The 60,948-nt window shown below is 40.6% G+C and overlaps 3 protein-coding genes across 3 annotated transcripts; 2 read left to right on the forward strand and 1 right to left on the reverse strand.

Moving 5' to 3' along the window:
* The first annotated feature begins 20,598 nt into the window (after positions 1 to 20,598).
* LOC131245671 (probable WRKY transcription factor 31) lies at positions 20,599 to 23,586 on the forward strand. The gene is made up of 6 exons (XM_058245273.1): positions 20,599 to 20,959; positions 21,084 to 21,182; positions 21,290 to 21,451; positions 21,788 to 22,192; positions 22,290 to 22,403; positions 22,738 to 23,586. The coding sequence occupies exons 1-6, from the start codon at positions 20,672 to 20,674 to the stop codon at positions 23,395 to 23,397; spliced, it is 1,728 nt and encodes a 575-aa protein (XP_058101256.1). The 5' UTR covers positions 20,599 to 20,671; the 3' UTR covers positions 23,398 to 23,586.
* A 2,858-nt stretch (positions 23,587 to 26,444) lies between these two features.
* On the forward strand, positions 26,445 to 29,007 carry LOC131245673 (pentatricopeptide repeat-containing protein At4g04370; the record flags this gene model as incomplete). Its single annotated transcript, XM_058245275.1, has 1 exon — positions 26,445 to 29,007. A coding segment is annotated over one exon (2,244 nt), but the record flags the coding sequence as incomplete, so codon positions are not given.
* Positions 29,008 to 32,384: 3,377 nt separating this feature from the next.
* Positions 32,385 to 43,202, reverse strand: LOC131245674 (uncharacterized). The gene is made up of 5 exons (XM_058245276.1): positions 43,041 to 43,202; positions 35,957 to 36,099; positions 35,591 to 35,720; positions 34,782 to 34,973; positions 32,385 to 32,765 (listed from the first exon to the last, which is right to left on the reverse strand). The coding sequence occupies exons 1-5, from the start codon at positions 43,095 to 43,097 to the stop codon at positions 32,556 to 32,558; spliced, it is 732 nt and encodes a 243-aa protein (XP_058101259.1). The 5' UTR covers positions 43,098 to 43,202; the 3' UTR covers positions 32,385 to 32,555.
* Positions 43,203 to 60,948: the final 17,746 nt, after the last annotated feature.

Below are 60,948 nucleotides of genomic sequence, written 5' to 3' on the forward strand. Positions count from 1 at the left end.
ATGAATGTCCTACCGTTAAAAACTTCGTAGTGCCCACCGTAATGTTTATTTGCCATCCAAGCTGTTGATAAGGTCACATAAACCTGGATGTAAGGGGAAAAAAAAAATATTAGCTTGATCCAAAACTTTTGTGGCCAATTAATTAATGGTCAATCCCCACTGTTTCTTATGGTATGGTCCATCTGAAAATTAGATCTGTTTATTCTTTTAGTTCATACCCTAAAATTATCTTTCAAAAACAATGGACGGTGTGGATATAGAGTACATACATCAAGGTGGGGACCAGGGTAAGAGCCGCACCTAACACTCTCATTTATTTGGTGGGTCCCACCGTAGATGGTCACGGCCGAAAAAGTGGACGATTCAACAGAATTAATACTATTAGTGTTGACCCGGCCGTCAAGGGTTCAAGTATCCATAGGGGGTGTGTGCGTGTGTAAAAAAACAAAAAATAAATTAAAAGAAATAAAATAAAATTATATACTATTAGTGTTGACCACTGCCAGAAATAAATTTAACCGCCAGCTCCACTTGCAAGGGCTACAATGTCCAGGTACTAATAAACAGCAGGGCCCACAAGACAAATGATCTGGACCATACACGTGGCCATAGATACCACTGAAATATTTCTACCTTTTATTATACAAAGGTTAATTAAGAAGAACATCTCATGGCCAACTAGTTACAGACCACAAAATAGTGCAGCTAGGTGCGTGCAGGGCTCACCGTCGTGTGTGTGCATGGCATCCAACCGGTCCACCAGAGTATATATCCTCACCGTGAAAATAGGATGCCCTAAGAACCATGCCAATCCATCAATGAGGGTCGCTACAATTTAAGTTAGGTTTTGGGTGTTTGTTAATTATTTTCTATAATGTGGTCCACTTGATGATTGGATCAACCTAATTTTTTAGACATCTCATTCTCATTCTGGTTGACCCTGCTGATTGGGCTGCATACCATGTGCACATGACGTAAAGTAAGTCCAAGGAAATTGCACGGTTGGCCCAAAAATGGAAAGATATTAGGTCTAAATTGCACGGTTGGCCAAAAAAATGGAAAGAAATTAGGTCTAATATGCCCACATGAAAAAAAAAAAAAAAAAAGGTCATATACCATCAATCCAGCGGTCATACTTTTTATAATCAGTTATCCATTTTATGCTTATATTGTGTCATTGGAAAGTAATCTTTTTTTTTTCTTTTCTACCTGAACTTTTATTTCTAGTTTTTATATATTTTTCTCCATGTACATTCCATTAAGAATATAACAATGAAGGAGATTGAAATAAAATAAAATAGAAGATTAAATCAAGAACAAGCTCCAAACAAATAAAATATGCTTTTTGTAAAGTGTTATTTGCCTCCTTTCATTGATATGAGATCATTGTTGGATTTTTAGCTAATCGCTTCCACGGCAAGCCTTGGTAGATCAGCAAGCAGCAATCACAAAGATTTCCCTGTAAAAACTCATTACACAATTTTCTATTCAAACTCTGTGTTGTGAAAAACAGAAAACCCACCTTAGGTGCCTGCAGAGAGGAAATGAGAGAATAAATGTGTTGTTTTTAAATTATTGATTTACGAGAGAGTTTTAAATAATGAATGGTCATGTGTTTTCGGAAATAGATATTTCTTAAAGACGAATCTAAAACCGTTCACAACAATTAAGTCTTTTAAGAAGAGACACAAACTTAATTAAAAAATGTGGAAGTTATAATTTTAAAAAAATAAAAAAATAATGGAGGAATTCTGACTGCGCCTGCTACTGCTCGCCGAAAGAGAATTGCTACTGCTCGATAGAGGAAGCTGACACGTACGGTTTTCCTTCCTGAATGTCGACTTTCACTTTCACTAGCGCTTTCCCCTTGAACTGGACTTGATTCCGAACTGTCACAACGGTTAAAATCCATCAACCGATCAGGCGACGATTGGAATCCACCGACCGTTCGGCACAGCTGAACATTTGGCCAATTGAAATATAGTAACAGCAGAGATCTGTCGGCCGATTTGCAATATAGTAGATAATAATTGGCAGATTGATACAATAGTCGAAATCTACTGGCCATTTGGTGGTCAGTATTTTGGCCGACCAATTGGTGGGACGACTTTATCTTTGTGGGGTGATAGGTAAAATGACCACTCTCTTTTGGCCAATTGGGACAATGGTTGACCCATATCCACAACGGCTATTCTCTTCCGGTTTTACATACCCTTGCCCATGACCGCGTGCGTGGATATGCTTGCATGCGTTCACAAGCCAACTTTCTTCTCTCTACATTTTCCAAGTAAGAATACTAGAGAACTCGAAACTTATTAACTTTTCTATTTCTTTCTCTCTGAGTAACGTGAGACTAAAGATTTTTTAAAAATCACTTTTAAATAAATTTTTGGAGGAGAAACAAATTTAAATTTCTTTTGAATTTTAGCAAAAATATAAGTATAAAACTCTAAAATTTCTATTAATTTATTTAACCAACCCAAGTGAGAAAAAATCTCAAAAGATTCAAATCATGTGATCTCTTCACATCATTTGATATTGAAGAAATGTTTTCCCTTAAGCTAGTAGCTTACACCCAGATCCATAGCTCAACTGGCAAACTGAGAGGAGATACCTCGTTTCAACACTTGAGGTCTTCGTATCAATCCCTAGCGGGGTGTTACAGCCCCCCCAAAAAAAAAAAAAAAGAAGTCAGTAGCTTTCAATAGTAGATCAAGTTACAACAATCTTAAGGACAATATTGTTCCATAAACTTGACTAATAAGTAGGCTAGGGTTCATAACCTTGCAGTGATCAATGCAGGATGTATAAGCAACAATTGTTCGGTTGATTAAGGCTATTGATCACAAATATAGCCACGGTAATAAATGACTTGTGATCATCACAGGGGCTGCTATCATTCTAAACGCAAGAGATGAGTTCAGGTTTTTAAGTAGATTGGTTTTATATATGACAAGTCAAGGAAAATTGCACATATGATATAAAATGAAGAAATTAGGTCCCACGGGCCGAGATGGGAAAAAAGTATATAACACACTCTAGCTTCTTACTATCATAACTTTGTAATTATTCACTTTCTATTTATAATATGCCATTAGAAAGCTACGGAGGAACTCTATATGAGCAGGCCCATAGTTTTTAAGAGTCCATTTGTGATTTGTAAACTTATTTTGATAATCTATTTACAAGTTTTAGTAGGACTAGGATGCTTTTTTACTATTTTTATTAATTTTAATATTATTAGAAAAGTGTTCGATTTCAAATTAAATTAGGAATCTAAGACTTCTTTTGCTTATATAAACAGATCAATTCACAGTAATAAGCACTTTTCACCAATATATAATAGCACTTTTATGATCTCTCGTTCTTAGGAATCTCTCCTTTATTGATTTAAGGGCTTTTATATATATATATATATATATATATATATAAAAACAGGCTTCTTTTGTAATTAGCACTTTTGATCTCTTATCTTTTATCCACACACTCGCTGTGTTAGCCTATCACGGTAGGCTACATAAACTTTCAGATCTTCTACCTAAAAAAATCAGACAATTTCACTTTTAAGTAAGCCGAAATGGATTAAGGAAAATGTATTGCTCAACCATTTATTTGTTTTGATATGATTTGGCCCACCAGAGGTGTGAAATGACCTGTTTGTCATACCAGAAGATCTAAGCAGTGTGTAGCTCCTCTGATGGAAAGTTTAGATCTCACACACACATTGTGTCCCACACGCCTGTGGAATTAGCAACCCTCCAGATTCTATCCTTTGAAAAAGAATGACAATTGCACCCCCTCGAGTGCAGTTTTGCAACTGCACTTACGTTGCACGTGTAAACCAGTCACCTCTGTGTAAGATCATGGTGGACCACCACGCATATTTGATGTATAGCGGGTCGCGGACAATTTCATGGCTAAGATGGACCAGAAAAGATCAGATCAGAGGTGGAAGTGATCCGGATCGACTGTCAGGACCTTAAAATGAGTGTATCTTTCAAACCGGAATGAGTTATCCTACCTGCCATATATGATTTTAGGGTAGGACGAGCTACTTTAGCCATATGCCATGCTGAATTTGCAAGATTCCATGTGCTAGGTTGCACATGCCGAATTTGCAAGATTCTATCAGATTGATGGTCGAATTTTCATTTTATCTTCATATTTACTATTTATGATAGGTTTTAGTTTGATTATAACTCTTTATCCATTGGGCTTTCGCATCCAACATGAAAAGTGCTTAGATTAATTAGGAGAATAGCATGGTTAAGCCAAATAGGACACTTACTATTTTTGACCAAAAATCATGAGTAGTAGAAATAATGACCATTTATAAATAATAAGTTTACTGTTTTTAGTAAGTCACGATTTCTAGGAGTTTTAGTTGTAGTTTAATTCCAAAACTTCTTCTAGGTTTATTATCTCTATTAAGCTCGTTATTTCATTTATCAATCAAATTATGAATTTTTTAGAATTTATTTTTATTTTTGTATTTTCCTTGTGAATTCGAGGATTCTCTATGAAGAGTACACAAAAGCTCCATGAATTCGACATCACGCTCATCCCTGCATACCTGTGTCAATATTGCATACATCTAAAATGAGAAAGACATAATCATTCGTTTTTAATTTCTCTCAACAGTCAATTTGCTTTGTACAGTTACGGCCTACTGGATGGTCATATGGATTTGAGTTTAATTTAAGAGTGCATCTAAGTTTCTTGAATTGTTTGATCAATGGCTCTGATTATCTCATGCAAGTAAGAAAGAAAGTCTTTGTCCATCTTTCTAAGTATCAGCCGCAAGCAAGATTAATTGAACCTAGCTACAATATTTTTAAGCTTGAATTGATTTTTTGTTTCTTTATCAAAAAATAAAATAAAATCAGACAGTGACATTAGTGATTTGGATATCAGTGACTTCTATAGAAAGAGAATTTTCATAGAATAAAAATCCAACAACCCATTTGGAAATTTTCTTAGATTTGAATGGTTTTGGTGTTCATCTTTTCCTTTGGTTCGCAGTGAGAAAATAAAATAAATTAGTCAATTGTAATTATCATCTAGCACAGGCAAGATTGCCCACTGTTTCCTAGCTTTAGACATTTGTGAAATTTTAACGGGCATGATCTTGATCGATGGCCACTTGAAATTGCTAAGGCCGGGGGGCCCACAACCTTGAACATGGCGGTCCACCATTGATCAAGATTGGATGGTCAATATGTTCTCTTACAATGAAAATTTGGTTAGACTAAATTTGGAGTGTGCTCAAACGTTCGATTTCAGTGAACCCTGACCAATCTAAATTCAACTCTACATCCAAAGAAATGGGGAACCAAACAATGAAAAGCTCGGTGGAGCCCACTAAGATGTCTTTGTGACTTTCACTCCATCCATCTCTTGCTCCAGCTCAATGGAGCCCATGAATCATGAAGATTTAAAACTTAAGGGGGCCACACCACAGGAAAAAGTGGAATGAGGATGCTCACACAATTGACACCTGGTTGGGACCCATGGAAGTTTTGAAATGGCTGACATTTGTGTTTTCCTTTCATCCTCTTTAGAACTCACCTTATAAGGTGGATGGCATATTAACATCACGGTACCCACCAAAGTTTCAATAATGGGCATCCCCCTTCCATTGTTCCTGTGGTGTGGCCCACTTTTAGATCTGCCTGATTTCATGGGTGTAGCCCACTTGAGTTTTAGATCTACCTAATTTCATCGGTACCTTCTTAACATGAGATGTAACAACTGATGGAAGGAATGGATGTCACACATGCATCATGGGTTCCATATAGCTTGATTTTGCACGGGCTCCCTACAACGAGTGGGACGTAGATTACATAAGACACCCTGTACCATGACTTTCCTGCACTCAGAAGGTAGGTGGGGCCCACTGTGATGTTCATGAGAAATTCACTCAATCTATTTATTATTTTTTGGGACCATGTTAAAATATGAGCCCAAAAATAAGATAGAAAACTCAAGTAGGCCACACAATAAGAAAATGCGAGACCATTAAAACATTCATAGGGACACAAAAGTTTTGGATGATCAGGCTAATACTTTTGTGATTTCAGTTCATCTCCATAGCAATGACCTTATGTCAGGTGGATGGCATATAAGCATCAGGAAGACTAAGAAAAGTTTCAACAATAAGCATTTATCCTACTAACTTTTTTCAGTCATTGTTCCTCTTGAGATTGGGATCTGCCTCATTTTTGGACTCATGTCTTAATATGTGCGGGCAAAATGGATGGATGGGATATGAGTAGTCAGGCCAATCATGTTTGGTTCAACTCGAGTCGAGTATGACTTTAGCACACCTTGCACATATATACTTACACATGTATAGTTAAGATTAGGACATTCACTGCACATGTCGTCGTGTGTCCAAATTGAAGCATGAGAGAATTAGTGTGTGATCCATTATTAAAAACATGTAGATGGGTTAGAAAACTTCATTCAAGTTTTTTCCATTTTGTATCTAACCATGGGATCAACTTGATTCTTAGTCTAGGGGATCAATATAGCGGTGTCGTTGGATGGAATGATTTTAATCCCATCATATAATGCACGCACATGTTTGGTGTGTACATGAGCTTTATTGCACGCACTTGTAAGGTTAGTAAGGGTACGGAAAACAAAGTTTTCAAATGAGTAATGGTCTGGTGGGCTAAGTGCATGGGCGCACACCTTTAAATGGACATAGTTTCCTATGGACTCGGTGACATCCACATAACCTATCCTAATAATCAATTAGGTCCACTTTGATTTTCACAGGCTGTCTTGGAAAATACATATTATATTGATCAGCTGATCCAAACCATCCAGTTAGTGGCATACAAAATGGATGTAGAAGATAGGCAGCACATGCTCAGATGTTTAGAACCATCTAATCGCTGTGATTTTACCCAGCAATAGAACAGGAGGGAAGGTTTACATGCACTTAGGCCAATAAATCATCACTCATTGATTATTTACCAAAAAAACCATGTTGTTTTGAAACCCCGTTCCACACCCAATATGATAATATTCTATGGATGGATGGTACAATGTCGAATGGAAACAAACTCTATTATGAATATAATGGTTTGTAATTTCCAACATTGAAATGAAAAGGTCAGCCAACTAACCTAACTTAAAACTCACGAGTCTCCTTTTCCTGCTCAAATTCAACGAATGCAGAGCTGTAAAACGTGACAGCATCTCATACCATGATGTGACTTGTCTTCCAAGTTCAAATCATGTGGTTTGACCTTTTACTTTTAGACGCCGTTGTTATCCATGCATGGAAGAACGCTGTCTCCAGACGCAAAGGGCGAAAAGCTAAGCTGCGGCATATGCCAAGTGGGCTTCACACGAACGCACGTGAAGAAATGGTGACTACTAATGGAGAAGAGCTACACACGTTTGTGGTTCCCCGATAGGTAGGGATGGTCTACATTCAACGACTATACGTTGCTCCATTGAAGAGTGAGAAGACAATGGACTGAGGTCACTGTCTAATGAATATGGGTGGCAAGGGCAGTGTAGGCTGATGGGTACTTGAGCCTAACCAGGCAAAGGCCGCGCATGGGTGTGGATGCAGACCTGAGTATTTATTTGAACCTCATTGATAACCGGGCCAGGTGCATTAGAGTATCCCATCTACATTTGTGCTGGCCGAGACCAGATTTTACGTATACACGTATACGTATAAAGAATGCTCACCTGCCACTGGTTCTCACCTGAACTTGTAAGAACTTTTTAAGAACTCAACACACATGATGTGGACCAAAATCTGAACCGTTCATGTGATGCAACACCCTATGAAACTCTCAAGGCCTGACTTTCACTATGATCCAAAACTTTGGTGGACCATGAAAAAAGGAAACATTTTCTTCTCTTGATTTGCTTCTCTTTTGCTATGGCACACCAAAGTTTTGGATAAGAGTAAGGGGTTTCATAGGGTGCTACATCACATGGACGGTCCAAATTTTGGGCCCACATCACATGTGATGCACCAGTTCTCTCATGTGAGAACTGGTGCACAAGCGAGCATTCATATATATATATATATATGGGAAAAGGTACTATGCGCTTGACCTCAGGAGTCTGTCCCATGAGGTCGAGCTGTGTGGGCCCCACCGTGATGCGTTTCGAACATCTACCCTATTATTCAAATGCACCATTCCATCGTGGGCCTAGGTCTCAAAAATCAAGTTAATCCGTGACTTGTGTGGGCCACAACACATACAGAAGTGGGGAGGGGCTGTGCACCATTAAAACATTCATAATCATTTTTTGGGCCCACCGAGATGTGGTTTACAAATCCAGCCCATCCATTATGTGTCTCCCACTTGGATGAGGGTTCAGACCAAGTTTCAGCAGCATTCAAAACTCAAGTGGGCCCTACCAAGTGCTTTTATATGTTTTAACGGTGTCTTCACATGATTTTAGATGGTATGGCCCACCTGAGTTCCATATACGGCTAATTTTTGGGATATCCCATAATTTAGAGGGTATCCATCAAATGCACAGTGTTGATGGTCGACACGCATCACGGTGGGGCCCACACAGCTTGACCTCACAGGAGCTTATCGTGAGGTAAGCGCATAGTACCTTTTCCCTATATATATATATATATATATATATATAGGAAAAATTACTATGCACTCGACCGTATGTTACCTTCCATACGGTCAAGAGTTGGCAACACACAAGTGGCCGAATGTTGAAAATTCTAACCCAACTGTAAGATTTTAGATGATAAGTGGAGAAACAAAACTGATGAAACCAGTTATTAAAATATGACTCAGAGTATTTCCTACAAAAGCCTTTAGCATGAAGTAGTGCACTAGAATCATGGGTGGGGCATACCATGGGATTTTTTAAGAAATCCCCGTCCATCCGTTTTTCCATATCATTTAAGGGGTTGAGCCTAAAATTGAACCAAATCCAAGTCTCAAGTTGATCGTATCACAGGAAACAGTGGGAATAATGATTTCAACCATTGAAATCATGTTAGGGCCCACATTGATGTTTATTTGTCATCCAATCTATTCATAAGATCATACAGACATGGATGAAGAGAAAAAACAAATATAAGCTTGATCCAAAACTTCCGTGGGCCCTAAGAATTATTTTAACAGTAGATGTTCAAATCTACTGTTTCATGTGGTGTGGTCCATTTGAACATTTTATATGATTAATTTTTCGGCTCAGGCCCTAAAATCATATGGTAAAATGGATGGACGGAGTGGATCAGATACATAAATCATGGCGGACCTCACAGTGTCTACTTAGTACGCTAAGGGTAGTGAGTTACTCCGCAATCTGCTTCCGTCGAACAGGGGCACGGATTAGATAATGACAAGCTGAGTAGCGAGACTCACTACTTACGTCACCAAGTTCCGTGGGCCCCATTATAATGTGTGTTTTATATCCACTCCTTCCATCCACTTGGAGAGATCATTTTAGGACAATATCTAAAGAACGAGTTAAATCCAAAGCTTTAGTGGACCCCAGCACAGAAAACAGTGGGATAATGATGCCCACCATTAAAAACTTCTAAATGCCTCAAAAGTTTTAGATCAAGCTGATATTTGTGTTTTCCCTTCTTTCATGTCTTTTTTAACTTTTGAACAGGTTGGGTTTCAAATAAACATTATGGTCGACCTTAGGATAGTTTCAATTGTGGGAATCACTCTCCCCATTGTTTTCTGTGGTGGAGTCCACTACAGATTTTTATCTACCTCATTCTTTGGCTCATGCCCTAAAATGATATCTCAAAATGGATGGACGGTGTGCATATAACACATACATCATAGTGGGGCCTACAAACTTAGTGACGTCACTTTAGCAGAGGAATCACTGCTCAACCTTTCAGTATCTAACCCGCGTCCGTCAAACAGGCCCATTTCAGAAACGAATTGGCTACTCCCTGCCATCGAAAGCGGATTGCGTAGTGAGTGAGGATTGCGTGCTTAGCGTACTAAGTAAACTCTGTGGGGTCCACTGTGATTTATTTATTATATCCACTCTGTCCATTCATTTTACCAAATAATTTCAGGGTATAGCCTAAAAATGAAATATCTAAAATGTTTAAATGGACCACACAACAGGAAATAGTTGAATTAAACATCTACAGTTGAAATTTCTTGGGGGCCCCAGAAGTTTTGGATCAAGCTTATATTTGTTTTTCCCATTCATCTATGTCTGTATAATCTTATGAATAGGTTGGATGAAAATTAAACATCACTGTGGGGCCTAACAAGGTTTCAACGGTGGAAATCATTATCTCCGCTACTTCCTGTGATATGGTCCACTTGATCTTTGGATATGCTTCAATTTTGGTCTTAACCCCTTAAATTAGATGGAAAAATGAATGGACGGTATGGATAGATCACATACATTCAAGGTGGGCCCAAGTAACTCAGTACGCAATCCAATTTCCCTGCCACCCGCCAATGGCGGGTGGTCAGTGCTCTATAGGCCCCACAATGATGTATGTGTTTCATTCATGCCGTCCATCTATTTTTCTAGATCATTTTCGGGTATGAGACCAAAAATAAGGTATATCCCAATCTCAAGTAGACCACATTACAGGAAACAGTGTTGATTGAACGTCGACCATTAAAAACTTTTTGGGATCCAAAATAGTTTTGGATCAAGATGATATTTGTTTTTTCACTTCATCTATGTCTGTATGACCTAATCAACAAATTGGATGTCAAATAAACAATACAGTGGACCTTAGGAGGATTTTAATGGTAGGCATACAATCACTATTGTTTTCTTATGGTGTGGTCCACCCGTGATTTATATCCCTTTCATTTTTGGGATAAAGCCATAATATGATATGTAAAAATGAATAAACGACATGGATGAAATACATACATCATGGTGGGGCCCATAGAGTACCGACCATCACCACCTAGCTAATGGCAGGGGAATAGCCAATTCGTTTCCACTCGTTCCGCACTTACTCAAAAGAAAGAGGACAGGGATTGCGTCCTACCCAGTAATCTGTTCGGAAGGGCTCTGTAAGGCCCAACGTGATGTAATTGTTTTATCCACGTCGTTCAATGCTTTTCTCATATTATTTTAAGTTATGATCCTAAAAATGAAGCAGGTCGACAGCTCCAATGGACCACACCAAATGAAGCTGCAGTGATAATGACACCTACCGTTGAAACCTTTTTAAGGGCCACCGTGATGTTTTTTTTACCATCCAACCTATTCAAAAGGTAATGTAGACGTGGATGAAGTGAAAACACAAATATCAGATTGATCTGAAAATTCTTCATCTCCTAAGAAGTTTTTAATGGTGGATGTTCAATCCAGAACTTGTGGTCCACTTGATCCCTGGACCTGACTCACTTTTTGGATCATAACTTAAAATGATATGAGAAAAACGGATGGATGGGGTGGATTTCTCAAAAAACCCCACGGTAAGCCCTATTTAGGTTTCTATGGTAGGACTTTCATGCGGAGGCTTTTTGTAAGAAATATACATGAGAGAGAGAGCCGGTTTCACCGGTTTTTTTCTCAACTCATCTATAAAATCTCACCTTTCTCCCTATAAAATCTCACCATTCTTTTGAAACTTTCGCCATCCAACTGCTAGCATAGTGCCAGCTCTCGACCGTATGGAAGGTAACATATGGCCGAGCGTATAGTACCTTTATATATATATATATATATATATATATATATATATATATATATATATATATATATATATATATATATATATATATATATATATATATATATATATATTGCTTACCAGCGCACCTTCTTTCTTGAGCACCCATGCACGCCTTTGCAGACATGCTATGGGCACAAAATCTGAATGGTCCATGTGATGCGGCACCCCTTGAAACTTAATGGAGTCAATTTTCATCGTGATCCAAAACTCTGGTGGGCCATAGCAAAGAGAAATGCAAATCAATGGAGGAAACTGTTTCCTTTTTTCACGACCAACAAGAGTTTTATATCAGGCTTAAAGTTGGGCTCGTGAGGTTTCAAGGGGTGCCACATCAAGTGGAGGATTGTTCAGATTCTGTCCTATGACATGTGTGCAAAGGTGTGCATGAGTACTCATGTAAGAAGGCAAGTGCGCATTCCTCTCTCTCTATATACATACACACATGTGTGTCTCTATGCACGCACGTGTGCCTAACACTAATTTCAGCCCAGACCTGATTATATATGTGTGTGTGCACGCATGCACTAATATCTAATTAGTAATAAATAATTAACACTTTATTTACAAAACTATACATAAGAAACACTCAGATCCATAGCTCAACTGGTAGACTGAGTTGAGATACCTCGTTTCAACACTCGAGGTCTTCGTATCGATCCCTAGTGGGGGTGGGTCTTGGTATCGATCCCTAGTGGGGGTGGCTAACTTTGGAGTGTGTATACTGACATGGGTGTGTACTAACAAGCTAACCCTAAAAGGGAAAAAAAAAAAAAAACTATACATAAGAAGATTTGGGTCCTTCTCCAACCTCATAGGACTAAGCATATTGTACAAAACTTCGTGTATGAGACCATGCCATTGTGGGCTGTATGTTAAAAATAAATGAAATGTATGACATCTAGCCCGTCCAAGTGGGACACACCTAAATTTACACTTATCTAACCTTTGTGTGTCCCACTATGTGAAGTTGGAGGTTTTTGGATGGTTATCTAGTATTTTTTATATTGTTGTCCACCATGATGATTAGATAATTTCTTTTGAGCATAAAGTAAGAGGTTTTTGGGGGGAAGGTTTTAGGTAGTTGCACTCACTTGATGTGTTGGCTGAATAGTTTCTTTGCTAATTGCTGTTCTTTCTTTCTTTTTCTTCTTCTTTTTTTTTAAAAAAAATTTCAAATTATAAATGAGTCTGAATATACCAATGAAACCAACAACCCCAACAAGTATGGTATGAGTTCAAGCCCAATGTGGATGTATCGGTACGTGTATTGTATACATTGGTAGATATGCTATATGAATACACTATACTCAACCTGAATCCAGCGCGTTGCCACGTTTATTCATAAACCTCCCTGATCTAGCTCACACGTGCCACATTTATGCATGTGGGGATGTTAATGAACGGGTTGGATGCAACGCAAACATCATGATGGGTCCCAAAAATGCTTCAATGGTGGACACCAGCATCCACACAATTTCCTACAGTGTTGCCCACTTGAGTTTTGGATCTACAAAATTTCATCGTGACCGTCCAACCATGACCCATCACAACTGACAGAACAAGTGGATGTCACACATGCATCACAATAGGCCACAAAGAAGATTTATGTCCCAAATGAATGGGTTTGTTTGGTTTTACATGTATAAACGGTAGAAAAATTTCTCATGACTTTGACAAAAAGCCCACGCCGTTTTGAAAACCCCCCCTTTCCCCACCCAATGTGCTGCTATTCTATGGACGGTTCAATTTCAAATATGGAAAAAAGATAAGAATGGAATAGACTGGTTTTGAAGTTTCCTACGTTAGAATGGAAATTTCAGACAACTCGCATAATATATCTACCTTTCCGACTTAAATTCAACGAATGCAAGGCTGTAAAACGTGAAAGCATGCATGACCCGTCTTTAAAGTCCAAATCATGCGGTCCAACCTTTTACTTTTATAAACCATTGCTATCTATACACGGAGGATTGGAGGAATTCTATCTCCAGACGCAAGGGTCGTACACGGGTATCAGGTATCTTAAAAGTTCTGTCGGGGAAATTGATCAGGTGGGCCATAGAGAAAGAAATAATTGGGTACGGATGGTCTACATTCCACGAGAAACATCATCTCCCTTAATGAGGGGGTGAATTTTATGTGAAGATAAATGGACTGATGTGACTGTCTAATGAATATGTTGATGGGAAGGCCGGGTAGGGCTGATGGGTGGTTAAGACTAGCTAAATGAAGGCAGAGTATGAGTGTAGTCCACTTGAGATTTCGTGGCCCATAAGATGTTTTTCAAGGGTTGATCACTACTGTTTCTTATAGTGTAGTCCACTTGAGATTTGGATCTGTTTCATTGTTGGGCTAATGTACTGAAATGAGCTGTCAAAACGGATGGACGGAATGGATGTACAATACATGCATCAAGGTGGGCCCCACGGTCGGTCAGTCAGCGACACACCGTGTTAGGTGAGGTCGGGGCCGCACCTAATCCGCTCGCACTTGTGTTGGGCGCCCGCAAGGAGGCGGATTTCCTGCGAAAGCCTTTCGGAGGAAGCTCCTGCGGTGTGAACCCATGTGGGGCCAAGGTGATGATTCTGAGAAATCCATTCCTTCCCTACGTTTTGTGAGTTCATTTTAGGAGAGTAGTACAAAAATAAGCTGTATCCAATACTCAAGTGGGCCGAAAACGTAAGCACTGAATCCACACACTTGAAATATTCCTGGGTGACATAAGCTTTGAATCACGCTACTATTTGTTTTTTCAGTTCATACCAGTATAATAACGGTATGGATGGCATGTGAATATCACTGTTGATCCCACGGAGGTTTCAACGGTGGGAATTTCCCTAACCAACCTTTTCCTTTAGTACGGCTCACTTGAGTCTTTGATCTTGCTAAATTTTGATCCCTTCTCATAAAATGAGCTCAAAAAACGGACGGACGGAGTGGATTTTTGACAACTTCTCGGTAGGCCCAACTTAGGTTTGCAAGAACTCCCCCCGAGAGGCTTTGGCAGGAAATCCGCGTCCCGCCCGCAAATACTGCTGGCGGGAACGGATTGCCCCTGCCACCGGTCAATGACGGGTAGTCGGTGCTCTATAGACCTCACCATGATGTATGTGTTTCATCCATGCTGTCCATCTAGTTTTTCAGATCATTTTATGGTATCATATTAAGATTTAGTTATATCCCAATCTCAAGTGGAACACATTATAGGAAACAATGTTGAATGAGCATTGACCATTAAAAACCTTTTGGGGGCGATAAAAGTTTTTGATCAAGCTGATTTTTATTTTTTTCCCTTCATCTAGGTCTGTATGATCTAATTAACAGATTGGATGTCAAATAAAAAGTACAGTGGGCCTTAGGAGGATTTTAATGGTGGATATCCAATTACTATTGTTTACCTGTCGTGTGATCCACCTAAGATTTACATCCCTCTCATTTTTGGGATCAAGCACTAAAATGATCTGTAAACATGGATGAACGGAATGGATGAAACACATACATCATGGTGGGGCCCACAGAGCACCGACCACCAGCCACCGAGCCGGTGGCAGTGGGAGTAGCCAATCCGTTTCCACTGCGGGTGGGATTAGCATGCCTTGTTGTCATTGACGTGGAATACATGTACCCCCATTCAAATGGTTGAAATTAAAGTCCCCACCGAACATTGCTATGATGCAAAGGTTACAATGGACGGATGATATGAGATATTGGTGGCCATTCAAATTGAAAGTAAAAAAATGTAAAATAGACAACGGCCCAGATGCAAAGAAACATGTCTACTGTTCATGGATTTTGGATCATCCGATTGATCTAATTTTCAGGCTATGTCCAATTACGCTGGAGCCCATGATCTGACCGTTCATTTGAGTTACACGTACATCTTTTGCCCAGTAGCTGTCCATGCACATTGGAATTGAGCATTGCTTACATATAGATGACCACATTCTTCGGACAGCCGAGCAAGGGCAGGTTACCTAATACAAGTGAAACGGGCATTTTAACGGCTGGGATCTTGCATGCGTACGTTGGGACTACGACATTATGATAACACGTTAGCTAGAATGCATCGCAATCCGGTGATCGTGGCCACACAATAAATAGTGGATAACCGATGATTAAATTCTCATGTTGGAGTACTTTAGCACTTTGATTTTTTAGCTCAACATGGATCGTATCTCTGACCGTTACTTTATGTGACATTGATTTGAAAGATTAGAATTTTACATGGTAGAATATTTTTCAAGCAGCCACCTTCATCTCTGTATTCGGTTATATCAACGGTTGGATTACTGAAATTGACCCAGATTGAACGGCTACAGTCTCAACGTAATACGACGGGATGTATTCTTGCAAATCTCTCCTCTAGACGAACGGCAACCCCTACTTGTCAACGTCCCGTGCGGTTCTCATGAGAGGACGCTGGTAGGCAGCGCCTACGATGAAACATATTACGCATGCACACGGATATTGAAAACGTAACGGATATGTACTCAATCCAAACCGTCCAACTTATGGATTACATCATTTGTGTTTCAAAACTCGAAAAATAAGAGTATTTTCCTAAAATTTTGTTAAATAAAGATGGAAATTTTCGAACGTCCAAATTCAACAAATTAAAACCATTATCGTGAGGTTTGATTGTCCATCCAATATGATTTGATGTGCACTGTATACAGTGGGTCCCATGATTTGGACGGTTTGGATTATGGTACGTGATTTCTCGTCTTACAGTGGTCCTGCACGATTACGTATATTATTGACCATAGGATGCTTGTTGATGACTTCTACCGCAATCTAAAAATTCTTCTTCGTGATAATATACGACCCAATGTCTGCCAATCTGCGAAAGCCAGGAAAATCCCGATGTCGTGAGCGTTGCACGAAAATCATATGATCAGAAGATCCTAACCGTCCGACCGTGATTGTGGATTTCCGTTATAAGGAAAATGGTACGCAGTCTAGATCTAACGGCGAACACAAATGGCTATGATCCTCAAATCTGTATATTTCTCTCAGGATTTCCAGGATGGGCTCCGGTCACAGCATGGCTCGCAATTTGGACGGTCGTGATTGGAAGGCATGCATGCATGCATGCTCCACAATATGTCGGGGCCGTTCGGTTTTGTATCATTATCAATGATCCAAGCCGTTTATATGATTGGGCTTACGATGGATAGTGGTTATAAAAACAAAACAAAAATACTTAGATTATAATATTTTAACCCTTTGATCATTTGACACTTTAGTTAGGAATATAGACTCTCTAAAATATTCAATATCCCTAATTAATCAACGGTGAGAACTGTTTATAAATCATATAAACGGTTTGGATCATTGAAAAGGATCCCGATCAGAGTATTTTAGGGTATGAGCCAAAAATGAAGTAGATCCAAATCTCATGTGTACGACAACATAGAAAACAGTTGTGATTGACTTTTAAAACCATTGTGGGCCACAAAAGTTTTAGATTAAGTTGATATTTGTTTTATCCAGGTTCGTGCTACCTTATCAACAGGTTAGATGGAAAATAAAAATTACAGGAACATTACGGTGGGCCTAAGGAAGTTTTTAGCGGTGGGGCATTTCACTTGATCTGTTCCTATGTTATGGTCCACCTGAGATTTGGATCTGCTTTGTTTTTATTTTCTTGCCATAAATGGATCTAGAAAAACGGATGGACGGCGTGGATGTAGAATACATGCAACAAGGTGGATCCCACGGTAAGGGCTGCACCGTCTTGGGTGAGGCCGGCGCTGCACCTAATCCCCTCCATGCAAGGTAACAGAAACGGCGATCGAACGCCTGGACGTTCGCACGGACCTCGGCCGACTATAGACTAACGAGGATAATCGCGTAACCTTTGACATTTCTACTGACGGACGCGGATTAGCCGGTGAACGCAACACCACCTGCCTACATCTATCTGGGGCCCATCGTAATGTATGTGTTTTATCCACGCCGTCCATCCATTTTAGGGCCTGACTTCGTGAGTCCCATAGAAGTTTTAGATCAAGTGAGGCCCCAAGCATACGGATGAGACGTGCCTCAAATCCAAACCGCTTAAACAGTGGGGTCCGCTAAAGATTGATTATAATCTAAAAATATATATTGAAAGTATGATTTTAGCTGTTTAATTGATGGATATAGATTGACTAGTAAAGAATCCATATTCCCTATAAATGCGCATTGATTAGAGGCCAGGATTTTCTAATAAATCTGATCTTGTTCACATAACCAATCGATGTTAATTCCAACTATTTTTGCGGTTCAGATTAGAGGTAAATGCCACGTGTACAGTCATAAGCCTCACCTGTTTCCTACCTACCCTTAGTCGTCTTGAGAGGTTGTGAGCTGTAACAGGCGCATTCGTGTGTAGAATAGCTAGCATACACACACGTCCCGAACGAAAGAGTTTGTTGTCTCTGTGGCTACATCAGGATCGCAACCATGATTTGCGTCTTTGAGCCCACATACTGAGTCAGTCCGATGATCCGAACCGTCCATCGTCCTCATCTGGGTACTAAAATAAGTAACAAATTTCACGGAAATTACACTTCATGAATCATATTAACATTTGATTTTGAAGTTAAATGTGTGTCGTTGAAAGTTCCCTTTTAATGTTCTAAACTCATTCACACGTATTGACAGGCAGGATCATACGTTTGTCATAAGCTTCTTACGATGGCCCGCCTATAGCATAAAAAGGACGGTCCGATCGTTAAGCCATCTCATCATGTGGCCCCACTGGGCCACACATGCTGTGATCCGGACGAGGATTGGCTAGTGACCCTGCCACTAGCCATAGGTGCTCCACCACCATGATGATGTATGTATTTTATCTACGCCGTCCATTCATTTTTTTAAAGATCATTTTATGCTATGAGCCCGAAATTGAGGCAGATCAAAATCTTAAGTGGACCACATTACAGGAAACCGTGTTGATTGAACACCCACCGTTAAAAACTTTTTGGGGACCACGGAAGTCTTGGATCAAGCTGATATTTGTTTTTTCCCTTCATCCAAATCTATATGACCTAACCAATGAGTTGGATGTCAAATAAACGTTACAGTGGTTCCTAGGAGGTTTTTAATGATGGAAATTCAATCTTTACTGTTTTCCTGTGGTATGGACCACCTGATATTTAGGTCTGCCTCAGTTTTGGAATCAAGCCATAAAATGATATGGAAAAATGGATGGACGGCGTGGATGACGCACATACATCATCGTGAGGCCCACGGAGCACCGACCACTAGCCAAACCGCGTCCCTGTAATCCTGAGGCAAAATAAATTCGTTAAGAAATATCATTGAATACCGTAATGACAGTTGTTGTACCAAGCCCGGGGGCGTCCACCGTGATATGTGTATGAAATCCACTCCGTCCATCATTTGATCCAGCTCATATTAAAACGTGATTGTAAAAATAATTCTGATATGAAACTTAATTGGGCCACAACGATAGGGAAATTTAGGTACGAGCATGCATACCATGGAAACCATCTTGTGGCTCACTTATATTTCGGATCAGGCTTATATTTTACTCTTCTCTTTAATATGACCAGAAACATCTTATGAACGGGTTGGATGCAATATAAGCATGACGGTGGGCTTCAGGAAGTTTCAACGGTGGGCGTCCCCATCCCAAATTTTTCCTGTGGTGTGGCCCATTTGAGATTGGATCAGACCTGTTTTTTTGTATCACTCCTAAAATGTGCTGTCTTCAATGATGTACTGAGTGGATTTCACGTACTTTTTACAGTGGGCTCCCCAGAGCTTTTAATTGCACGTGCCGGATTTTACAAATCTTTAAACGATTAAAAAATGTAAACGGGCCGAGCCTAGGGCTGTCTTCGCCCGCATTTTTAACTATTCGGGTCGGGTCTATTAAAATTTAGATCTCGCCCGGCCAGATTCCACTCATTGACAGCCCTAGAAAAAATGGACGCGGTTTAGATGATGTTGCCAGCACACGGTAGCGGTGATGTGTTGATGCGTTGGGCCCTTGGGCTCTACGGGGCCAACATGATGTATGTATTTTAAATCTATGCCGTCCATCCGTTTTTTCAGCTCATTTTAGTCACAAGTCCAAGAAATTAAGCAAATGCTACACACAAGTATACCACACCACATGAAAACAGTGGGGATAATAAAACTACCGTTCAAACCTTTCTAAGGCCCACCGTAATATTTATTTTTCATCCAACCCGTTGATAAGGTCACTCAGACCTGAATGAAGTAAAAAAAAACAAATATGATCCTGATTGAAAACTTCCGTGGCCCCCTAGATGTTTTTAATGGTGGATGTTCAATCACCACTGTTTCCTGTAGTGTGGTCCATCTGAACTTCGAATCTGTTTCATTTTTAGTATCATGCTCTAAAACGAGGGTGCAAAACGTATGAACGGCGTGGATATAAAAAAAATACATCAAGATGGGCCCCACAGCGGCCAACACATTGACAGTGGTGTTGGCAACACCAGAGTCGTAGTCGCAGCATGTGACTCGGTCCCACCTGGACACGAAAGAGTCAGCAACCACGAAGAAGAAGAAAAAGTACCTACCCTTCCCAAGATCTCCCGCTCTATCTCCCACGTGCCGCCAAAGCAACTGCGTGGAGGCTTCTCAGCTGGTGGGCCCCACAGCCGTCTCCCCAAAGTCGTCAAACTCGTTGACTGGGCATCACGTGGCCCGCGCCGCACCAAACGGAACAGCTGCTCTCGTGGAACCGGTCCTTTCTAGTCTTCACCGAAAGTCGACAGAAACTCGCTCCCTCTACCTGTGTGGCCCACCCACCCTCCGTCAGCCACGTGTCCCTATCTGACGCACCATCTTATGTCAGACGATCATCAAATTTCAAACCTCAGACACCCTTTATATTGCCTTAAGAAATGCTCCGAGAAAAAACTTCAGAGACTTTCATACCCTTTCTCTTTCTTTCTCTCTCTCTCTCTCTTTCGTCTCTTCCATTCTCCTTTCATGGACAAAGGTGGAGGACTCAGCTTAGATTTCCTATCCAAACCCAACTCGTTTCTTGACTCAGCGATTCAACCCAAGAGGAAGCGAGATCTCATTGACTCCATGAATCATCGATTCTATCTCGACTCAGCGGCTCCGATCCGTGATCATGAGAAACGAATGGATGAGATGGATTTCTTCTCGGACAAGGCCCGAGTGCAAGAGACCGATCTGAAGGTTCCCAGTCTCAATCATATCAAGAAGGAGGACTCAGATGAGGCTGCAAATAGATCGAATTTCAACGTAAATGTAAGAAAATTGTATTGGGTTTCTTCAATTTCTTCATATATTCTATAAACAATCCTTGGATTGTATTTGATGATGTTGGTTTATTGAATTTTTCAATGTTTTTTTTTTTTTTTTTGTTAAATAGACGGGTTTAGGCCTTCTTACTGCCAATATGGGAAGCGATCAATCAACGGTGGATGATGGAGTGTCACCAAATGGGGATGAGAAACAAGGCAAAAATGAGGTATGGGTGATTGGAATTTTTGGGTTCTCTTCATATATATATATATGGGTGTTTGAAATTCTTCCTTTGTTTGTGCACTCATCGCATGGAATTCAAATTTATTGCAGTTAGCAGCATTGCAAGCTGAGCTAGATCGCATGTATGAAGAGAATGGGCGCTTGAAAGGAATGCTTAATCAAGTAGGAAACAATTACAGCACCCTACAGATGCATTTTATATCGTTGATGCAACGGCAGAATCAGAAAAATGAAAGCAACCAAGAACATGAGGTATTCTTACTTACAATGCTAAATTGCTTCTTTTTTGTTTTATCGTGGAGTTTTATCTATTTAGTACTCCATTAAAAATGGACACGTGGTGCAATTGTTCATAATCCGGACCGTTCATCGGATGGGTCTTGTGTCGATTTCCCAATGGTGGAAAAATCTCTGTTAATGGATGATCTTAACTATTTGATCAGTAACTGAGACATGTACATTAGAAAATAATGGTGCAACAATAAGCATTGAACTAGAAAATGGATGGATGTTGGATCCACCTTTGTTAGATTTTCCAACATGAAATGAACACAACAAATGAACTGTGAGTTTCTGTTGATTTCTCAGGCTGTAGATGAAAAAATGGAAGAGAAGAAGCATGATCTTGGTGGTGGAGCATTGATGGTGCCAAGACAGTTCATGGATCTTGGTCCAGTGGCCACTGCAGAAACAGATGAACCTTCTCAGTCTTCGTCGGAGGAGGAGAGAAGCCCTGACCGCTCTGCATCTCCTCACAACAATGCTGAAGTAGCATCCAATGAATTCCACATCACCAACAATGGTAAAGAAATAGTTCCTTTGGATCATGACAATGCCACTGATGGTAGAGGAAACAACAGAGAAGAAACCCCCGACGGTTGGGTCCAGAACAAAGTCCCCAAGATGGCTTCACCCAAGAATGTAGAACAATCCACAGAAGCCACAATGAGGAAAGCTCGTGTCTCCGTTCGAGCCCGATCGGAAGCGCCCATGGTAATAACTACAATCTATTAATTAATGTCTATTTCTCAAACCCAATAATCTATACTTATTGTTTTAATCAATTTTAATATAATCTTTCATTTTTCAGATCACAGACGGATGCCAATGGCGAAAATATGGGCAAAAGATGGCGAAGGGAAACCCGTGCCCACGAGCTTATTATCGTTGCACAATGGCGGTCGGATGTCCGGTTCGCAAACAGGTATGGTGAAGTTCTGCATAGATAATTCAAGTCATTTTTCACATACTCAATTGAGTTGAATTGAATTGCAGTAACTCTAATGAGGATCCAAATTCAAACTGAAATCGCAATTGTCTAATGAACATCCAAACTCGAATTGAAATTGCCAATGTTTCAGGTCCAATTTGAAACCAATGAAATAGCTCTTACTCTTAGGATTTTAGTTACTGTTGAGAATTAAAATGGCCCCACTCCCACTTGAAACAATTGCAATTTAATTGAATTGTATATCCAAACCTGCCCTAAATCTAGTAAGTGATTATTCTGATTTGTTCACATTGCACTATCCATACAGGTCCAAAGATGTGCCGAGGATCGGTCAATACTAATAACTACATATGAAGGGAACCACAACCACCCACTTCCTCCGGCCGCCATGGCCATGGCGTCTACTACATCGGCAGCAGTGGGCATGCTGCTCTCTGGATCAATGTCAAGCAGTGACGGGCTAATGAATCCAAATTTCTTGGCGAGGACAATCTTGCCTTGTTCATCAAACATGGCGACGATATCCGCTTCGGCACCATTTCCAACGGTCACATTAGACCTCACCCACACTCCCAGCCCCTTGCAATTCCAAAGGCCACCCACAACCCAATTCCCAGTGCCACTCTCAAATGCACCTCAAGGATTTACATCGCCGCCGACGCCACCCATCCCACAGATATTTGGCCAATCTCTCTATAACCAATCAAAATTCTGTAGCCTTCAGGTCTCGCCAAACACAGACATGGCCCAGTTCTCACACCCACAGCAAATGCAACAGCCGGCCTTGTCGGCGGACACTGTTAATGCGGCGACCGCAGCGATCACGGCGGATCCAAACTTCACGGCCGCTCTCGCAGCCGCCATCTCTTCGATCATTGGTGGGGCCCACCAGACTAGCAACAACATCTCCACCACCACTACCAATAACAATGACAAAATCAGCAATACCAGCTTTCCATCCAATTGAATGTTGGTTGTGGTTTTTTTTTTTTTGGTTAATCTCTTTTTCTTTATTTTTCTTACTTTACTGGGGAGGAAATTGAGAAAATGTATACATGGGTGTTCTATCTTTTGTGTTGTTGAAAGGATATGACACAAATTCCATTCTTTCTTATTGTTTTACATTGAATAATGAAAAATAGATGGATTTTCTGTAGATAGACATTTCCATATTTCAATTTGTTTTTTCATTTTGTGATTAGAAATGCAATTTTCTCTCCTATTCTACCGCTCTCTCCCTCTCCATTTCGATTGATCGTGACTGTAATCAAATGACTTGTCCTTTTTTTCTTCTGGGTTTTAGTCGGTCAAGAAAAACGTCTTTTGCAATAGAGGAGGGGATGTTTGACACGGAAATGCTCTTTTTTATTTCATAAATAAAGATGCAGAACATGAAGAGGGGTCGGTTTTCATTGGGCCGAATCAGACTGACGGATCATCGTAACTTTCCAACGGTCCAAACGACAAAAAGAATTATTTAATAAGATATTAGGGTCGTCCAACTGATCTGAGTTTGGGAGTGTGTCCCTATCTATATTTTTCCAAGTTTTAATGGTTTGGATTGTGTTACTATGTAATCCACATTGGCATTAGTGGTGTGAATGAGTATGAACGGTCGTAGTCCGCCAGCGTCTGGTTCGAAGCTAACTCAGATTCTTGTGGACTTTTTTTTTTTTCTTCTGATAGAAAAACGTTGGGATTAGACTTACGTACGGAATGAAATGATTTGCTTTTTGTCTTGCCGTAAAATTCCCGTTCAACGGTAGCGGATTAGGTGCGGCGCCGACCTCACCTAACACGGTGCGAACCTGACCGTGGGGCCCACTTTGATGTATGTGTATTATATCCGCACTGTCCATATGTTTTTCAGGTCATTTTACAACATTAAGAAAAAAAATTGAAGCTGATCCGATTCGCGAGTGAGCTACACTACACTACAGGAAATAGTAAATATTGACCATTAAAAGCTTACCGTGGGCTACAGAAGTTTTGAATCAAGCTTATATTTATTTTTTCACTTCATCCCCACACACACATACACACACATATATATATATATATATAGGAAAAGGTACCATGCGCTCGACCTCACGGTAAGCTCCCGTGAGGTTGAGCTGTATGGGCCCCACCATGATACGTGTCGACCATCAACACCGTGCATTTGATAGGTCCCCTCTAAATTATAGGATATCCCAAAAATCAGCCATATATAGAACTCAGGTGGGCCATACCATCTAAAATCATGTGAAGACATGCCAAAAACATATAAAAGCACTTGGTGGGGCCCACCTGAGTTTTGAATGCTGCTGAAACTTTGTCTGAACCCTCGTACAAGTGGGACACACATAATGGATGGGCTGGATTGGCAAACCACATCTTAGTGGCCCAAAAAATGATTATGAATGTTTTAATGGTGCACGGCCCCTCGCCACTTTTGTATGTGGTGTGGCCCACAAAAGTCATGGATGGACTTGATTTTTGAGACCTAGGCCCACGATGGAATGGTGCATCTGACTGATAGGGTAGATGTTCGAAACGCATCACGGTGGGGCCCACATAGCTCAACCTCATGGGACGGTCCCATCAACTCGAGCGCATAGTACCTTTTCCCCATATACATATATATATGTGTGTGTGTGTGTGTAGATGATCTTATTAACACGTTGGATGGAAAATAAATGTTACAGTGGGCCCTGGATAGCTTTTAATATTGGGCATCCACTCACCACTATTTTCTTTAAGTGTGGTCCACCTGAGATTCGTATCTGCTTTAATTTTGAGCTCCTTTTCTAAAATGGGGTGAAAAACTGATGAACAAAGTGGATATACTACACATACATCACAAGGTGCAATCCTGGTCAGGGTAGGCCCTATGAATTTTTTAACTGTGAAAATCATTATCCTCACTGCTATTTTTGGTGTGGTCTATTTGAGATTTGGATATGATTCATTTTTTGTCTATAATTTAAAATGATCTCAAAAAATAGATGAACAGTAAATACAACATTATGAGGCCCATGTAACTTTGATGTCATTTAAACCTTTCATACAACCAGGAGCTCAAGGATCAGTGCTCGCTTTCGCATGACACGTATCTACATCAGCTATATAGTTGGTGTGTGGTACACCAGCTAATCCGCTTCCCAAAAACTAATCCAGGATTGGATGCTGTATAGCTGGTGTAGATACATGTCTTGCGGATACCAGCGCCGACGCTCCTCAACTTCGAGTTGTACGAACAGTTCAAATGACATCAAAGTTACGTCAGCCTTACAATGATGTATTTATTATATCTCCATCAATTTTTTGAGATTATTTTAGAGCATTATTCAAAAAACAATCATATTTAAAGCTTAAATGGACCACACCAAAAATATCAGTGAGATAATAATTTTCGTAGTTAAAAAATTCATGGGGCTCATTGGAACATTTATTTTCTATCGAATTTATTAATAAGGCCACGAATACATAGATGAAGAGAAAAATAAAAAAATAAAAAATTTCATGTTGATCGGAAACTTTAGTGATCCCAAAAAGGTTTCGACTGTAAATGTTCAATCCTCTTATTTTCCCGGTCAAGCCCTAAGACGAGCTTGCCAAATGAATAGATAGTTTGGGTAAAACACATGATCCGTTAAGACCTACTGAACCTGCTGAAGTCAATACATCAGTTATATATAGCTGGTGTGTGGTACACTAGCCAATCCGCTTCCACTCATCAGATGGTTGACATTTTCTAATAATTCTTCGCATAAACGTCTGGCTCATCTAATGAGTGGACTGGATCGATCTTCGTGCCACGGCACGTGCATGGTAAGACCGAACCTGTTGCACACGTGTGCCACTTTGGCAGCTCTCGAGAATCGCTGAGCACTTCTCACTGGGGCATCTCCCTTCCAACGTGTCGGTCGTGCATCGACTCAACGTCGGACTTTCGCCGTCCACCTTAGAGCTAACAGATCGAACGGTTGGAACCTTCCACCAGTGTCCATCTACAAAAAGGCCCACCAATGACCAAATGGACGGTCTGGATTCACCTCTGCAAGAAACCACTGTGAGTTAACAGCCCTGGCTGCTCCCAACTGTAGAAACCTCTTCAACCGCCTCTCAACCGTAGGCGCTGCCCGCCAAACCCTCCTCTCCTACATCTACATGCTCAATGACCGAATAGCCCCTGACGCCTACACCTTCCCCTCTCTGCTCAAGGCCTGCTCTTCCCTCGGTTCGCTCTCGCACGCTCTCACCATCCATCAACACATCATCGTCAGCGGCGGCGATTTTATCGCCGATGCCTACATCGCTTCGTCTCTGGTCCATGTGTACGCCAAATGGGGCCACGTTGACAGTGCCCGTCAGGTGTTTGATAGAATGCCTTATAGAAATGTCGTTCCTTGGACCATGATCGTTGGCTGTTATTCACAAATGGGTGATGTAGACAAGTCCTTTTCTATGTACAACCAGATGCAGCATGAAGGAATTCGACCCAATTCGGTTACTGTATTGGGTTTGCTATCTGGGATCTCACAGCTCTACCATCTTCAATGCGTGCATTGTTGTGTTGTTCAGTTGGGATTCGAAGTAGATATTGTTGTTGTGAATTCTTTGTTGAATGTGTATGCGAGGTGTGGAGGAATGGAGGCGGCTCAGCAGTTGTTCGATGCGATGCATAGGTGGGACATTGTTTCATGGAATTCTTTGGTTTCGGGCTACTCCAAAACTGGCAATGTCAGTGAATGTGTGGAACTTCTTAACAGAATGAGGCGAGGAGAGACAAAGCCCGACCAACATACATTTGGGTCTGTGGCATCTGTGATTGCTGATAAGAGTACAATTGAATCGGGCAAGTCAATCCATGCTCAGATCATAACGTCAGGATTTGAATCTGATGTGCACATTGAAACGACTCTTATGAATATGTACTTGAAATTAGGGAACATGGATGAATCGTTTCAGCTGTATGACAGAATTGAAGATAGAGATGTCGTGTCGTGGACAGCGATGATTGCCGGTCTTGTTCAGAATGATAGAGGGGATCGGGCACTGTCTGAATTCCATCAGATGTTAAGAGCAAGAGTGACACCCTCTTCAGCAACCATAGCAAGTGCTCTAGCAGCTTGTGCCCAGTTGGGTTCCTTCAATAGTGGAACATCCATTCATGCCTACATCATTAGGCAGAGAATGCAAGTCGACGTAGCTGCCATGAACTCCCTCCTTACCATGTATGCCAAGTGCGGTCATTTGATACAATGCCAAGCTTTGTTTGACATGATGAGTGATAGAGACGTGGTTTCTTGGAATGGGATAGTTGCTGGTTACGCTCAAAATGGTTATTTGAATAAGGCATTCTCTCTCTTCAGCAAAATGAGAGAGGCTCGCCAAAGACCTGATTCAATCAGTGTGGTCTCCCTTCTCCAAGCTTGTGCTTCTACTGGCACGCTCCATCAAGGGAAGTGGGTCCACAATTATATTCTCAGAAATGGTTTGAGGCCGTCTATCTCGGTTGACACTGCTTTAATCGATATGTACTCAAAATGCGGTGACATGGAAGCTGCTCAAAGGTGTTTTGACGGAATGCCGGAACAGGATCTGGTCTCATGGAGTGTGATTATTGCAGGATATGGGAGTCACGGGAAGGGGGAGACTGCGCTGAGGATATACTTGGATTTTTTGCAGACAGGAATAAAGCCGAATCCAGTCCTGTTTCTATCTGTACTCTCTGCTTGTAGTCACGCCGGACTCGTGCCTGAAGGTCTGAGAGTATTCCAATCTATGAATGAAGATTTTGGGATTGAGCCCAAGCTAGAACACCATGCCTGTGTTGTTGATCTCCTCTGTCGAGCAGCAAGGGTACAAGATGCATACAGATTTGTAAAGGCAATGTTGTCGCAGCCCACCATAGACATTCTTGGGATACTCCTCGATGCTTGTAGGACCCACAGAGATGTGGATCTTGGTGAAGCCATTGCAGGAGAAATCCTTCAGTTGAAGCCTGAGAATGCTGGGAATTATGTGCAATTAGCACACAGCTATGCAGCGATTAGCAGATGGGATGGCGTGTGTGAGGCATGGAGGCAGATGAAATCTCTAGGGTTGAAGAAGGTGCCCGGTTGGAGTTCCATCGAATTGCATGGGACTGCTACATTGTTCTTTGTAGATCACACTTCACATCCTCAGCATGAAGAGATGATTTTGATGTTAAAGATCCTTGACATTGAAATGAGAAATAGGAACTCTAAATTCCATCTCTACTCCCAGTAACCGTTATACAATGTTGGCTCTCAGGACAGATTCAATGAGGTAGTTATTCAAGATTGGGAATTTTTCAGAAAAAAAAAAAAGAAAGAAAAAAAAAAAGAAGAAGAGGAATTTCCTTAAAAGAATCAAATAAATTGTCACTGAGATTTTCGAGGCTTTATTAAACTACTAAGCAATTCATGTATTATTTTGCAAATCATGAATGATTCTGGAGTTTGTTCTGGGGAGAAAAGAAAGCCAGGTCAGGAGAGTCTGAACTATGCTGCTAATAACAGGGTCTTCTAACCCAGAAAAGACCCAAAAACATGTGCTTGCTTGTTTCCTTATTCGGTCTTATCAGGAGTAGAATTATACTAATATGACAATCCACGACATAAGGGGGCATTTTCCATAGCTCATTGGTTTAAGATCAGATGGTAGAGTTTTGTACGCTGATCATTCCCAGGTTCGTGTTCATGGAAGCTTTTCACTGACACCCATCGTCAAATCTCTTTCTTTTGAACACTATCTACTTCAATTAGTTGTGTTTGGATGTACTAATGCATTTATTGGTATAACCAGTTCATTTGGTGTTGGCATCACCACAAACACTGTTGTTCATGAACTGTCATTCACATTGTTTAATGCTGTGAAATACCCTATACAGCATGCCAATACCCTCAAGCACGCGCTTCCCATGCATATTGTATGTTAACAGGGTCAATCTTTGCTAATAATAATTATGAAACACCCATAATGGGACTTTAACATGGGAGAATTATCACCTTCTGATCTAGGATCCCACTTAATTTTACTTTCTAGGTTGTTGTGGGATTGAGTGGGGCCCACCTCCCATCACCATCCAAGTCTTGGATGTTGATAATTACCAAAGATGAACTTGCATAATGGGTGAGCCTACCTTCATATGCACTTCCATGCTTATCTTGAGACTAAATGTAATGAAAATTGCATTAAATTAAAAGAAGGAAGCAGTGTCTTTGAACAACAAAAGGGGCAGGAAACCCCAGACAAATGAAATGTTTGACCTAGAGACTAGAGCGCTAATTTCAGGGCATGTTTGGATACATGGAGTCCAAGGCATAAGAAAGGATAAAAATATAAAATATCTAATGATGATTTTCATGAGTACTATCGAAACACTGATTCCAAGTTCTTGCTTAGGTAACAAGTGGAAATCTCATAATCCTTTCATAATACTCACCTATTTTCTTGCGCTAAGAATTTAAATTATAGAAAAGTATAATAATTGCTCATATGGAATCAACCCTTTTCTTTACAATTCAAATAACCCAAATTATCACATCAAAAGAAAACCCTTTTTTTTTCTTTTCATTTCTCTATTGTTTGGCATGGAATCCATGGCTTCCAAACTTGGCCTTGGTGAAAATATAGCAAAACTGTCATGGTTTGTATTCAAACTTGGCTCAATTAATGAAATTGGGAGAATTTTAGATCCAATCTTGGCCAATGAATGACATCACCCAAGTAGCAACATTACAGAATCTCCCTTCAAAATGACCTTATTGAAGGGCTTCAAACAGAAAATGGACTCCCTATAAGAGAGCCTCCCCATCATGGGTAGCACTAAGCAGGAAGGACCAGAATAAGCCGCAAGAGTTTGGCCTGAGTCATCACTAACAATCCTCTCCAAGTCCATCTTGAAGCTTTGATTTGAGGTCATGGACTTTTGCTTGCTGCTGCTCCTAGGGGATTGCATCTCTTTTCCAAAAATCTATCACCACTTGCATAATAGATTCCAATTTCTCTCCTTAATCCTGCATTCCTTTTTTATTTCTAGAAATCCATCCACTTATTTAAGTGGAATTTCTTCTTCTCACTCATTCCACCCAAAGAAAGTCCCTCTGCAAATTTTCTCTCTTCCTCACAACATAGGTAGCAAATGGGCAAGGGCCTATTTGTTTCATGCATTACATCGGTAATGTACTGTAAACAAGTCATGATTACAAATCATATTACTTATCTCCCTTTGTCTGAGGAATTTGACTTGTTTTTTTAACGACGTCATTACCGTATTAATACAAATGATATGACAGTTACAAGTCTTTGTATACATATGGGAAACCTTTCATCAAAAGCCATATATTTTTTTGGTGCTCCACAAACATGTGTACAATTTGCAAACACCCGTTTGGACGGACATTGTGATTACAACAATCTGTAATTAGTATTAAGTGTACATTCCACCCTGGACATATACACCTGTCTGGGACTGTTGTGTAAATATAAAGTAATCTGGACTATTATGTCCGGCAACCAGAGCAAATTGTACGACCCTAGTTATATTCCGCAACACTCACGATCAACCACTTCATGTAATTTGGCTTTTCAACAATTTCCTAATTACAACATATGGTCACTACAACCATTGACTATAGAAGACAACCTCACCAGGATAGGCTTACAACAAACCTCTCCTTCAGATGTGAGCCTTTTTTTTCTTTTTCTTTTTTCGATCTTCTCGATCACTGAATCTTACACAGATGCAGCAGATGGGTTGGCTCCAAATGGAAAGCCCAAATATGTATGCCAAAAAGATAGTATCTTGCATCTTGCAACCCATCAAATCAGCCATCTGATGCAAATTCACCTCCTCCATCTTTCAGGGCATGTTTGGATACATGGAGTAAGATGCAAGCCATTTATCATTAGGGGCCAACCTTGGATGTGGAGGCCCATATTAATACGGGTCATCCATTATGTAGGGCTCACCTTTGATGTGGACGATCCATCTGTCCCAGATGTTAGACCATTAGGCCAGCTAGATCTACAACTCAAATGGGTGACACTGGCACCACATGGAACAACAGAGGATGGGATGCCGGCCATAGGTTTTAGTATTGGCCTGCCATGGCATGTATCTTTCTTAAAACCTGTAAATCAGTTAAATCACCAGTACAAAGAGAATACAGAAATCAGCATGATTAGAAAACCCATGAGGGCCACTCTTTAAGATTTATGGTTTTGGAAGTAATTTTACAATTTTCCCATTGGTGTGGCCCACATAAGTTTTCAAGGTCTTTTACGCATGGTTCAGATGATGGTTCTCACCTGAAAGAGTGGATTTTACATAATTCTACAGTATCCTTGAACCCACATAGCTTAGGTGGTAAAAGAGATGTTGTAGAGGATCCCATCTCCGAGAGTTCTGTAGTTCTAACGACAAGGATGCATCATCAAGTGGCCCCACCTGAGCCTTTGTCCAGTCATTGGGTTGGTCACACTTGTGTTGAAAATGGTCCAGCAGTCATAATTTTCTGATATGCCCACACATGTACAGCACTTTTAAAGATCTGGGCTTTCCATATAGTGGGCCCACCATTTACATTTTCTCTCACTGTGGTGTGCAAACTGAAAGGAATTTGTAGCTATACCTTTGTTTTCTACGGTGGCCAACCTGAGGGATGAAACGGCCTGTCCTCACCACACTATCTGAACGGTGGCCCACCTATAGGAAAATTGCAATCTTACACGCGTGTAACATCGTGTGCTTGTGTGTGGATAGATAGGATTCCACACAGTGTGGTCCACCTTCCATGTAGACTGTCCATGTGTGGGCCCCACTTTTGATTTGGACCATCCACCATGTGGGCCTTCCTTTGATATGGACTATCCATCACATGAAGAGATGAGAGGGCGAGAAATAGAAAAGTAAAAGGTTAAAAAGCAAGAAAACAGAACTTACGAAAATAAGTAACCTTCATCACATAAGTTACTTTTACAATCACACTTACCAACTAACCTAACTAATAACTTATTCACTTGCAACTTAAAAAAGTTACTTATTGAGTAGCATCCAAACAGGCCCTAAGCAAGCTTAAGAGATACGATAAACACGAAGATTCAAGCGAGTCAAGTAGACAGGTAGCGACTCATCCAAGAGCTGAAGCGAGACCATGCCAAATCCACAGCTTCCTTGTCCTCGTCGTTCAGTCCCATTTCCTTCCTCCTCTTGAGGCCTTCAGGGGACATGTTCATAAACTCATGTCCATTGCCAGCATAAAGGTGTACCTCATATGGAATTCCCGACGATTTCAGTTTTTCTTCCAGGGACTTGGCAGCCTGAAAAGATAAAATAGAAATTGGATTTGTTTAAAATGCCTATAAACTGAAAACATACATTAATGCATGGCAAATAAATATAGACCTCGAAGATTTGTATGGTAAATGGTTAGGAGGGTACATGCTACTATAACATGGTAACAAACAAGAAACACCATTTGCCTGCATTCAACCTCACTATCACTTTGAGATTGATACCTCACCAAGGAGGAATTGCATCCCATAAACCAGATGTTGCTGCAAGCAAACATCAGAATTTTTTATGTCAAGGAACTTGCACATGCATATGGATATGCCTATAGAAGGGTGTGTTTGGATGCACTGTCGAATTGATTGCACTTATTAGTCTTATAAGGTGAAAACTCCCATTAGAAACGATTTACCAGCTGGTCCAACACCCATGTAAAGGAATAATGTTGATGTTGGGTGGGCCATAGAACTTCTGCAAAACAATCATGAGAATTCCTTAAAAAGCCCCCTACCTCCAAATAGCTAGGACAAGGCAATGACAATGAGAGGAAAGTGGGAATAACCAAATTGTAGTTTTCTTGGGATTAATATTTGGGATTCAGCTCCAAACAGCCTTTTTTTTTTTTTAAGGACAATGGAAATTTTTATTAAAAGACCCACTGGCAAAAGCAAGACAGGAAAATAGTACAAGGATCCCATTGGGATTACAACCCAAAGACAGACAAATTACAATCATTCACATCTTTCAAAAGAGTTGCCAATTCAGACACAGACACCTTAATTGAAGCCACAAGCACATTGATTGAGCCTGGGGAACTTCGAAATTAAGCACCATCTATTTAGCTCGCCCCAAATAGCCCACAACATGGCTGGCAATATCAGATGCCATATAGCCACATCTTTCTTCCCCATAGCTCCCCCATGCCATGCCCAAAGGAGGTCCCTAACTCTACCCGGCATGACCCAAGGCATCTCAAAGATAGCAATAAAGTGCACCCACACCTTGAAAGTGAAAGGACACAAGATGAATAGATGATCAATAGATTCGGTCGCTTGCATACATATATAACAAATGTTTGGAATAATCACGGACCTCTTCTAGAGGTTATCTATCATCAAAATCTTCTTCTTACCCATCAACCAAGTCAATTCGGCCACATTGGGTGACACACCATAGAACCAAAAATGATATGCATGAAGCCCTTCTGATCCTGCCCCACCAAGACAAATCATCTTGTCGAAAGATCTAACTGAGAACTGACCGAAGCTGTGAGCGCACCACACCATAGAGTCAACTCCCCCCGATATGTAAACATTCTATAGACGGACCATAAGGGAAACAAATTCATCCAACTCGCTATCCAAAAGATTCCTCTTACATGGAGGCGTCCGACACACTGAAGAGCCATAAAGAGAGAAGTAATCTGCCACTTTCAAGTTTTTGGAAGGCGCAAAGCGAGCAAGACTAGTGAAGTCTTGTTGCAAGGGATAATCACCACACCAAGTATCCTCCCAAAACTTAACCCTGGTCCCATCTCCTAATAATAATAATAAAAAGATTCCTTTCCTGAACTCCATCCTTAGAGCCACCTATTGACTTCCACATGTTAGAAGCCCTAAAAAGAGAGGACTCATTTACCTCCCATCCCCCTCCTGGAGACCAACTGGAAAAATCACCATTCATGTGTTACCCACCTGATGAGTCGACTGAACTTTTTTTGGGCCAGGTCATCTAACAGGGTAGGACCTACCTGATGCACGGATCTGATGTTCCACACACATGGCAAGTGGGGGCTATATGGCCACATGTAGAGGTGCATGTAAACATATGGAGTGGTGTTAGCATTACCAAAAGCACCAATTCACAAAATATTCTTCCCTAGAGCACCCATACTGGCTTAATTTCATTTGCATAAATTCAATTCTAAAGAATTTATAAACTCTAATCCATCACATCAATCTCTATCATTCAAATGTGGGAAAATCAAACAAAAGATTTATAACTACTATAATTTAAAACTGAAAAGCAGAATGAGATGATTATACCGTGACATCCGAAAAACCAACGAAATGATCAATCTCCCCAAAATGAGCCTGCACGGGTGCCTTAGCCTGCGAGGGGTCTGCAAGTTGCGATGAAGGAACTCCATAGAAGGCAACAACAGCATCAACTTCAGGTACCAAAACAGCACTAGCAATTGCCAGAGCACCTCCCATGCAAAGTCCTGTCACACCCACCTGTTGAATAAACATGAAAGCCAGAAGGTTAAGCATAAGATGCATTTTAATAAATTCAGCTAAAATGAATAAATTATAACTGAAAATTTTTTAATGTGACGTGCAGGATTTAATCTTTTTTAAGGGCCCTTGTTCCAACAACGCAGGATAAGTGGAGGGAGAGACATGCAATGGCTATTCATGATTCCAAGATTTTGAATCCTAGCCTTCCTGGGTGCAAATGCAAACGGGACACATAAGAGATACAAGCTATTGATTGAGTGGCCCATGTATCTTACAATGGCCTGAAAATCAGGCCTATCCAGTTATCAGATGAGCCGCTTCCATCTCATCATAGATGGACCATGCCCCTAAAAAAACTCCTAGACTGGAAGATCCTAACCAACAATTTCTAGACTTTTTTCAGTTGTATGTGGACCAATTCAGTATTTCTGTGCTTATCCATCAATTTGGAGGCCACAAATAGAAAGGTCTTGATTATAGGGCATGATCCATCTATAGTAGGTTGCAATAGACCAAAACTACTACTTTAAAGAATTGCTTCTTCAAACACTACAAATAACAAAACTCAACCATCTACAATCAGATCAATAGAGATAATGGTAACCAATACACACCTTTTTTGAGCCATTTGCCTTAAGCCAATTGACAGCAGCACATATGTCCTTAATAGCACCTGGCCAATCAAGACCTTCCATCATATGTTGTGCTTCAGCAACATCTAAAGCAACTTTTCCACGATACAAACTGGAAAAAATGCAAACAAAAGATAAGTAAAATGTACAAGCCTAATCAATATACTTCAAATAGAAAAACAATTTCAATGATGCGAAGTGCAAAGCATAGGGAAGATATTAGAACCTCCAGCACCATGCCTGGTTTTGGGAATATGGTGCCGAAATCATGAAGAAATAGGTTATCCATTACATAATCTAGAACATAAAAGAATACCATGAATATTTATAAGAGCATGTAAGTCTTACTCTGGGATGAGTGCTCTATAACCGGGATTGAGTTTGGAAATGTGTAAAGCGTGGTTCTTGATCTCATAATCAACTCCCCACCACTCCTGCATGACCACTATCCCGGGCGCATCTTCTTTTCCAACAACATACGCATCAAATGTCTGAAGGTGAGCAAAACAAATCACAATGCAAAGTTCACAATCTGAAACAAAAGCAACCGTGGGATTTACTTTCCGTATTTGAAGTAAGCAAGAGGAAATGCAGTGTTTGATTGAGCATTTGCTTGGCCCAGCCAAACTGTACAGGTGGGACCTACCTTTGTCTATTGAAATTCATTCATATTCTGGTTCCCATTGCTTGTGGGAGATACCTGAAAATCTTCCTTTATGTGTCACCTAATCATCCAATTGCTTGCCATGGATTATTATCCATTTCCATCAGATGTCTAGGGCAATGTTTTGAAACCTAGACCAGACCTAATTGCAAACTGTCCAACTGCAGGTCCATTTGATCTGCATGATGACATCTAGAAGTATATAAAATGGTACTTAAAGATACAACAAAAGCATCTATTTAAAGTAGTTGCAATTCTGATTTCCTAAGCAGGAGTTCACTGATTCAAGAATTCTATAAGGTGGGCCTAATTGATAAACGGTCTAGATCTACGTAAGGGTTGGGTATTGTGATCGGGCATACCAGTGGGCCCCACTAATGCTGTGGTCAGTCCCTAATTCCTGTAGGGTGGTATGCTGGAACTGTGATACACACAGAAGCTTCTAAACTAAACGGACTAGGAATGCAAAATCATGTGGACCCCTAAAGGAAAGGAGTTTTGATGGGTTTCAAACTCCTCTCCTCTGCAACTACTTAAACATGGCTGGGTTCCCAACCTACACATGTATGAAGCATTTCCTTCCCATCCTGGTGCTTCTCTAAGGGTGTAAGGTGCAGAAGACTCTAGCAAACCCATTCAACAATGGCTTCTTAAGGAGGTATGATTTATAAGTTCAGTTATTCGATCTCCATACTCGATGCATAGCACGATCCTTTCAATTCCGCAATTATAATTTACATACCCAACTAAAGTGACCTTTTCTTTTAAGGGCAAACTCAGCTACTTTTTTATCATCATCAATTTAAGCCTTATCCCAACTAACTGGGGTTGGCTGCAAGAACCTTGTTCCGCCATTTGAAACTCATTTGTCTCTCTTGTTCTACCATTTCACTCTATAACAGATCATATCTGCGGTTAAACCATCATTTAGTATTTTCTTGCTACCCCCACCCCATGTCCTTTTTGGGCATATTCGCCTTCAACTTAAACCAACTTACTCTTAAAAGTTGTAGTTGTTAGTCTTTGTTGCACATGGCCAAACCATCTGTGTCTACTTTCTCTCGTCTTGTTGCCTACTGGTGCTGCTCCTAAATTCCCTTGGGTGTATTCATTTCTAATTTTTATCCTTCTCTGGCTTTTTTTTTTTTTTTTTTACACACGTGCACACACACCCCCACACACTCACACCATAGTGGGATTTCACCACCTATGGATACTCGAACCCTTGACCGGGTGTTGAAACTCCTGAGAGTCTACCACCGGAGCAAGCGTAAGGATCCATTATCCTTCTTCGTCTTGCCACTCATCAATCTCAACATCATCATTTCATCCAAATTAATTCTATGAAAATGTTGCTCCTTGATTGGCATGTGGCTATCTCATAAAACTCTAGAGGCATTCATATCTCCACTTCATGCACCCACTCTAATTCTGTGAGAAACATCCTTCTTAGTTTCCACCACTCTCATGATTTATGAACCGAAGATATTGAAAGCGGTCATTTTGGGTATTACTTGGTCAGCACTTTTAACTAATTCAAAATTTCCACTCATATTATTACTAAAATTACATTTCATGTACTATGTGATTTATAAACATTTAGATTTTAAGACCTTTCTCCATAGCTCCAGCTTTGCATTGATCCCCTCCCTCATCTTGTCAATTAAAGCTATGTCATTTGCTTTAGACAATAATTTCTTTCTTTCTTATGTTTGATTTATGTTAGCCCTTTTCTAAGTTGGGCCTTATTAGGATACTCCAGCTTGAAGGAGAATATTGAAAGGTTGACAGTTAAATAAGGTCCATTAGGCTCAAGTCCATGCAATAAAGCCATAGGGCCCATTCACATTTTTACTATTATAATAAGAGTAGAGGACTAGGGTTTGAATACACACTAAGCATCTCATGTTCTTGCTATCTCTCTCTCATTGTTTCTTTCTTCCATCTTTCTTCTTCTTCTTCATAGGCTCTTAAAATTAGCATTATGCGGCCGTTTAACATGGTATCACAACTTAAATACTCATAGGGTTTCTTCTTTTAGTGTTTTAAAAAAAAAAAAAAAAAAAAAAATCTTATAGGGTTTCTTTTTCCTCTTCTTCTTCATCCAAGGTTTCTTCTTCTCCCTCCACTTTTTTTTTTTTTAAAAAAAAAATTATTCTTCTTCAAACAAAATAATAATAATAATAATAATAAACAACTTTCAAAAGTACTTATTTTTTCTAATTTTGAAAAGTAAAATTTTGTTTTCTTTCCAAAATATGTTATAATACTGAGAGAAAAGAAACATAATTTTTTTTGGTTTAAAAAATTAAAAAAAAAATAAATAAATAAATAAAACCTATATCAACAAAAAGCCATCTTTTTAGGAATCATGTTTTATAATCACACGTCTCTGGATAAATAAAAATATTTTTCTACCTGAATTTAAAATTAATAGAACAAAATGGGCTTAGGCCCACCTTCCTTATTGTAAAGAACTGATTGCTCATATTAGCTTCAACACAGCCAATCTGCACCTTACTTTCTGAATAGTTAACAAGTAACTACTACAAAACTGTCCATGAATTGATCCAAGAAACCATTCAACCGATGTTTTTTTTTTTCCTTTTGCTATAGCCCATACAAGATGCAGCCCACTGATTAGACGGTTGGATTTGTCAGATTCCCATCTGACAAATATGAACCACTTGATCAATGGTCATTAATATGGACAGTCAAGGTAACCCATGATTAGAGAAAAAAAACCATAACAGCTATATCTCAAATAAATCTGAAAATTTTGCAACTAAGAAAAATTGGTCCAATATGTTTCACACACTGTGGGCCATATGATGAGTGGACCGTCTTGATTTTTGGGCCCAATCACAAAATCAGCTGGAAAAACTGATGGACGGTGTGGATCAATCATAACACAAATAAAATTGGGCCCCACTCTCACAACCTCAACGAACCGGATTTCCTGCTAAAGCCTTTCCAGTAAGTTCCCGGGCTGGGATGCCAGGTAAGGCCCACCGTGATGTTTGCCAGAAATCCACCTCGTCCATCCATTATTCTAGGTCATTTTAGGACAGTAGACCAAAAATCAGGTGGATCCAAAACTCAAGGAGGCCATTCGAGATGCAAAATGAGGAACGGAATGCCTACCGTTGAAACCTTTATGGGTCCACTTTGATGCTTATATGCCATCCAAACCGTTTATAAGGTCATTCAGACCCGGATGAACTGAAAATAAGAAAATCTTAGCCTGATACAAAAATTTTGTTGCCATATGAATGATTCAACCGTGTCCGTTCAATCCCACTGTTTCCCCTCGTGTGGCCCACTTGAGAATTGGATTCCATCTAATTTTTTACAGCATGTACTAAAATGAGCTCACAAAACGATGGACGGTGTGGATTCATCACAAACATCACGGTGGGCCCCACCTATCTTCCCAGCGCGAACTTCCTGCGAAGGCATTTGCCAGGAAATCTGCGTCCCACCGAATCGGGCCACCCCGTTTTCAATGGATGCGGATGGCCTGCGACAGAAAGCTAGGCGGGGCCCACCGTGATGTTTGGAAGAAATCCACCCTGTCCATCCGTTTTGCCTGATCATGTTAGGACATATCCCCAAAAATTAAGCAGATACAAAACTCAAGTGGGCCACACGACAGGAAACAGTGAGGATTGAACGTCCACCGTCAAAACATTCGTGGGGCCACAGAAGTTTTATATCAAGCTAATACACAACTTACAGGCATCCAAACGGCCCCAAGCAATCGTCTTCTCCATTCGTTTCCCATTTTTTATTTTTTTCGGCACATATAAAGAAGGGACCGCTGGATGAACGGTTACCAACATGCAAGGCGAGATTAGGATCAAAATATCTATATCAGAATCATTCAGTCGCAACGTGATCCGACGGTCGGATTGAAGTCATAAAAATTTGGGGTTGGTTGTTTGAATTGTTAAGCTACAAAAATAATGGGAATGGTAAATTACAGAAATGCAGCATGATTCTTCATATTTCTTTTACCATGTCATGGATATAACACATAATGGAAATTGAATGTCCACCGTTGAAAACTTCATGTGGGCCACACAAGTTTTGGATCAAACTGCTTTTTGTATTTTGCCTTCGTCCTGGGTCATGTAACTTTATGAAGTGGTTGGATAGTAAATAAGCACCACCGTGGGCCTTGAGAAGATTTCAACGGTAGTTGTCGCTATGCCCACTGCTTCCTATGGTGTGGTCCACCTGAGCTTTGGTTCTAACTCATTTTTTGGTTCAGCTTCTAAAATTAGTTTGTAAAGTGAATGGACGGAGTGGATAATATACATACATCATTGTGGGGCCACACTGCTTTTCCATTACCGACCAATACCTAGCTGGACGTGGATTATGTGTTACACTTACTGTCGGCCTATCTAGACGATGTTCTTTATATCCACGCCATCCATCCGTTTTTCCAGCAAATTTTGTTACTATTTCCAAAATATTAAACAGATTGAAATCTCATCTGGACCAGACTTGAAGAAACAGTGGTGAACTGAATGCTCACCATTAAAACCTTCTCAGGGACCATTGTAAGAAGATATGTAACGTTTATTTGCTATCCAATCCGTTGATAAGGTCAAACAGACCTGGATGAATATACAATACAAAGATCAACTTGATCCAAAACTTTCGTGGCTTACAAAAGGTTTTTAATTGTCATTCACCACTTTTTCCAGTGGTGTGGCCCACCAGAGATTTGGATCTGCTTAAGTTTTGGGAGAAGGTCCCAAAATAATCTGAAAAAACGGATGGACGGCGTGGAATTACAACACATTCATGAAGGTAGGCCCCACACGGTAACGGTAACACACACTTAGCCGGGGCCACTATCGGGTGCGGATTGCGAGCGAAAGGCCCGCCGTTATGTTTATGGGAAATCCACCCCGTCCATCCGTTTTTCAACATCATGATAGGATGGACCTAACAATGACGCAATTCCAAGACTCAAATGGGCCGTACGACAGAGGATTGAACGCACACCGTTGAAACATTACCAGGGTTTGGATCAGGATAATTTTTTATTTTCAGTTCATTCCGGTAAAAATGACCTTACGAACGGTACGTCACGGTGGACCCCAAGCAGGTTTCAATGGTAGGCATTTAAGGAAACGGATTGGCTACTCTCCCTGCCACTAGCCCTTTCTTGTGGTCAGTGCTCTGTGGGCCCCACCATGATATATGTGTTTCATCCATTCCGTTCATCCATTTTTACATATCATTTTAAGGCTTGATCCTTAAAATGAAAAGGATATAAATATTAGGTGGAGCACACCACATGAAAACAATAGTGATTGGATATCCACCATGACATCCAATCTGCTGATTAGGTCATACAGAACTACAAGAAGGGAAAAAACAAAGATCCCCCCCTCCCCCAAAAAAAAAAAAAAAGTTTTTAATGGTCAATGTTCATTCAACAATGTTTCCTGTAACGTGGTCCACTTGAGATTGGGATATAACTCATTTTTAGTCTCATAGCATAAAATTATCTAGAAACATATATGTACGGCATGGTTGAAACACATACATCATGGTGGGGCTCACACAGCACCGACCACGTTGGCCGGTGATGCCGTCCATATATTTTTCTAGATAATTTTATGATATTAGCTTTAAAATGAGGTATATCACAATCTGGAGTGGACCATATTAGTGATGATTGAATGTCAACCATTAAAAACATTTTGGGGGCCATGAAAGTTTTGGATCAAGATGATCTTTGTTTTTTCCCTTCATCTAGGTCTTTATGACCTAATCAACATATTGGATGTCAAATAAACAGTATAATGGGCCTTAGGAGGATTTTAATGATGGATATCCAATCACTATTGTTTTCCTATGGTGTGGTCCACTAAGATTTATATCCCCCTCATTTTAAGGATCAAACCTCAAAATGATATTTAAAAATGGATGAACAGAATGGATGAGACGCATACATCATGGTGGGGCCCAAGGAGCACCGACCACTAGCGACCGGGCTAGTGGCAGGGGGAGTATCCGATCCGTGTCCGGCATTTACCCACAAACATCGGACGCGGATTGCGTCCTACCCGCTCTGTGGGGCCACGATGTAATTATTTTATCCACGCTGTTAATCATTTTTCTCGGATCATTTTAAGATATGATACAAAATATTAGGCAGGTACAAGTCTTAAGTGGAACACAAAGTAGGGATTGAACGTACACCATTAAAAAGTTATTGGCAGCTGGAGAAGTTTCGGATCAAGCTTATATTTGTGTTTTCACTTCATACACGTCTACATTACCTTATTAACAGGTTGGATTAAAACAAACATCACAGTGGCCCTCATAAAGGTTTCAACAGTGGGTGTCATTATCACTGCATCTTCCTTTGGTGTGGTCCACTGGAGCTGTGGACCTGCCTCGTTCTTTATATAATATCTTAAAATGTTCTGGTAAAAGCGATTAACGGCGTGGATAAAATATTTACATCACTTTGGGCCCCACAGAGCCCTGGGGGTAGGACGCAATCCGCGTCCACAAACATCACGGTGGGTCCCACCTAACCTTCGATCGCAGGAAGTTCCTGCGAAGGGAAACCGTGTCCGTCGCTATCGCCGTGATTTGGAAGGATTGCGGAGAAATGACAGCTCGGCTATATCCCATAAATGGTAAATTGTAATTATATGAGTTTTCCACCACATTACGGTAGTAATCAACAATCCAGACATGCCCTGAAAGGGAATCTGATGGAATGAGGGAACTCACAGTATCATCTCTGTGGATCTGGACTTTCTTGAACTCGGAAGATGCAGAATCGGCCATGGAACGAATGGTGGAGATCGTCCGGTGACGAGCAGAGGCCAAAGATAGGAAGGGGCGTGGAGGAACGGGTATTATCTGTTGCCTGCAATTGCCATCGTATCCTCTATAGTCTAATATATAGAGTTGAGGCACGGCTTCGGTGATTGTGAGTCTAGCATCCACACCGTCCATCTATTTGCAAGCTCTTTTCAGGGCATGATCCCAAAGTTCGCAGCTTCAGTGCATCCCGGACTGTGGGGCCTACCGTGACGTATATTCCTTACATCCACACCATCCATCCGTATTGAAAACTCATTTTAGGGCATGATCTAAAAACCGAATAAGATCCAAATCTCAGGCAAGGAACACCGTCCATCTATTTTGTAACCCATTAATGCTCAATTACCACTGTTTATGCAATCCATCAGTTGGGGTTGGGCCCACTATGGTGGGGCCCACTCCAACCATTATATCAGCTTGATCCAAACTTCGTAGCCCATTAATGCTCAGTTACCACTGTTTCGTATGGTATAGTCCACCTGAGAAATTGGATCTGATTTATTTTTGAGCTCATACTTTAAAATCATCTAGTAAAAGGAATGGACAGCTAGAATATAGAATACGCAAATCAAGTTGTGTCGTGTGTCCATTCCATCCATTCATTTACCCTGCTCATTTTAGCAAATGAGCTAAAAAAAAATTCAGCAAATTCAAATCTTCTGAGTAGACCACACCCCAAGAAATAGTGGTAGGCGATTGAAACCTTTTTATGGGTCACAAAAGTTTCGGATAAAGCTGAAATTTATGTCGTTCCTTCATCCAAGTCCGTATGATTTTATCTATATGTTGAATGGCATTTCGGTAGGCCCAAAGAAGTTTTTAACGGTAGGAGTTCAATCGCCACTGTTTCCTATAACGTGGTCCCCGAGATCTGTGTCTCTGCACTTTTGGGCCCTTGCCCTAAAATGGATGACATGGATATAAGACATATATTAAGATGGGCCCCACAGTTAGGGATCCACCCACCTCACTGGATTTGAGGATCGGCATCCATTTATTTTTTTTTCCGTATGATTTTTGAAAGCAGGTTGTGGCTTTGGTGGGCTCCACCTTAGCGTTGATGTTAAATCACTCTAACCATCAAGTGTGTCACCACACGTTGCGCTGATGGTGTAAAAATGATTTTCATCCATGATTCAAGCAGATCATAAGATTGGAAATGGTATACAAGACAATGTTGGCCCTCTAAACTGTTTCTCTTGGTGTGGCCCACTTGAATCATAAATGGGCCTAATTGTTGGGCCATCTCTTGCAATGGTTTCTTTTTGTGTGACCCACCTAAATCACGAGTCAACTTAATTTTTAAACTTTATCCTAATGTAGGATCTCTCTCGCTCTCTCTCTCTCTCTCTCTCTCTCTCACACACACACACACACACACACACTATATATATATATATATGGGAAATGGTTCTATGCGCGTAACGCCCTGGAATTCGGGGCTCGCACATACACTCAATTCCCGAGTTCCCGGGTGTCACTTATAACCGATTTTCCTTAATATGCATTTAATCGGGTTTAAATGCGCAGCCTGGAGCTCATGGATCATGAAGCACAAATGCACCTGTCGACTGAAATGAAAGAGAACTAACACACACACACACACACACACACACATATATATACACACACACACACATATACATGACCAAGAAAAATAATAAAGGGTCTCACGTGGTGTCACCCAACAAAATCACAAAGAATAATATGTCAAAAAAGAATAGAGTTGAGCCCTCTGCGCAACGATCCAACGTGCCATCTACAGGTCCGATGAGGGCCCGTTTATCAACTAGAAGAAAGAGATCTCGTCCTCCTCCTCGAGGCTCGCATCGCCAGGCACCACGAAATCTGTATTATCTGCATTTATGAACGGGTCTGGTTGGTGTTTTAAAACACCGTCCCAGAGTGGGAATGAGTGATCAACTCAGTGGGTGCTATTTGCCATAAGTTGTAACAAGCATCAATTATAATAAAAATTTAATGAAAAATAACCATTCACAAACACCTAACTAGTCTTATTAATGCACATGCATGGTGGATGATATGATGTATCCCCTCGCCACAACTCTCCCTCGAGCGACTCCGTCTAACGATCGCGTATGTCAACACTCCCTCAGAGCGACCTCGACTGCCGAGTCTCCAACCTAGCTAATGCGTGCAATGATGATGTTAACCGGGTTCTTAGTTAGGTCCATTCATCCAGCAGATTTGGGAATCTGATACACCCCACGTATCAAATACCCTGAACTAGTTGCGAGGCCAAGGCCTTCCAATGTGTGAGGCCGAGACCCCGCGATCCTTGACCCCGTCGGGTTTCCCCCATCCCCGACTTCAAGCACATGGGGGGTGCTTAAGGTGGGATTGCTAGTAGTCACTACGAGGAGGCGCGTCACCCAAGCGTAGGCCGATAGCTCGGACACAGTGTCCCATTCCACCATGCCCGGATCCCGAGACTGTGGATCAATATTTCATTCAGTATCGATGGGCTACAACGGTGGTGTAACAACCCGTCCAACCAGTACAGTGTCCTGGGGCGTCCACATAGGATTTTTCACAGGACTGATCGTTTAAAACACACGCGGTGGGGGTGTCATAAGCTAATTAACCTAAGATTAGCCCATTTAAATAAACCTGACGGGCCATGACAAGACCGAGTGCGGGCCGCCAAGCCGGATGACCCTTTACACTGAGCTACAGCCCGTACGGGCTGTACCGCGACGCGGGAAGGTTAGAAAAATCTAAAAATTTAGGGAACCATAGAGCTCACTGGGCTTGTGGACCATCGCGGACCGTAGACCCAGCAGACACCCATAAGTGGGATCTAGCACTGACTAAATGCACCCCACCAATGCCAGGACCAAAATCTGGTGCTTGCAAATGAAGCCGAGATACCAGCCTATCCAACCATCGGATCTCTTTCATATTTACGGTGGAGGTCTAATGAATTTTCCTACACCCGTTCACCAACTCTGGGACCCGATCGTGGAATGATGACCGTCGAACACAAATCGGACCCGTACGACCAAACCCCAAGTCCGATCGTCCCCAAATTTTGCATGGCCTTTCATCGGGCCATGAAACATCTATCATAAAAATTTCATAGCCAGAGGGCCACCAGAAACACTCCAATCACCAGAACGGACCCCATAGGACCGTTTAAAGATCAGAACCGTTGACTCAAACCACACAATCGTCCATCCATTTGTTCCCAAATTTTACACGGGCCCTAATCGGGCCATAGGGCACCTACCCACCGAATTTGGTGGCCAAAGGAGTGTTAAGGCCACTCCAACTCTAAAAAGGAGACCTAGTAGGCTATTTTGAGAATTTAGGGAAACTCAAGGCCATAGGGCCCAAGTCTAGGGAATAAACCCTATCTCTCATAACTCTCTCTCAATTGCTACAACCACCAAGAGAGAAAGAGAGTGAAGGAGCTAAGTGGAGAAGATAGTGTGAGAGAAGGAGATTCAAGGTGGACCCTAGATCAAAGTGGGGCCCCAAGAGAGCCAACCCTTCCAACTCTCTACCTCTCTTACAAGGAGAAACTCTCCTCCTTGACTTCAACAACCGACCGTAGGTTGCATAGGCAAGTTTTCACCCATTCTTCATGAAATCTATGTAGGAAGGTGGGTTTGGCTTGGAATTATAACATGCAAGAGCTTATTTTAGGGATTCCGGCCGATCGACCCGAAAGCCCTCTTTCCTATGGCGTTTTCCGAATCTCCAACGAACCATAGGTGCGGACTATTACTCCTAGGTGGCCTAGCACCAATTTCAATATGAGTTTAATGATTTTGACTGCTTGGTTGATGCATTTAGAGAATATAGAGAAAACCTAGGAATTTATATTTATTTAGAGTGGTATGGAATTGTATATTTTATTTGATTTCCCCACATGATGTTGAACTTGCTTTTTACATGACTTGGTGCAAATTTGATGATCACTTGATGATGACTTGTTGGATTGCTCATATGATGATGCCCTATAGCATGTGTACCTTATTTATTTCCTGTGTAATTTGTTTCCATGAGTTGTAGGAAGTGAGCAACTTCCTCACCAACACATACAACACACATGCATCATTGCTTATAAATTGTGTTAACTTGCTTATTAGAAGAATCTGAATTATATGATTGAGGTGTGAGAACATGATGATGATTTTGCTAGTTGATAACCCTGTCCATTGACATGTTGTGGACTACCATCCAAACCCTAGGGTTGGTCAAGAAAACAAGGAGAGTTAAGGCGGTCCCGTTGGTAGGACCGCCTTGAGGCTATACCTGTGGATATGGGCGAGTGCGTGTGGGCGACAGTAGTTAGACTGCATGGGTTGCTTGCACCCGATGTCGATCCGCCATGCACTTGCCTGGACTCGTGCGGTCTAGCCTACTGTTTGACCAATCTTGATTGTTAACCCTGTTTGCTCACACTTGTATGGAACCTGGGACACCCTACAACCGTTGTAGCTTATCAATAACCCACTTGGAATTGGTCCACAGCCTCGTGAGCCAGGCATGGTGGAATGGGACACTGTGTCCGAGCTGTCGGCCTACGCTGGGGTACCGCGCCTCCCCGTAGTGACCGCGAGTGATCCCTTTTTCTTGGCACTCCTCATGTGCATTAATAAGATTACTTCAACGTACGTGATTGTCTGATTTTCATTAAGACCATATTAAAATTGATGCCTGTGATAACTTGAGGTTAATAGCACTCACTGAGTTGATCACTCACTCCCACTCTGGGACGGTGTTTTAAAACACCAACCAGACCCATTCATAGATGCAGGTGTCTCGGGACTGGAGGAGCCTGGCGAGACGAGCTTGGACGAGGAGGACGAGCTATCATCTTCCAGCTGATGGAGGGTTCTCCGCCTGCTTGATCGGCGGGATTGGGATGGCTGGGCGGTGGGCTCGGTCTTATTCTTTTGGGACATAGTATTCTTTTATTGTTTGGATTGGGCAACGCCTTGTGCGACCTATTTATGTTTTGGACTTGTATATATATATGTGTCAGACCTCTTTCATTTCAACAGACTTACGTGTTCATGTTTCATGTTCAGAGAATCTCAGGCTGCGCAACTTAAACAGATTTAATGCATATAAATGAAAATCTGTTAATAGTAACTCTCGGAAACTTGGGAGTTGAGCGGATGCGCGACCCCCGATTTTCAGGGCGTTATAGGTGGTAGGGTATTCCAGTTTCCATACATATGTGAGCAAACAAGGTTAACCAACCAGGTGGGTCAGCCAGTGGACTAAACCGCACAAACCCAGGCAAGTATGTGGCAGAACGACATCGGGTACAAGCGACCCATGTAGTCTAACTACTGCCACCCACACGTACTCGTCTAAACCCATGGGTTTAGCTTCAAGGTGGTCCTACCAACAGAACCACTTTCGCTATCCTCATGTTCCTGACCAACCCAAGGGTAGGAATGGTGACTCATAGCATGCCAACTACCAATGTAACATCAAGCATATTCAACACCATGTTCTCATGTTGCTTAACATACAATTCAAATTTCTCTAACACGCAAAATAATAATATCATGAATAAGGTGTATGTGTGTGGTGTGGGTTGGTGAGGAAGTTAAGCACTTCCTACACCTCAAAGGATCAAATACATAAGAGCAAATGAATCATACACAATATGAAGCAACACATATGAGAAAAAGAAATCAACCAAACATGAGCATGTAATCATCCATATACTAGATCATGAGAGGCAAGATTTAACATCAAAGAGAACTAAATATGTCATTCCATACAATCCAACAACATACCATTCCTAGGTTCCTCTAGATTCTTCCATACAACATACCAAGCAAACAAAATCATTAAACTCCAACTATAATTGGTGCTAGGCCACCTAAGGATAATAGTCCGCACCTTAAGGAGAGGTTTCTATTCTTTGAGATCTTAGGGTTTGGGGATTTGGGTAAAACCATCATTTTCTAAATCAAAATCAAGAAAAATAACATTAATGCCTAGAAATATACACTAAGTTGCTCTATTGAAGGGAAATATACCATTCTTACCTCCACTTCTTGGCATGGGTGGGTTTGGTGGAGGCTTCCTTGGAGAATGGGTAAAGAGTTGCAAGGTTGAGCTTCCTTAGGCCCCACCTCCTACCACATACTCCTTTCCTTTCTTCCTCTCTCTTTCTCCTACTTTCTTCTCTTTCTTTTCTCCCTTTTCTCTCTTCTCTCCTTCCTTCTCTAGGGCAATTTCGTATGGGGAGAAGGGTGCCCCAAATGAGGCCCTTTTATAATGCCAGATTTGGTGGAAATGGCCCCAAGTGTTGGGTTTTTACTATATTAACCATATGGGAGAGTTTTTCTAGCCTCTAGGGCCCACTATGGGGTGTACAAGTCCATATACACCGCAGAATAGTTAGCCTTAATGATGATCTACGTATGGATACGATCGGCCCGCCATTTGGATGCGCCGATCGACAGATATGATTAGAAATCTATTCAACGATCACCGATGGTCGATCGGGGCCGCGGCTACACGAATATGAGTAGGAAAATATCCTTAATCCACGTGTGAAGTTTGGTCACAAACAGACGGTCCGAAATCCTCAACTTTGCATAAGAGTGGACGACTCAATTCACTTAAGTTCCAGCTCCTTTCTTTAGGGTATTTGCGCTTCTCATGCACTCATCCTTTAGCTCAAGTTGAGCGGTTCTGGACAATACCCAGGTTTGATTCCCGGGATGGACGTCAAGTCCAGTGAGACGAGCATTATTCTATAGTTTTGGAACTAGTGGCCCACCAACGAGCGGTCTAAATCTCGTTTAGAAAATCGAGGCATTTTTGGTGGCCCTCTGGCCATGAAACTTATAAGATAGGTGCTCCATGGCCCGTTGAAGGGCCATACAAAATTTGGGGTCGATCGGATATGGGGTTTGGTCGCACGGGTTCGATTTGCGATCAACGGTCACCGTTCCATAATCGGGTCCCAAAGTTTGTGGATGGGCGTAGAAAAATACATTAGACCCTCATCATAAATTATGAAGAAATCCAACGGTTGAATTGTCTTACATTTCAGTTTTATTTACATATGCCAGATTCCAATTTTGGCATTAGTGGGGCGCATCTGGCAAGTGCCAGATTCCACTTCTGGGTGTCCACTGGGTCTGTGGTCCGCGTTGGTCCCCAAGCCCATTGAGATCTATGCTCCCTTAAATTTTTATAATTTTCTAACCTTCCTATGTCGCGGTATAGCCCGCACGGGCTGCTGCCAAGTGTAAATGACCATTTGGCTTGACGGCCCGCACTTGGCCCAATTACAACCCCACTGGTCTACTCTAATGGGCTAATCCTAACTTAATTTAGTTGTGGCACCAAACCATGAGTAGTTTAAACGAACGGTCCTGCGGCAAATCTTACGAGGACACCTCAGTACACTGTTCTGGTTGGACGGGACGTTACATGATTAACCGGACTTGTGTAGTTCTTCACTGGTACACCCTTGTATAAACTAACATTGAGTGTTAATGGTCATTAAGTGATATTATAAGTTAATTAATAGAAAAATTTTCAAAGATTTTTAGAAATCTAAAATAGTGAAAATCCGGGACGTTACAATCTACCCCCCTTAAAAACAATTTCGTTCCCGAAATTGCCTAAGGGTAATAAATAAAGATATTATCATTTCGATTACCTAAGTTTTTATTGATTACATGTTTATATGCGTGGTAGGGTGCATACTAACTATACTAGCCTTACTTATTATATTCTACCCCTCTTAAAAGTTTTCACCTTTGAGGTTTGAAAACAAATGTTAAAATCATTATTATCGTACTAAGTGGTTTGTTGATAAAGTTTACCTAATAGTGGTATATTCTAGTATTTCTGATTGGGCTAATACGGAAAACAGTTGTGGTAGGCTTTGATCCAATACGTCGATTGTCCGTCTGACCAGGGCAGACAACTCGTTGTATCCCTTTCTAATCCTGATGGATCCTGGTTTTCTGCTCGGTCAAAGCAGTGAGTCTATTAGTAGTCGCCCAGGATTGAGAATTGGGTCAAGCCGCGAATGCTTCGTAAGTGTATACTTCCGTAATTCTGTAGTCCGATCAATTTAAATGTTTAGGGAACAGCCATTATTGGAAGGTTTAAATATCCTATTTATAAGGTTGTCCTTTGAGTCTTGGTCCGAGAGAGTTCTCATTTTAATTCTTGTCTAACTTAGTGATTTAAATCTCCCACGATGCTTATGGTCAAATGATTATCCTAAAAAGGTTTCTAGTAGTATAAAATCTTATATGTATATCACCATTTCGATCTCATGTCTAGTGGGTTAGGAGCAGACTGCACTTTAGTTTTATAAATTTCAAGAATGAATGAATAGTCGAAAGTTTTAAAGTATTCTGGTGGTTTGAAGTGCTAATAACATTAATAAGGACGCAGTAAGGCAATCATACATACAAGCATTCACAAGGCAACAAAAAAAAATTTCAAGGCAATTCATATATTCATATTGGATTCAAAGTGTCATTAGTATGGCCAATTACATCTTACAGTATGGATTTCAGCATAGATATTCCAAACATAAGGGAAATACAATCTAGTCAAGCAAAAGTTCTAATTATCCTTTAATACATGGAAATAGTCCTAACTGACTCAAAACAATCTACTAGTTATTTGTGTGTTAAGCTTCTATTCTTCTGGGTCGGATGAGGGTGGGGGTGCTTCTTCCCCATGAGGGAAAGAATCACCGAAATGGAGAAGAAGGAGGCAACAGTTGCTAGGAATGTCACTTCTCTCGGCAAGGAAATGGATTGTTGATGAGAATGTTTTTAAAAAAATGAAATGGGTTTAGTATTGGATTTATAAAGGGGGTTTGAGATGGGTTTGAAGTAGATCTATAATGGGAGAGTTCTCTCTAGGGTTTAGAAGGGATTGTGACCCTAGAAAGGCCGCGGGAATGAAAAGAGGAAGAACATCATCTCTTCAATGTGGTATGAATCTTGATTACATAAGAAAACTTACAATATTTTAGTGAAGTCTGCATCGAATATGAACTTAGAAAGAATTAAACAATCAAACTCAACCCTATTCAAGAGTCAAAGTTCAACAGTACTAGAAACTATTTGAAGTAGAAAAATATACTAAAAATAATCTAATTTTAATCATACAAGACGATTTCTATCATAGTTAGAAGTAATTTTTTTAAAAAAAATAAAATACTAAAACCCAAATATAGAAAAAAATACACTTGGTTCATTGGCAACCCACAGGGCATCAATCTTTATCTGTTAACTGATGTTATGGATATACCAGAAATTTCAAGGAAGTTATTCCATGAAATTAAGCATTTCGGCACATTTTGTAGGTTAAGAGGTTCCTACGTGTATAGAAAATTCTAGAGTGGTAAAAGAATGTATTGTAGAGACTACGTAGGATTATCTAGATGGTTTTTAAAGTTTTCTTAGCAGCAGGATGACAACGTAAGCTTTATCTTAACTATCCATGTAAGGTAGCTAAAAGGATCTTAGGTCTACATAAGGAAGACGGGTCCTCATTTGTAACTAAGCAAATAAACCTCATTCTTCAGTTCTAGTATAACAAATTCGCTTACCTTGAAGGCCCTCTTATGTTACTCTACTCTCCAAAATAGCGTGACTGCACTATAGTGGTAGGCTGACTCATTCGCAACAAGGGTGTGTGCGAATGCTTCATAGTCTGCACTTAGAGAAGTACTCGAGATATGACACACTAGGATCCAGGAGCCGGCCATGGAGGAACCTCACATTGACTACCATCGCATTTTGACATGGTCCCATCTAGTACTAAACCCAACACAACTATTACATGCACACCTCAAATAGTAAAGCCGAGCAAGCAAATTACACGATAGAATCAAACGAGCTATATCATGTATATACAAATATATATTTTAAATCTCACTTTCCTTACAATAGGTTTTAATCAACGAAGTATAATTAACCTCATTCGGCAAAATAGCCTTCTCACCCATTAACAGCAAAATGTCCAATGCAACTTCTGTATTACCCAACTCACACCATCCATCAATCAATAAATTACAAGTAACCACATTTTGGCTCAAACCTCTTATCTTTTACACCTGCAACAAACTTAGCTGGCCTATGCATCATCCCATTCTTAAAGCAAACATTCACCATCGTTGTAAAAGTGAAAAGATCAGGCATGATCCCAACTCAAATTATCTGATCATACATATGAATCGCTACACGGGCTTCACGGCTCCTAACCAAATTACTGAAGAGACTGTTACAGGATCTCAAAATAGGCCTCATCCACACCTCCCCATATTATGGAACATGTAGAGTGCATTCTTTGACATGCCATTTTCCACCTATACCTATATATATATATATATATATATATATATATAGTGGTGGGAGTTCAATCCTCACTATGTGGTTCACTTCAGCCATCTATTTGTTTGGCTCATACCCTAAAATAATTCGGAAAAACTAAATGAACGACATGGATATAATCCATATATGGCATTGGCCCCACGAAGCCCTTGGATTTGAGAGAGGTGACTGGAATAGGGAGGAAATGGGTTGGGATTTGGAAGCCTAAGGACTTGTTTGGTTTGTGGAATTGAATGGTGTTGAATTGTATTAGATGGGATTAACATCATTATTTCACAATGATTGCATGTCTAGAAATATCATGGTATTGCAGCCATCTAATCCCATGTTTGGGATAAAAAAAAATTACCACGGAAAACACCGGATTAAGCTAAATCGTGTTTGGTGGACCATGAAATTTGTAATCAGCAAACAAAATTCACAACGGATGTCGTTCATTTGTACACATATATAATCAGAATGTCACATGTAAGTGGTGCATATGGATGGATGGCATGGTTTAACGCATACCTCAATGTAGGGCCTACATGTGTAGTAGATTTCAAAATCCATGGAATTCATGCATGGGATCAAATGCAATTTCATGGAACTAAATGCAATTCCATCCCACCTAATCTTACCCTTTCCATCCTCTTCAATGTTGGATGTAATTACACAGACCAAATGCAATTTCATCCCACCTAATCCTATCAAATACCATGTGCTAAACACCCCTTAAGGGCCTGTTTGGTCAATAGAATTAGAGCCCCCTGGATTTAGAACCCCCAGGATTCTCCCAATGTGTTTGGACAGTGGTATTAAGTAGTATTAAATGGGATTGCATTACTAATCCCACTTTAAAATTGGAAATGACATGTTTAGAAGGAATTTGAGACAAGATTAAAATTAACTTTCTAGGCTGTGGAAAATGAGCCTTGTGTTAGAAAGTGTGAGATGGGATTACCAATTCCATGGATGATGGATTTTTGCTTCATCTAGTTCAATTCAAGTGCTATTTGAAAGTATATCCTTGCCACTTTAGCTACTAAAATATTATTTTTTTATAATTTTTATATTGATTCATTAATAATTTAAATTTTATTCTACAAAATTTTATTTTATTTCAAGCTTCATAAAAATCATGAAAATTCTACAAGTATCAATCATTTAATACCAATGATTTTCTATTTGTTTCTAAAATACCTCTATTTCTGGTAATGTCTTTCATATTTACAGTAACTAAACGAGTTTCTAAATTTTTATAGTAAGTTATCAGTAAGTTTACTCTCATATTACAAAATTTCATCGCATGTTGAGTTATAGAAAAATTATTAAGACCTTAGAATTGACATTTGTCTGAAACTAACAATTTTTTTTTTGTATGATTGCAAAAATATCTCTATTTCTTATAAGGTTTCTTGTACTTTCAGTAAGTAAATTATTTTTAAAATTTTTATAATATTTTATCATTAAGTTTAAAGACATCTTACAAAATGTCATCTCATTTGGAGTTGTAAATAAATTATTAAAATTTCAGGAGCAACAGCTGTCCGAAATTAATAATTTTTTATAGTTGTAAAAACATATTAATTTTAACTATATTATAATTTTTATTTTATTTTATTCTTATTTTTATATAAAACTAGACTTATCAAGCTTCAATATGGCTTTTGAATCATCTAAATCGGAGTTGCAACGAATGAGATATGAATTTTTAAAGTTGACCTAAAATTGTAGAAAATTCCAGCGGGCCAACTTGGGCCGGGCGGGGTCATGCCGGCCCATTGGAGAGTTGGGCGGGGTCACGCCGGGCCTCTGAACCGTCGATCTTTCGACGCGCGTATCTCGCAAACCAGAATGAGTTATTTAACGTGCCATATATGAATTTGGGGTAGAAGAAGCCGATCTACGCAATGAGCCTAGTGGTTTCACAAGGTTCTTCCTGGTTAGCAGTCAAAATCTGATTTTTCTATAATTTTTTTCACTTTCGGTAAATTTTCATTCACCCTTAAGTCTTCGTCCCAGAGCAGGTCGGAATTATCAAATTTGGCATGGTATTCACTCATTTGGTCTAGAACGATGTTTCCGACCGTCAAATCTTTCGATTTCCAACTCGTTCCTACCAATGTACCCGGGAAATTCAAGAATAGGGTGATGCCAGGTGAATATTTAAAGAGATATGTTGGAAAGAGAGATTTTGACTTATGCCTGTCTCGCTAAGGGCATTTAGTTGTACTAAATGGGGTTGCAATGCTACTCCCAACTCAAGATTTGGGAATGGCATGTGGGGAATGGGTGTGGGACGAAATTTAAATCTTATTTCATAGGCTTTGTAGAATGAGTCTTGTGTTGGAAGGTGTGATATGGGATTTTCAAGTGTAATTGAAAGGAAATCTCGCAATTTACCTTTAATTGCATGCATCCCAAACCTGGTATTAGAAAACATGAGATACAGACAATCTAAAGATAATACCTTACACATGTATGTATTGCTACTCTTACCATTCCATTCACCTTAATCCTACCTAACACAGTTGGCTAAGCGGGCCCTTAAGGATTAGATTGCCTAGACTACCTAAATTTCCTACTTAGTTGGATCGGGTCTCGCCGTTAAGTTCCTGACTTCTTGCCCAGGAATGGGTTGAAACGTGTCGTAAGGCTCCCAGGTCGAATTCTAATATTGTTATCTTCTCTCTCCTCAGCCTAAGCCATTCGTAAGGCTCTTGGACCCATTTTCTAGCATTACTACTTACTCTCGCTACCCAACCCTAACACTCTAGGAGTCTTACCTTCCATCTAGGAGCGACAGTTCAGGGACTAGGGTGGTTCTTAGCATTTTTGTGTTTTCTATTGCGTTTCCTCTCAAGTCAGCGGACGCGTTAGTAAGTTTATGACCCATGGCCCAATTGATTCCAAACTATTGCTTTGATACCAACTTGTAACGCCCTGGAATTCGGGGTTTGTGCATACACTCGACTCCCGAGTTCCAGGGTGTCACTTATAACCGATTTTCCTTAATATACATTTAATCGGGTTTAAATGCGCAGCCTGGAGTTCCTGGAACATGAAGCACAAATGCACCTGTCAACTGAAATGAAAGAGAACTAACATATATATATATACACACACACACACACATATACATGACCAAGAAAAATAATAAAGGGTCGCACATGGTGTCACCCAACAAAACCACAAAGAATAATATATCCAAAAAGAATAGAGTTGAGCCCTCTGCGCAGCGAGCTAACGTGCCATCTACATGTCCGATGAGGGCCCATTCATCAGCTGGAAGTAAGAGATCTCGTCCTCCTCCTCGAGGCTCGCATCGCCAGGCACCACGAAATCTGTATCACCTGCATCTATGAACGGGTCTGGTTGGTGTTTTAAAACACCGTCCCAGAGTTGGAGTGAGTAATCAACTCAGTGGGTGTTATTTGCCATAAGTTGTAACAAGCATCAATTATAATAAAAATTTAATGAAAAGCAACCATTCACAAACACCTAACTAGTCTTATTAATGCACATGCATGGTGGATGATATGATGTATGCCCTCGCCACAACTCTCCTTCGAGCGACTCCGTCTAATGATCGCGTATGTCAACACTCCCTCAGAGCGACCTCAACTGTCGAGTCGCCAACCTATCTAATGCGTGCAATGATGATGTTAACCGGGTTCTTAGTTAAGTCCATTCATCCAGCAGATTTGGGAATCTGATACACCTCACGTATCAAATGCCCTGAACTAGTTGCGAGGCCAAGGCCCCCTAGTGTGTGAGGCCGAGACCCCGCGATCCTTGACCCCGTCGGGTTTCCTCCATCCCTGACTTCAAGCACATGAGAGGTGCTGAATGTGGGATCTCTCGCGGTCACTACGAGGAGGCACGTCACCCCAGCGTAAGCCGACAGATCGGACACAGTGTCCCATTCCACCATACCCCGCTCCCGAGACTGTGGATCAATATTCCATCCGGTATTGATGGGCTACAACGGTGGTAGGGTGTTCCAGTTTTCATACATATGTGAGCAAACAAGGTTAACCAACCAGGTGGGTCAGTCATTAGACTAAACCACACGAGCCCAGGCAAGTATGTGGCAGAACGACATCGGGTACAAGCGACCCATGTAGCCTAACTACTACCGCCCACACGTACTCGTCCAAACCCATGGGTTTAGCCTTAAGGTGGTCCTACCAACGGAACCACCTTCGCTATCCTCATGTTCCTGACCAACCCAAGGGTAGGAATAGTGACTCATAGCATGCCAACTATCAATTAACATCAAGCATATTCAACACCATGTTCTCATGTTGCTTAACATACAATTCAAATTTCTCTAGTACGCAAAATAATAATATCATGAATAAGGTGTATGTGAATGGTGTGGGTTGGTGAGGAAGTTAAGCACTTCCTACACCTCAAGGGATCAAATACATAAGAGCAAATGAATCATACACAATATGAAGCAACACATATGAGAAAAATAAATCAACCAAACATGAGCATGTAATCAACCATACACTAGATCATGAGAGGCAAGATTTAACATCAAAGAGAACTAAACATGTCATTCCATACAATCCAACAACATACCATTCCTAGGTTCCTCTAGATTCTTCCATACAACATACCAAGCAAACAAAATCATTAAACTCCAACTATAATTGGTGCTAGGCCACCTAAGGATAATAGTCCGCACTTTAAGGAGAGATTTCCATTCTTTGAGATCTTAAGGTTTGGGGATTTGGGTAAAACCACTATTTCTTAAATCAAAATTAAGAAAGACAACATTAATGCCTAAAAATTTACACTAAGTTGCTCTATTGAAGGGAAATATACCATTCTTACCTCCGCTTCTTGGCATGGGTGGGTTTGGTGGAGGCTTCCTTGGAGAATGGGTAAAGAGTTACAAGGTTGAGCTTCCTTAGGCCCCACCTCCTACCACATACTCCTTTCCTTTCTTCTTCCTCTCTCTTTCTCCTCCTTTCTCCTCCTTTCTCTTCTTCCTTTTCTCTCTTCTCTCCTTCCTTCTCTAGGGCAATTTCGTATGGGGAGAAGGGTGCCCTAAATGAGGCCCTTTTATAATGCCAGATTTGGTGGAAATAGCCCCAAGTGTTAGGTTTTTACTATATTAACCCTATGGGAGAGTTTTTCTAGCCTCTAGGGCCCACTATGGGATATACAAGTCGATATATACTGTAAAATAGTTAGCCTTAATGATGATCTACGTATGGATACGATCGGCCCACCATTTGGATGCGCCGATCGACAGATATGATTAGAAATCTATTCAACGATCACCGATGGTCGATCGGGGCCGCGACTACATGAATATGAGTAGGAAAATATCCTTAATCCACGTGTGAAGTTTGGTCGCAAACAAACGGTCCAAAATCCTCAACTTTGCATAAGAGTAGACGACTCAATTCACTTAAGTTCCAGCTCCTTTCTTTAGGGTATTTGCGCTTCTCATGCACTCATCCTTTAGCTCAAGTTGAGCGGTTCTGGACAATACGCAGGTCCGATTCCCACGATGGACATCAAGCCTAGTGAGACAGGCATTATTCTATAGTTTTGGAACTAATGGCCCACCAACGAGCGGTCTAGATCTCGTTTAGAAAATCGAGGCATTTTTGGTAGCCCTCTGGCCATGAAACTTATAGGATAGGTGCTCCATGGCCCGTTGAAGGGCCATGCAAAATTTGGGGTCGATCGGATATGGGGTTTGGTCGCACGGGTCCGATTTGCGATCAACGGTCACCGTTCCACGATCGGGTCCCAGAGTTTGTGGACGGGCGTAGAAAAATACATTAGACCCTCATCATAAATTATGAAGAAATTCGACTGTTGAAATGTCTTACATTTCAGTTTTATTTACATGTGCCAGATTCCAATTTTGGCATTGGTGGGGCGCATCTGGCAAGTGTCAGATTCCACTTCTAGGTGTCCACTGGGTCCGTGGTTCGCGTTGGTCCCCAAACCCAGTGAGATATATGCTCCCTTGAATTTTTATAATTTTCTGACCTTCTCATGTCGCGATATAGCCCGCACGGGCTGCTACCAAGTGTAAATGGCCATTTGGCTTGACGGCCCACACTTAGCCCAATCACAACCCGACTGGTCTACTCTAATGGGCTAATCCTAACTTAATTTAGTTGTGGCACCAAACCATGAGTAGTTTAAACGAACCGTCCTGCGGCAAATCTTACGAGGACGCCTCAGTACACTGTTCTGGTTGGACAGGACGTTACATGATTAACCGGACTTGTGCGGTTCTTCACTAGTACACCCTTGTATAAACTAACATTGAGTGTTAATGATCATTAAGTGATATTATAAGTTAATTAATAGAAAAATTTTCAAGGATTTTTAGAAATCTAAAACAGTGAAAATCCGGGACATTACAATGCGAACTCATGAAAACTTCTTATGAGGTCGACCTATGTGGGCCCCACCATGATGTGTGTCAAACATTAACACAGTGCATTTGATGGGTCCTTGTTAAATCATGGGATTTCCCAAAAATCAGCCGTATACGGAACTAAGGTGGGCCATACCATCTAAAATCATATGAGGACATGCCTCAAATATATAAAAGCACTCGATGGAGCCCACATGAAACTTGGATGCATTTGAAACTTGGTCTGACCCCTCATCCAAGTGGGACACACATAATGGATGGGCTGGATTTGTGAACCACATCTCAATGTGACCAACAAATGATTATGAATGTTTTATGGGATGGTAACCGCTCTCAACTTTTGTACGTGGTGTGGCCCACACAAGTCATTAATTAACTTGATTTTTAAGCCCGAAGGCCCACCATGGAATAGTGTATTTGACTGATGGGGTAGATGTTCGACACGCATCACGGTAGGCCCACACAGCACGACCTCATGAGTAGATGTTGAATTTTAGTACTTGTAAGTACTAAAAAATTTATTAGGTAATTCATTTGAAAAAAATTTGATACACACACACTAAAATCTATTTAGTAAACACATATTATAAATGCTTGAAAATTACTAATTTATCCTATTTGTCTTTGTTATTTTAATTTTTACTTTTTATAAAGTATTAGACAAAATCTGTCATTTTCTTGTTACTAAATTTGGACATTTATGCTGAATATATATATATATATATATATATATATATATATAGAGAGAGAGAGAGAGAGAGAGAGAGAGAGAGAGAGAGAGAGAGAGAGAGAGAGAGAGAGAGAGAAATCTTTCAATTATAAATCCCCACATTGTTCTTGATAGAATATAACATTTGATTGATATCTTTGAACTCGATAATTAATAAGAAAAATACAACAACATTTTATATTTAATTTATAAAAGCCCATTTAATAATTAAAATTAAAATTAAAATTATTATTATTATTATTATTGACATGTCCTATTCAGAGCAGACCTAATATTGAGAGTATTATTGATCATATGACCACTGGACCC

Source organism: Magnolia sinica, chromosome 5 (genome assembly GCF_029962835.1).
Source record: "Magnolia sinica isolate HGM2019 chromosome 5, MsV1, whole genome shotgun sequence".
Classification (NCBI taxonomy): domain Eukaryota; kingdom Viridiplantae; phylum Streptophyta; class Magnoliopsida; order Magnoliales; family Magnoliaceae; genus Magnolia; species Magnolia sinica.

What these genes read in the sequence shown, in the direction of transcription:
- LOC131245671 (XM_058245273.1), top strand. Translation starts at nt 20,672, where the DNA reads ATGGACAAAGGTGGAGGACTCAGCTTAGATTTCCTATCCAAACCCAAC. An exon ending in GATCGAATTTCAACGTAAAT is followed by an intron (nt 20,960 to 21,083) that starts GTAAGAAAATTG and finishes TTTGTTAAATAG; the next exon opens with ACGGGTTTAGGCCTTCTTAC. An exon ending in CCCGATCGGAAGCGCCCATG is followed by an intron (nt 22,193 to 22,289) that starts GTAATAACTACA and finishes TTCATTTTTCAG; the next exon opens with ATCACAGACGGATGCCAATG.
- LOC131245674 (XM_058245276.1), bottom strand. Translation starts at nt 43,097, where the DNA reads ATGGCCGATTCTGCATCTTCCGAGTTCAAGAAAGTCCAGATCCACAGA. An exon ending in TATAGAGCACTCATCCCAGA is followed by an intron (nt 35,721 to 35,956) that starts GTAAGACTTACA and finishes CATTTTTTCCAG; the next exon opens with TTTGTATCGTGGAAAAGTTG. An exon ending in AGGCAAATGGCTCAAAAAAG is followed by an intron (nt 34,974 to 35,590) that starts GTGTGTATTGGT and finishes TTTATTCAACAG; the next exon opens with GTGGGTGTGACAGGACTTTG.